The sequence below is a fragment of the Condylostylus longicornis genome, unplaced genomic scaffold (assembly GCF_029603195.1).
Source record: "Condylostylus longicornis isolate FDR11 unplaced genomic scaffold, ASM2960319v2 ptg000066l, whole genome shotgun sequence".
Classification (NCBI taxonomy): Eukaryota; Metazoa; Arthropoda; class Insecta; order Diptera; family Dolichopodidae; genus Condylostylus; species Condylostylus longicornis.
In genome coordinates, this window is record NW_026578034.1 from 95,839 (window position 1) to 167,927 (window position 72,089).

Below are 72,089 nucleotides of genomic sequence, written 5' to 3' on the forward strand. Positions count from 1 at the left end.
GCAGGAAAATAACAGCCAGCCAATAAAACATTTAATAATAATAAAAAGTAATTTCTTCTAAAATCTTATATTAAATTTTGAAATGTAGATTAAATATTAATGAAGATATTTCTAAAAATAATTAAAAAATTTGAAATGCAAAATCGTATTTCTTTTTTCCCTCAATTTCCATTTCAATTATCCTTTAATACGTTTATATGAATAATATAAAACATACTTGGTTCTTAGATATTTGAGAGTGATAAACCCTGTTTAATATGAAAAAATCTGAAATAACATGCAGAAAATAAAAATCTGAAATATACAGAAAAAAATAATTAAAAATACTTTTATATTTTTCTTTTTATTCTTTATTTTTATATTAAAAATTTGCTGTTTTTTCGAGTTCAAATACGATCTCGAAAAATTTATTCTTATATTCAATGATTGTAAAGCTATGCAGAATTTCATAGTTTTGAATTTTTTTAATTTTCTTTTCCGTGTGTTTATTAGCGTAGAATGTTGATAGGTACGTCAAAAGATCACCACTTTCGATTTTCACTGCAGCTTTCTTCTTCCCGTCAGCGTCTTATCTTTCCAAAGATAAAATGATATACTTTTTCACATGTCCGAGTGTACTGAATGGGGTGTACTGCTTGATTTTATTCATATTCTGAAAAAAGTCCTCTAAGTCGCTGACATTGCAGCTATTGCAACTGCTCTGGCTAGGTGCCCTCATTCATATTTTCTTTGATGTGGATGCCATTTTTAATTGCAATTGTTTATAGTTTTGGTTATAATATATTCTCTGTGGATGTCTTTTTAAAATTGGCTTAATTTTTCTAATTATTTCCAAATTTATAGGAAAAATAAAATTGTTAAGAGGATGTATGCGGTTTTATGCTGCCGAAATTATTCGTAATATGTAAAGTTATTATGGTATTTAACATTAATTCCCTCTGATATAGAACGAATTAAGATTACAATATAATTTTTGTTCACTTTGTTTTTTGTCTCTAGTAATAGTAAAGCTTAGAATTTTTTAACGGATGTATGCGGTTTTATGGTCTTATTTAGCTTAAGATCCAAATTTTTTTTATAAAATTCCAATTTTACAGTTATATCTTTTCTAAAACGCGTACATCTAAGTAATATATATTTAATATTATACGATTGTGATATACCTCGTCATATTAAGTTTAGATTTTAAAAAATGTAGACGTATTAATTTAATTATTTTATTACAAAAAATAAAAGATGGAAAAATCACCCAAGACATTAAAAGCGCAAGTCTTAGCTGCTTAGTTTATTTCCAAACAACACTTTAACTTCGAAGAATAAAATTTGAGACAGACTGGCATGATATAAAGTTTCGCTGCGTTGGTTGGAACGATGAAAATAAGAAAGGGGAACTGACGATTCAAGAAATTATGCTCCATTGAAATTCCGGAGCTTGGCTTAGCAAAGGGAACAAGATAAGTTGGATGTACCTCAAAGTTGAACCTATGTAAATATTTACTTTATTTATTTATTTATTCAATTATTAAGTATAATGAGAACGCATTTTATTGCTCTCATGTTAAAACTATACATACAGTTTAATGCTACTCAAATATTATATATTTATTATAAAATTCAAAAACTATACATTTAATAATTTTAATATTATATATTATAGGAAAGTCTAAAGAAATAACAACCTCTAAAGAAAAAAACAAAAGAAAATATATAATGCAAAGTCAAAAGCAAAAATAAAAAGAAACAAGATCAAGTAATTAACGTATTCAATTTTCTTTTCCTGTTGGCTTCTACAAAACTTTAAACATAGAAAATAAAACCAAAACAAAAAATATTAACAAACGACAATATCTAGTTCTGTACAGAAAAAAAAAGAGTACAGGTAGAAAAATAAAATTAGAATTCTAGGAGTCTATGAATCACAATATTTCTTTAACATTCTATTATATAATTAATTCTTTTTAAGTTAAGAAGTATTAAAAAGTTTTGACGAATTGTCGAGATTGTTGTACCAAGTTATTCCCATATGCATAGGCGTTGCCGTTCCATAGTATACTGTATTTTTACGGTTCAATTGTATACAATCTCTGTTTCTCGTATTCATTGTATGTATTTCATTTCTTCGAACCAATCTAGTTGTAGAGTGAATTTGCGATTTACTTAACTCATGTATATGTAGAATTACTTTAATTTTTACTAAATCGATGTATTAACAATAAACTTTCACGCCAATTATAATTAAAAAGATTTTTGAATGCTTTATTTTGTATGGTTTAAAAGCAGGTTAATCATTTCCTTAGTTGACGTACCCCACAATTTTATTCCACAGATATTATGACTATTGAACAGCGAATAATATACCGATTTCTTTATTTCATTTGGAATTAGTGTCGATATTCTTTTAAGTACCCCAGCTACACTAGAAAGTTTTTGGCTTAATTTGGTTATATGAACTTTCCATCTAAGTTGACAGTCATAATCCATAATCCTAGATATTTGTACTCTGACACTTTTTCAAGAATTTGATTGTTCAAATACACATTCAATTCAGACTGTATTGTTCCATAAATTTATAAATAACCATAAATTTAGTTTTTTTAATATTAATAAAGACTAATAATTAGTTTTTTTAATATTAATAAAGCTAATTAATATAATTAGTCTGTGTTTTTCCATCCAGGCATGAATTTTATTTAACTCAGAGTTCATGTAGCATTCTAGTTGACGAATATTATCAGCCTGGCAAATTGTATACTGTCTATGTATAAATTGAATAGAAGCGGTCCTAGAATACTGCCCCGTGGCACCAACAAATCAATATTGCAATAGTTACTTTCGAAAGAATCAATTCGAATCTACTGTGAACGATTTTCCAAATATGATTTGAACCATTTATATTCAATACCCTTTATTCCAAATCTAAACAGCTTATTTATCAGAATGATATGATTGACCATATCAAAAGCCTTTGAAAGATCAATAAAAACCAAAGATACTACTTTAGAGTTATCTTTCAAATTCTGAACCTTAGTCAATACATCAAATTATTGCCGTTTCAGTGAAAGATTTTTTTGGGAACCCATATTGTTTCTTCGATAGCAAATTATGCTTGTGTAGGTGGTCTGTTATTTGATCGTACACAACTTTCACCAAAATCAACTGGAGTATTACAAATAGGCCTATAATTATTAAAATATTAACAATTCTAGTACACTATAACATCTTAACAATTCTAGTACACTATAATTTTTCCCTGAGTTATACAAAATTTTTTTTATGCAATCCCAAGTTTTCACCGCTTAATTTCTGCTATTTCTAAATAATATTTCATAATACTTTTTCTTTTTTATTCGCCACAATATTAAAAGATTACAAATTAAATAAAGCAAAAAAAATAAATAAATTGTTAATAATTTTATTTAATTACGAAAACTGTTTTCCTTTTATAAATAACAAAAAATTTAATATTATACAATAAATTAATTTTTAAATTTTAAGCTGTGTTTTATTATAAATTTTCTTAAATTCTAAAAATTATATAAAGTGGTTTTTATCATTTCTTCTTCTATAAAAAAAGTACCCCTAAGCTAGAGTATGCATATTATCATAATTTTTACATCTCTTATCATCTAAGTAACTTAATTGTACTTTATTTAAATTTTGCGTTTATAATGTATGAGACTTACTTCTAAAATTTAACATATTTCTAACTAATATTTGTTTTTTATACAAACAATTTCTATAATAATTGCCTATTGTAAATTTTTAGCACTTTTCCAAAAAATTTTTGAAAAAAGTGCTTATTAGTTTCACTCTGTCCGACCGTCCGTCCGTCCGTCTGTCCGTGTGTCTGTTTACAAAACTTCTACACCCTTGAAGATAGAAAGCTGAAATTATATGTATGTATATAGATCTTTACTAGAAACTTATTTCTGTAGAACAAAATTTTTACCTATCTCCCCCCCTCTAGAAGTTTTACCCCCTCAAAACCCTAAAAATGTCCTTTTTTAACTATTCGTTGCAATGAAACCATAAGCATTTTTTAAATTTTGTAAACGCATAAAGGCAGCGGCTTGCTTCCCCTAGTGCGGTATACTATAGCTAAACTTTAGAAAAACAAAATGGCCGTTCAAATTTACCGTTATCTAAAGTCTTTTTTTTTTCCAAATTTTTCATTTCGTTTTTCTTCTAGACCCCAGCCTGTAGAAGCTAGAAGTTTTAGGGGCTTATAGACATTAACAAATAATTCATTTCGTTAGAAGAAAATTTTTTTCCATCTCTACCTCCTCTCAAGTTATCGCCTCTTGAAATTTGTAAAATTTTAAATTTTGGCGCCTTATATTTCCGAAACCGCAAACGTTTTTAAATTTCTATAAACATAAAAAGCTAGCGGTAAATTCCATGACATTAAGAAATATAATTATTTTTCTTAACTCACACAATTAACTCTTAAAATCGAGCATTATGTTAACCCCTCTTTAAATTAATTTTTGCTTTATTTCAAAGACTGCATGAATGCATCATCCTAAATATATGCAATCCTAGAAATAGTTAAATATGAATAAAAATAATTTTAATAGTGGGATAGGTATACATAGACTGTATTTAAAAGCAGAATTTTCACTTGTTGAATGGAAAAGTGCTACAATACAAACCATTGATTTGACCCAACTTTATTTACTATGCATTTTTTTACGCCGTTTGCTTTACATATCAGTCTTTCTCGGCATCTAATGAGATGAGTAAACATCATTAATTTGTCTTTATTTTATTTCTCTTTTTGTTTTCTATTTTCTTTTGCTTAAATATTAAATATGGCGGTAAATTGTTCTAAATGTAACATTTTAATTAACAATGATTTAAATGTAAAGTGTTCTTTTTGCGATTCCATCTATTGTTTACAATGTTCAAATATTACTGACGGTGTTTTAAAGCTGGTAAATAGAGATAATTGCAATATTTCATGGCGATGTGGTTTATGCTGTAAAATTTCATTTCAAGATATTTTGAAGAAACTGAATAATTTATCTATTGAAATTTTATTCATAAGAGATGATTTATTGAAAATGTCTAATTCTGCTGCAAGAAATCTTCGTTCAAATAATATTATTTCAAACAATACTCTAAAGGAAGGAAAATTAAGCTCAGTGTCTGCAGATATGAAATTTCATAGTGTGGTAGATAATTTATGCGATCGCAATTCTGAACTTCATTCTGGTTCTGCTATTGAAATTCGAAAAGCTTCCAATAATGTTATTATGGACGTTAATGCTGCTGTTGGTGATGATGATGGCTCCTCTAAGTTGATTGTTGTTCAGCTTCAAAAATGGTTACATGTTTCTAGATTTGATAGGAACACGTCAACTCAAAGTATCATTAATTATGTATCATCAAAGCTAAATATTGATAAATCGGCTATTAAATGTTTCAAACTTGTAAAAAGAGATGTTGATATTATTCGATTAAATTGAATTTCGTTTTAAATAAATCTGCCTGAAAAATCAATCAAGATTTGGCCATTGGGAGTTGAAACTAAGGATTTTATTTTTTAAAAAAACAGGCATCCATCTGTTCATTTAAATTCAATAATTTATACATAACTTACATCTTGATATATTTAATGTACCATTCACTCATTTGTCATCAACAACATCTACCGCATCAAAATCAAATGTACAGCTATGTTCTCACGCACACAACTTTAGTAATTATATTTCTAATGCATCACTCTCATCAAATACTTCTTTCAATACGGCTCTATCTACTTTTTCTGATGATAATTATTTTTATTAATTGGTTTGCGTACAAAGACAAATGAATTTTACAGAACTACTTATTATAATTTTTTTTCTGTCATTGCTTTATTCTGAAACTTGGCTTCATGATGCGATTTTTTCTTGTGAACTTTTTGATGAATCTGTATACTGTGTTTATCGGAGGACAGAAATTCATTAGCTACAGGTCAACGACTTGGTGGTGGAGTTTTGCTAGCAGTGAAATCGTCATATATTAGTCAACCAATTGCTGTTATTAATAATAATGACACAGTCGAACAATTGTGTGTTAAAATTGTTATTAATGACTCTAACACATTGAATAATAGTAGTTCAAATTTTCTAGTAAAAAAAATTTGTTTATTTTTTTAAGTTATATTCCTCCTAAGAGTGAATTTGAAACCTATAAGCAACATATTGAAAATATTCAACATATTTTTGAAATGAATAGTGATACTAATAATTATTTTTGCATACTGGGTGATAATAATTTTCCTTCAATATCTTGGCAATATTTTAATAATAACGTAAATAAGTTTTTAGTTCCATTTAATGTTAATGACTTTGATTCAAATTTTATTGATTCATTATTTTCGTTTGATTTGGTACAAGTTAATAATATTTTTAATATATTAAATAGATTATTAGATTTAGTTTTTGTTTCTAAAGATATTTGTATTTCAATTAGTGAATTTGAATTGCCAATTGTAAAAAAATATCTTTATCACCCACTATTGTTAATTAATTTTAAATTTATTAATGAATTACCAGTTCAAATTGTAAATGTTCCGCAATTCAATTTTAAATTTGGTGATTTATCTTCTTTGAATAGTTATTTGTCTCAGTTCATTTGGATTGATATTTTAAATTGTAAATCTAGTTTCAGTAATTCTTATAAAATCTTTTCAAATATTTTGTTTGAAGGTATTTCTAAATACGTTCCCTTAAAGAGTGGTATTATATCTCGGCATCCGCCGTGGTATAATAAAAGGGTTCTTTTTTTAAAGAACGCTAAAAATTATGCTTTAATAAATATAGACGGAGTTCACTTCTTGCAGATCAAATAGTATTTCAGAGATTGCGTAAAGAATCCGATTTTTTAAGTAGTTTCAGATATAAAAATCGTTCTAGCTTATGAATCCAATATAAAATCTAACCCTAGATCTTTTTGAAACTATATAAACACTCGTAAGAGATCATCTGGTTTTCCTATTGGAATTTCTTACAATGATTCTACGGCCTTTGATATTCAGTCTACATGCATTTTATTTGCAAATTACTTCTAGTCAGTTTACGTAAATTTATCTGTTTCTCAATCATCAGACTGTATTAATAATATTGGTGAAATTCTTGATTTGGGTAAGTTGCAATTATCTTGTAGTGACGTTTTCGATAAAATTGTTCAGTTAGATCTCAATCTGGGTGCTGGCCATAATGGAATACCTAATTTTCTATTAAATAATTGTATAAACTGCATTTCTGAACCTCTATTAATTATTTTTAATAGATAGTTGAAAGAAGCTATTTTTCTTGAAGAATGGAAATTCTCTTATATTGTACCTATTTTTAAAAGTGGCTCTAAGTTAAACATTAAAAATTATAGACCTATAGCTAAACTTTCTGCTATACCAAAGCTATTTGAAGCTATTGTCACAGATAAAATTTATTTTTTAGTCAATGAAAATATTTTTCCTACATCTAATTTATCTGTTTTCTTGCATTCAGTTGAGCGAGGTTTTCAGGTCGATACGGTTTTCACCGATATCTCTAAAGCTTTCAACAAGGTAGATCATAGTAAACTTCTATTTAAACTTATTTAAACTGGGTATTTATGGTACCGTATTAAATTGGATTAAATCTTATTTGCTTGGGCAAAAGCTTTCTGTTAAAATTTCTAATATAGAATCATATTCATTTTTATCAACATCTGGTTTTCCCCAGGGTACACATTTCGGACCTCTGCTTTTTTACTATTTACAAATGATAGTGGTTTTGATATGGATTGTTCTTTCTTATCGGAATTGTTCTCAATTTTGTGATCCGTATACTTTAAAAAGCTTGTTTAGATTATTAGTTCGTCCGATTCTTGAGTATGCCGCACCTATATGGTAGCCGTCATACACTAAACATATTAAACGTATTGAATCAGTACAGAAAAATATGGCAAGTTTAATTGGGAGATAAATGCTTCTGGCTACATTGCCAAATGTAAGTTGATAGACATTCAAACTCTTGAATCTAGACGTAATGTTGCATCAGTTATATATTCTTACGATATTTTTCTGCGAGAATAAATTGCCCGCTTATTTTAACTTCGTACAATATTTATGCACCAATTCGTAATGTAAGAGCTCGTCGTTTTTTATATTTACATTCTCACCGAACTAACTACGGCTTTTCAGAGCCTATAGCAAGTCCTCAACGTTTATTTAATGCTTGTGCTTCTGAAATCGATTTCCATTATAACAGAGATAAATTTAAAAGAGAAATCACCAAGTTTTTTGATTAAAATTTTTTTTTTTTCAGTTTTATGATAAATTGTTACTTATTTTTACAATTATTTTTAGTTACTTATATTTTGTTAAGTTAATTCTTTTGTTATCTTATTTTAAGTTAATTATACATCTGAAATTTGTAAGGGAGACTTCCCAGTAGATTGAAATAAATAAATAAATAAATATCGATTTTTTATTTCCAATGTCGACTAAGTACATTTTTGCTCTTAAAACTATCAATTCTTTTATGATCTGACCATTGTATTCGTCTTTCGCCATACCTAATCCTTTTTTGTTTTTCCTGGGAATATTATACAAATTTTTAGAATCATATTCAGAGGTATTATATCTAGCATCGATATCAGGCAGCATATCTCTATAAAAGTCATTTGTTTTTATGGTATAAATGAATGGATCTGTATCCATATAATCGCAACTAACATCTTTTCAGTATTTTAATTTGATATTATCATAATGGAACCTATACATAGCATCTTTCGATAATTCTAAAATTGTAAATCCTAAATAAATAGACTTATTATAATAATATACATTCATTCTATTCATCTGAATAATAGCCATTTTATCGGTAAAGAAATTTTTTTGAAAAGCTTTTCTAGCTTGAGTCTTATGATAAATATTCAAATCAATAAAATTCGTTAGCGAGATTGGTTAAATTCTAATGTTCTATGAATTTTCTTTGAAATTAAACCACGTTTTAAGCAATATTGTAAATTTCTACAGTGAAAAATATATTTTTTTTTGCTCCAAATCAGCTAAGAAATTATTTCTGCTTCATATTGGAATTTTGTTTATTTTCTGCACAGAATGGTTTATCATTGTATGCATCATGTAAAGATGATGTACATTTTAATTTCACCTCTAAAATATAACCTATATCTGAGTCATCCGGTATATTTGGAACGTTAATGTCCAAATTTTTATACCACTTAAAATTTGAATGGAGTAAAAATTCTGATTGAGCAAGACCGTAACGAATATTAACGTCTAAATATATAATATATTGAGATGGTTTAGTTACACCGTAATTCTCTAATTATTTATTGTTAGCTATAGAATGCCTCAAGCTATACATTGCGTTAAACCACCACTTATACCTATTTAAATAAAATTATGCATATTGATATCCGTTAACAGCTCCTATTCAATTTTTGTTGTTTTAAACATTGAGTCCCAACCCAACCCGGGAGCCGTAAAATATTGGAAAGCATCTAAAGAATATATTTTGAGGCATACTTGTCGGAAATCTTGAAAAATGTGTGTTAATAACAACACATATGTTTTTACACATAATTCTAAATAATCACGCAAATTTTTCCGCGTCAGCATAATCTTCGTCTGAACCAACACTATTTAGTAGACTGCCAATAAAATGCGTTTTTGGAGGCAGTGCACTATAGTTTAATTTTTCCCACGAATTTAGATATTCATAAGGAAAAACCCCTTTACGCCTAATCAAAGAAAAATTTTTGATATCGGTAAAAATTTTTCTTACAGTTAATAAATCACCATCAGATAAATATGAAGCTAATAATTTATAGCTAATAATTTATCAGATATAATTCTAAGCTAATAATTTATAGATTCAAATAAATTCAAAGGTATCTAAAAATCTAATTTCTACAAATTTATTTTCTTCATTTTCAATCCACTTAGAAAGGGAAATATAATTTCTTTTATTAATGGTTGAACCTCTATATTTGCCGGTATAATGACAGTGGTCCATTACTTTATCTATTCCTAAATCGTTTTCGCAAATATGGCAAATATTATTTTCTAAGTGTTTTTTTAATTCTAATTCTACATCTTTAATTAAATTAGTTACAAAATCATTCTCCAGGATTGGTCTGCATACGAAATTCATCTAAATTATCATCATATGAACATTTAACGTAGTAAGAACATGGAACATGTTGTTGGATGTGTTTGGATCTGGCGAGCATGTATCAATATTTTCCAGAATGCACTCAAAGTCCGTATAAATCGCCAAAGGAACTACCATTTTCTTTTTAAAGTTTTTAAATTTTAGTATCTTTGTTGTATTAGATGTAAAAATTCTGTTGCACTCAGATTCATGTTGTTTTAAGTCCGCTTCATTATAAAAATGTACTTCCTTTCACATAAATTTTAAGTTTTCACACAAAAAATTATTCGCCTTCTATTAACAACAGATTGATATGATACTCTTTTTTTCTGCTGTACAAAAATATGACCCAATAATTTTAAAGAAAGTATTATCGTTGTTTTCTACTTTTCGTATCCAAAAACATTTATGCTAACATTAGAGTTAAATTCTTAAAATATTTTTATATCGGTAACTTTAAGTGGAAATGTTAGCCCATCGAATTTTAAAGTAATATTATTTTGTAATGTAATTCTTTCAGCTCTTGCACTGATATATTCAAACAAGGTACTGATTTTACAAGGTCCAAGTTTAGAAAATTTATTTAAATTTATATAAGTTCACGTTCAATTTAACATCATTCGAATCCTTTGATCATTTTTTATGTTTAAACGCGACATACGTACATAAATTCTGTTTTCATTTTTATTCTACTACCAGAGTCTTTTATATTCTAATAGGAAATCTCCTGACGTCATTTTTCAAGTTTACATCTAGCATACAATAATTTTTTCAGTTCTTTCATTCTACTCGTATATACAGTTTTGATAAGATTTTTTTTTTTTTTCAAAACAAAAACTATTTTGTTTAAACGAAACCGCAAAAAATTTTCTGTTCTTATCTCAAAACTTTTTATTTCACGTTTTTTAAAACGATTTTCACACATTTTTATGATGACGAAAAAATTTACTTTCAACAGACAAGCATAGGATAATCTTATTAAAATAAAGTATATGTATATATCGAGCTTGTGGAGAAAAATTTCAATGCAACTGCTATCGCCGCTAAAACTCCGGCGCTACTCCTACAGCCTGCTACAGCAAAACTCAGTTGACTCTTAGAACCTCCTACTACTCCGACCCTCCTCCTTCGGATCGTACAACCTCCTACAACTCTCAACTTCTCTGACCCTTACAATTTCCTACAATTCAATATTTCTGACTCTTAGAACCAACAGAAAATCAACTCCTCTGACTTTTACAACCGGCTACAACTTTGCCACTCCTACTTCGGCTCCTACCCCGGCTCCTACAACCCAACTACTGACTCTTACAATATGCTGGAACTCAACTCCTCTGACTCTTACAATCTGCTATAACTCTGCCACTCCTACCCCGGCTCCTACAACCTCTCACAACCCAACTACTGACTCTTACAACCTGCTGGAACTCAACTCCTCTAACTTTTTTAACCTTCTACAACTCCGCCGTTCCTATTCCGCCTCCTACAACCTCCTAAAACCCATTTCAATTTCGTTATACCCCTCTCAATATTCAATCTCATAATACTAATTCTAATTCCAGCTGTCAAAAAATTTGTGACGTCGTTTGACAGCGCCAAAACCCGCATATGTATATTACTAGCCACTTCTCAGGTGTCAAAAACTGCGGGTACTTCTAGAAGGGCTAGAGACATGGGGCGAAAGGCATAAGATAGGCTTTTGCCTCTAGGCTCTCAGAAAAATCTGACATTGGAACTTTTTAGGCCAAAAATTGTCTATTTTAAGATTTTCTGAAAAAATGTTTGTATAACAAAAGCACGTTTTTCTTTTATACTTTATATAATTAGAAACACAAACCGTTATTATTATTAGGAATACAAACAGAGAAATAAATAATATTTGTCACACATCAGACGTTTTGTGGCAACTGAATATTGAGTCTGCAAGCTTTAAGAAATTATACATACAAAATTTCAGTACGTATCTACTTAAAATTTCTATTGTACAAGCGAAAAAATGCTAAATTCTAATACATATTTTACATATATTTGAATAAAATTATTATTTTGTTTTTGCCTAAACCTTTTCATTATTCGAAAAATTTATTTCTATATGTTCACCAGCAGTTTAAAAAAAAATAGGTATACATGTAGGATAGGTTTATTATTCTGCCACATCATGCTTAGATTTCTCAATTAACTTATTGATTATTAACTATTGTGAATATTTCTTAATAATTAACTATTGCGAATGTCTTTTAATTAATATGATGGTATGTTCTTTTCGAAATTGTTCTCACTTCCGCAAATCTGCACTCACGATTTTCGAAAAGATTTTTGAGTAGTTTTTATCTTCGTAAAAGTAATGAGTAAAGAAAATAATAAATTTTCTCGTAAGCGACCATCAAAGAAGACACAAAATTATAAGTTTAATTAAAATAAAAAAATCACATGTTTAAAATAAATCATGTAAAAACACATGTTTAAATAAAATTAAATAAAGTTAAAATGTTTAAAATAAAACAGTAAAATTAAAATACGTAAATTAAATCCTACAAATTTGAAATCCTACAAATTGGGGGCTCGTCCGGGAATAAATTAAGCGATCCCAAAAATATTGGTCTGGTAAAACACTGGTGTCTTCTGTATAAAAAAAAATTTATTTGTTTTAAAATAGGATCCGTCAAGATCTAATAAAACTCATCGAGATCTAGTAAGGTGCACCAAGATCAAACAAGATATATCAAGGTCATATAAGATCAATCAGGACCCAATTGGAAGCACGTGAAATCCTGTTACTTGGAGGAATGAGAAAGCAGAAATCATCTTATTGCTGCAGAAAACTTTTTTCAAAAGCATCATGAAGTTTAACTAAAATTAAAAAAAAATTTTTTTTTGTTACATGTGTTAACTTATAAAATTAACCACCCTTCAACTTTCATAACGTTATGAAAATAGTTTTTATATAAAAGATCATTTAATTTTTAATTTGCGTTGCGAATTTGCCAAAAGAGTAAGGAAAATGTGTGTTTACCAGCGTCTTATGTAAAACCAACAGGACTTGTTAACTGTAACCAAGTAAAATTAAATTTAAATTTTTTTTTGAGAATTTTATTATAAAGGAATATTATACATTTTAATCCAACTTAATATTTCTCGATTTTCTTTTACATTAAAAAAAGAAAATCAGAAGAAAAATTTAGAATTTTCTATTAGCTTTACATCGTTTTATTAATTCATGAAAAAAAAAATTTTTTTTAACCTTACATTTAACCTAATTTTTTAACCTTAACTTAATTTCATATTTCTCAATTTTTTTGTGCATCAACAAAAAATAAAGTTGGGTCAAACCAATGGTTTGTATTGTAGCACTTTTCCCTTCAACAAGTGAAAATACTGCTTTTAAAAACAGTCTATGTATATCCACCACACTATTAAAATTATTTTCATTTATAAACGAAACTATTTCTAGGATAGCATATATTTAGGATGAACCATTTATGCAGTCTTTGAAATAAAGCAAAATTTAATATAAACAGGGGTTAACATAATGCTCGATTTTAAGGGTTAATTGTGTGAGTTAAGAAAAATAATTATATTTTTTAATGTCATGGAATTTACCGTTAACTTTTTGCGTTTATAGAAATTTGAAAAAACTTGTGGTTTCAGAAATATAAGGTGTCAAAAATGCAAATTTTACAAATTTCAAGAGGCCATAACTTGAGAGGGTGTGGAGATGGAAAAAAATTTTCTTCTAACAAAATGAACTAATTGCTAATGTCTAAAAGCCCCTAAAATTTCAAGCTTCTGCAGGCTGGGATCTAGAAGAAAAACGACATTAAATATTTGGAAAAAAAGGACTTTAGATAACGGTAAATTTTAACGGCCGTTTTGTTTTTCTAAAGCTTAACTATAGTATACCGCAGTAGGGGAAGCAAGCCACTGCCTTTCTGCGTTTGCAAAATTTCAAAAATGCTTATGGTTTCATTGCAACAAATAGTTAAAATATGCCATTTTTAGTGCTTTGGGGGGTATAAATTCTAGAGGGGGGGAGATAGGTAAAAATTTTGTTCTACGGAAATAAGTTTCTAGTGAAGATCTATGTACGTATTAAATTTCAGCTTTCTATCTTTAAGAATGTAGAAGTTTTGTAAACAGACACACGGACAGACGGACGGACGGACGGACGGACGGACGGACGGACAGAGTGAAACTAATAAGCACTTTTTTTCAAAAAATTTTTGGAAAAGTGCTAAAAAGAGAAGAATAATTTATATTTTGTGATTTAATTATTTTTATGTTATCCAATTGTATTATTAATTGCATTTATGAATATATGTACATTTTTGTTATATATATTTTACTTTGTGGTAATATCAATTAGAATTAAGCCTGAATAGTCGTATGCGAGAAAATTTATCACCTAATATAGCATGGTATATTCGAAGTTTTGAGAAAAATTTATTATTTATCGCAATATATGTATGTACCTACTTTGGTAGACCGAGTTGAAATTAGGATTGTACATCTATTAATGTGAGTGAGAAAATTTCATGCGGAAGTAAATAATTAAACAGAGTAAGTTTTTTTTTTGATATATTAATTTTTTTTTACAAAGATTTTGAGTAAATTTCAATAAACTTAAAAAAAAAAAAGAATTTTAAATTTTGAATTTTTAAAAATATTTAAAAAAAAAATTAAAATAAAAATTTGCAAATTAGAAATTTTTTTTTGTAAAATTAAATACATTAAATAATATCTTACACTGCATATATTATTAAAATTTCGAATATATTTTTATATAAATTTATAAAATTATTAAATTGTATCTGAGTGGAGATTGTCAAAAGAGATGCATATTATTGTGCGAAGGAAAGTACAGTAAAACCAATTTTGTTTTTTTTATACATGAAAACTACTCGAGAGAAAAAATTTTATATAATTGAAAAAAAAGGAGAAAAATTTTCGCTCAACTAAAATAAATTAGGAGATCGATTTATTGTAGGTTTTATCGAATCCAATGATTTGAGTAACTTTGTTTTTATTTTTTTTTGATTTGGGTAAACAGTTTATAATAAATGGTCATCATATTGGGGTGAAATTCTCATGATATATTATTTAAGTCGATTACAAATGTTCCATTTACATTCTATCGCGATATAAATTTAGTTACTTCATATCCATTTTAGTATCTCGCGTGATATATTTTATCGAACTCCTGGTTGCCACTTTTATCCAATTATGTAGCATGCAATGATGTCATCAGCGAGTGTTGAATTTGGTTATGACATTTGGGAGTAATGAATTTTTTACATCGTCATATTATTTGAGAGTATTGTGTACCGTAATTGGATACAGTAAGGTCATGATATAACGGAAATACAGTGAGGTCGTGGTCTGGTGACCTTTCAGTTATTTAAATTTGAATTTATTTGGTGAATTATTTATTTATTAAAGTAAAATTAATAAGTGAAAAAAAAAGAATAAATTTACAATTCAATGAAGATAAAATGATAAATTTGCAGTTCAATTTATATTTTTAAATATTTGAATATAAGTTTACTTTGTTTTTCTAATAAATTAAAATAAAATATATTTAGATTAAAATTTTTTTTATTTTATTTTTGTTTTCCATTACGGGTATTTACGATATTCGTTCCACTATATAGATTGGGTTCCAATATATAGATTAAATCGTCTTATATGGGAACTATACTCGTGGGAATTGAAATTATATTTTCAGTCAAATTTGGACTCTAAAGATCGCTTAGCATTTCGTTTTGTTTTAGTTAATTTGAGATTTATTGGAAATTGAAGTAAAGTGAAAACTTGTATGGAGTAGTGTCGTTTTCCTATAGTTTTTATAGAACTTTCTAATTTGAGATTGGTTTCGGTATTTCCGGATTCCTTTGGTTCTATTCAACGGCCGATGACCCATTATTTACCGTATTAAAAAAGCATATTCTTTTCACTATGGATGCTGCAACAATTAATTTAATGAATGTGGAAACTTTGAAAGAAAGACTGAAGGAGTTGGGTTTAAATACAGGTGGAAGAAAGTTGACTTGAAAGAAAAACTTTTCCAATATTTTGGTATCACACACGAGAACACCGATGACACTAATGAAACGGATAGCGAAAATAATGATGAAAGTTTAACTCCAGGAATGATTTGTAGGACGGATAGATAGTAAAATTTTTCTCTCAGGGATTTTGAAGACAGCTTATCACAATTCAACGGTACTGATTCGCAGGAGGTAAAATATTGGGCTGCTGAAATAGAGGAAAATGCTTTAATCGCTGGATGGAATGAGCTTCAAAAATTCGTTTATGCCAAGCAATTATTAAGGGGGGCTGCTACATTGTTCACCAGAAGCCAAAATAATATTCGTAGCTGGAGGAGGAAGCATTGACGTAAGAATTTGGTGTTGCTCTTTGTGCTTCTGAAGTACATAAAATCTTGAATCCCATAAAAAGTAACGACACGAAATTTTCCTTGAGTATCTGTATAATTTGATGGATATAGGAAAATCGATAAATTTAGATGATGTGCTTGATAGAATATTGTGTAGAAGGTGTTCTAGATTCAAGGTACAACAAAACAATTTTATATCAATCGCAAAATATTATGGAATTAAAGAACCAAATAAAAGTTTACGAAAAAGTACGACGTTCTACACCAATATCAAGTACACCGAGGTATCTTAATGCATCAACATTTAATACACCGGCATTACCTCAGAACACACAACTACCAACAAGCCGATTTGCAGGAGTGGAAATGAATAATCAGCCTAGTAGAGGTAGGAATTGTTTTCGAAGTGTCAAAACAAATCATTTGGCCAAGTATTGTAATATGAATATGTTAAGATGTTTTAATTGCAATCAAATCGGACACCGGGCTGCAGAATGTAATTTTAAGATACGTAGTGGCGATAGAAGCGTAAAAAGAGAAAGCAACATGAAGAGTGGAGATGAGAAATAGTTTCTTTCAAACCAACTTAATATTTAAAGTCGTAGCATATTAAGTTGTAAAATTTTCTGCTCTAATAGATATAGGCTTCTTACGCCAAGATTTGTTAGCAAGAAGTAAAAATCAAAGTTAAACTGTGAAAAGAAAAATCTAAAAGGAGTAGAAAATGGCCAAATAAGTACAGTTGGTAGCGTGGTAATTTTAATTATGGTTGATGGAATCGAACTCGAAGTAAAGTTTCATGTGGTAGAAGAAAGGATTTAGGCTATGAAATAATTGTCGGGAATGATATTTTGGAACATGTGGATATAATATTGAGCAAAGACGCTGTAAAGTTTGCAAGAAAATCAGTAAATCCAGTTTAGGAAAGGGGCAAAAGGGATGCTGAAAAATACAATAAAAACGTGAAGGTTAGAGAAGTTGTTAATTCAAGTAGCCTAAGAAAGGAAAACGATTTGTTGAAAGAATTTACACAGTTGTGCATGAATGTCGAGGAAATAAAAGTAAGTGAAAATATAGAATTGAGTGTAAAGCATTTGGATAGTGCAATAGCTCGAATTATTAGGAAAGTGCTTTAAGACTACATTCCATCGAAAAACTTTCAGTCACCTGTGGAAATCTATATTATATTTTATAAGATTTTTCCAGTTCATGAACAGGTATACATATAATCTAATAAATAACAAAAACAAAAAAATGAAAATAGCAAAAGAGAATACTGGGTAGATACATTACTCAATTGATTATACATACTGTAAAGCAAAAACAAAAAATGAAAAGCGAAAAGCGAAAGAGAATAAAAAAAGGGTAGTAATATTTTTTTTGTTTTTTTGCTTTACTACCATAAACAAAAATAAAAAGCAAAAGGAAGCGAAATATTTTAAATGAGTTAAGTAAGAATAAAATAATTTTTTGTTGTTGTATTTAACATGGAATGGAATTAAAAAAAATAAAACTAAAAATTGTGAGAGATATAAGAACACGAATAACGTTACGTTACGTACTAAGGCAATTATTCTTCGTGTGCTTGCGAAATTTCAATTGAGTAAGTAGCCAAGCCAGGTCTGTATAAAGAAAAGAGGCATTGATTTTTTATTAATTCACATTCACTTTGGTTTTAAAGTTTAACGTGAAAGGTACTATTTCCAATTGCGGATTCTTTTCTTTTTAAAAAATGGATAACAAACAAATAATGGAAATATTTTAACAGATAACGTTGTTTATAGGAAATTTTTCGTTCTTAATTGTTAACTAATTCTTAAATTGAATTTTAATCATATCTATGTAATTAACAGTGACACATATTACATCTTAAAATTTATTAAATTAAAAATATTTCCATTACTTTTATTTATCATTAGTATTCAAACCAATATGATATTTATGCATATACAAGTATATACCTGCATATGTATGCCATAATATGTACAAATTTTTCTAAACTTATTTTAAAATTAATTGCCACAATTCTGTTTTTACAACAGATAATGCTGCTTATAAGCAAACCACAGGGGCCCCTAGTGAAGAATATACTAACTGATGATATACCTGTTTTCCAAAGGCCGAGAGGAACATCATATGCTCAGCAAAAAGAAATAAACAAGCAAGTTTCGGAGTGGTTAGACGATAGAAAAATATAATCAAGCTCGTCAGAGTATACTTCCCCTATTGTGTTAGTTGGTAAAAAAGATGACAGCAAGAGACTTTGCTGTGATTATAGAAAATTAAACGAGAAAATAGTAAGAGATAATTTTCCAATGATATTAATCAATGATGTTGTGGAAAAATTGCAAGGCTTCAAAGATTTCACTACGATTGATTTGAGGAACGGATTTTTCCATGTCACTGTTGAACCAAATTCAAGGCAATTTACTTCTTTTGTTACCCATAGTGGTCAATATGAATTTTGCTTTGTACCATTCGGTATTTCTAATTCACCAGCTGTGTTTTGCAGATTCATTTTTGCTATCTTTAGGGAACTTATTGATTCTGGTGTAGTGGTTGTCTATATGGACGATATTATAATTCCATCGGCCAACGAAGATGAAGGCATAGAAAAATTTCAAATTGTGTCACGATTGGCTGCTAAATATGGTCTCCGAATTAAATTGTCTAAGTGCCAGTTTCTACAACGAAAGGTTGATTTTTTAGGTTACATAATAGAGGATGGATCCATGAGACCGTCAGAACACAAAACGAAGTCTGTTAACGATTTTCTATTGCCAAGGAATCAAAAATAACTACAAAGATTTTTAGGATTAACATCGTATTTTCGGCGGTTTATTAAGGATTACGCCACTATAGCTAGATCTTTGTCTGACCTTTTGAAAAAAGATAGTTCCAACAATTGAAATCTGCACTCATTAGTTTTCCGGTGTTGAACTTGTACAACCCAAGAGCGATGACAGAAATCCACACAGATGCAAGCATGCTTGGATATGGAGCTGTATTATTACAAAAATATGTGGAGGACCAACAGCTACATCCAATACAATTTATGAGTCAAAAAACTAAACCAGCTGAAGAGAAGTATTATTCCTATGAGCTAGAGGTTCTCGCTGTCATTGAAGCTTTAAAGAAATGGCGAACTTATGTGATGAGAATGAGGTTCAAAATTGTCACCGACTGCAATGTGTTTGCGATGACAATGAAGAAAACAGATGCACCATTAAGAGTGTCCCGATGTGCAATGTTCTTACAAAAATTTAATTACGAAATAGAGCACAGACCCGCCACAAAAATGAGGCATGTGGATGCTTTAAGTAAAGCTGTTTGTCTGCTACTCGAAGATTCTTTGCGTCATCGTTTGAAGGACGCTCAAGCAGAGAATCAATGGATTAATGTAATTTTAAAGATTTTAGAAACTACTAAATATGAAGATTTCTATGTCAAAAACGGGATCTTGTTTAAAGATCCTATTAACGAATTGATTGTGGTTCCATCCCAAATGGAAGATGAAATTATTAGATCAGCACACCGACGTGGTCATTTTTCAATAAAAAAAACACAAGATTACCTAAATAAATATTTTTATATAACAAAATTAAATATAAAGGTTCCAAGTATAGTAAAAAGTTGTGTAGAATGCATAGTGGCACAAAGAAAAGCCGGTTAAAAGGAAGAATTTCTATGTTCAATCCATAAAGAAACTTTGCCTTTAAGAACGTATCACATAGACCATGTCGGTCCTTTGGAAAAACAAATAAAGCACACAACTATATACTGGTGGTAGTAGATGCTTTGTGAAAATTTGTTTGGTTTTACCCTACCAAAGACACTGGGCCAGATGCAGTTGTTTCTTGATTACAAAAACAAGCATCAATTTTTGGAAACCCAAAGAGAATGATCTCTGATACAGGACCAGCCTTTACTTCTAAAGCTTTCAAACAATACTGCGATTATCAAGACATCCAACATCTAGTTATTCCAACAGGAGTACCTCGAGGGAACAGACAAGTTGAGCGCATTCACAAAATAATAGTATCTACGTTATCAAAACTATGCAGTGAAAAACCTTGCAATTGGTATAAATACGTTGATAGAGTTCAACAAATAATCAATAGCACGACGCCGAGAAGCACCAAATTTCAACCTTTTCAAATTTTAACAGGATTACAGATGAGGTTGAAAGAGGATCTTCAAATTTTAAGACGACTAGACGACCAAGATATTACCGACCATCTCGAAGAGCAAGAGAGTATAAGGACTCAAGTGAAGCAAAATAAATCTAAAATCCAGAAAGAAAATTGTAAAACCTACAACTCTAGGAGAAAATCTGAAAATACCCATAGGTTGAATGAATTGGTGGCTATTAAAAGAACGCAGTATGGAACTGCTTTAAAGTTGAGACCAAAATTTTTGGGTCCTTACAGAGTCGTGAAGATATTAGATTATGGTAGATATCAGATTGAGAAGGTAGGGGACCACGAGGGTCCCGGAAACACAACGACGGTGGCCGAATATATGAAAAAGTGGGGTTCGGCCGTTTCATTCGAGTCGAATGAAAGATCAGGACGGCTAAATGTAGGATAGGTTTATTATTCTGCCGCATTATGCTTAGATTTCTCAATTAACTTTTGTGAATTATTAACTATTGTGAATATTTCTTCATAATTAACTATTGCGAATGTCTTTTAATTAATATGATGGTATGTTCTTTTCGAAATTGTTCTCACTTGCGCAAATCTGCACTCACGATTTTCGAAAAGAATTTTGAGTAGTTTTTATCTTCGTAAAAGTAATGAGTAAAGAAAATAATAAATTTTCTCGTAAGCGACCATCAAAGAAGACACAAAATTATAAGTTTATTTACAATAAAAAAAGCACATGTTTAAAATAAATCATGTAAAAACACATGTTTCAATAAAATTAAATAAAGTTAAAATATTTAAAATAAAACAGTAAAATTAAAATACGTAAATTAAATGTAAAATAAAATATTGTTCTAATTATAAAATTTAATGATTTAAATAAAATGTTTTAAATAAAAATTTGAAATGCTACATACACTCATAATTATATATTTTTACCGACCGTATTGTGTAAACAATAGGTAGGTTATGTGATGGCAACAAATTTTGCATATCGAGTTTTCGGTGGGAACGTACTTCTCCATAGTAGGGAAGTGTAAATAAACTATTTTTAGCAACCTGTCGGTCCGTCGGTCTGTCGGTCTGTCGGTCTGTCGGTCTGTCGGTCTGTCGGTCTGTCGGTCTGTGTGTGCATGCGTGTATCTCAAGATCTGCTGAACCGATTTTGATAAAATTTTATATGTAAGTTTGTTTCCACCATGGCACGGATCGATCAACTTTTGGTATATATCAGGCCTCGGGAACTGCACTTTTTAGCGGGCCAGTTTTACATTTTTGAACATTTTGAAGAAAATATTCAACCGATTTACTTGAAATTTTATATATAAGCTCAGCTCGACCGTCCGCAAAAATTCGTATGTTTTGGAAGAAATCAGGCATCGGCAACTAGACGTTTACTACGGGCCAAATATACATTTTTGTGTATATAAAGAGAAATAATCAACCGATTACATTGAAATTTAATATATGAATTCCCCGTATTAAAGCAATGAACATGTAAATTTTTTGGAAAGATCAGGGCTCGAGAACGGATTTGCGGGCCGATTTTACATTTTTCGCCATTTTGAAGAAAGTATTCAACCGATTTACTTGAAATTTCATATATAAGCTTTGCTCGATCATACGCAAAAATTCATAACTTTTGGAAGAAATCAGGCATCAGCAACTGGGCGTTTACTACGGGCCAAATATACATTTTTGTGTATATAAAGAGAAATAATCAACCGATTTCATTGAAATTTAATATATGAATTCCCCGTATTAAAACAATGAACATGTAAATTTTTTGGAAAGATCAGGCATCGGCAACTAGACGCTTACTACGGGCCAAACATACACTTTTGTGTATATAAAGAGAAATAATCGACCGATTTCATTGAAATTTAATATATGAATTCCTCATATTAAAGCAATGAACATATAACTTTTTTGGAAAGATCAGGGCTCGAGAACTGATTTGCGGACCGATTTTGCATTTTTCACCATATCCACAGAACAAATTGATGGAATTTCTTGAAATTTGATATTTGAGTTCTGGTTGTTACCGAAACTAACTGGCGAGCATTTCAGGGAATTCGGGTAGCACAAAGCGAAACTCTACTAAGAACCAAATTTACATTTTTCTAAGTATGTTAACTATAAGCTTACTAATGTCCTAAAAATTGGAAAGAAGTATTTAACAGACATTTTTATAATATTCTGTTACACTTTCATTTAACTAGACAATACACAATGCGGTCGGTTATGTGCTGACCACATCAGATTTTTGTACTTAAATTTTATTTCTAATTATTCGATCGAAACATTTTAAATGTTCAATTCTAATACATATGTGCATACATATATTTGAATAAAAATGTTATTTTATTTATGCCCAAACTTTTTCTTTATTTTAAAAATTTATTTCTATATGTTCACCCCCATGACTTAATAACTATCTGTTGAAAATTTATTTCTATATGCCAAACCACAATTTTAAGTATTATTCAATTCATATAGAAAACTTAAAAAAAATTAGTTAGGAAGCTTTAAAAAAAATATAAATACATATTTATGTAGTTAAAATTTTGGCGAATTTTTCCAAACTATTATAACAATATTTTTTTGGAAATTTTCTTTAAATTTTTATAATAATATTTATCTGTTATATATTAAAAAAATCTGATGTGGTCAGCACATAACCGACCGCAATGTGTATTGTCTAGTTAAGTGAAAGTGTTACAGAATATTGTAAAAATGTTATTTAACAGACATTTTCTTTCCAATTTTTAGGTTGCCAGTTAGTTTCGGTAACAACCAGAACTCAAATATCAAATTTCAAGAAACTCCGTAGATATGGTGAAAAATGTAAAATCGGCCCGCAGATCAGTTTTCGAGCCCTGATCTTTCCAAAAAATTTACATGTTCATTGTTTTAATACAAGCAATTCAAATATTAAATTTCAATGAAATCGGTTGATTATTTCTCTTTATATACACAAAAGTGTATGTTTGGCCCGTAGTAAACGTCTAGTTGCCGATGCCTGATCTTTCCAAAAAATTTACATGTTCATTGTTTTAATACGAGGAACTCAAATATTAAATTTCAATGAAATCGGTTGATTATTTCTCTTTATATACACAAAAATGTATATTTGGCCCGTAGTAAACGTCCAGTTGCCGATACCTGATTTGTTCCAAAAGCTAGGAATTTTCACGGACGGTCAAACAAAGCTCATATATGAAATTTCAAGTAAATCGGTTGAATATTTTCTTCAAAATGGTGAAAAATGTAAAATCGGCCCGGCCCGCAAATCAGTTTTCGAGCCCTGATCTTTCCAAAAAATTTATATGTTCATTGTTTTAATACGAGGAACTCAAATATTAAATTTCAATGAAATCGGTTGATTATTTCTCTTTATATACACAAAAATGTATATTTGGCCCGTAGTAAACGTCCAGTTGCTGACGCCTGATTTCTTCCAAAAGTTAGGAGGTTTCATCGCCGGTAGAGCAAAACTTATATATGAAATTTCAAGTAAATCGGTTGAATATGTTCTTTAATATGCTCAAAAAAGCAAAACAGGCCCGCTAAAAAGTGCAGTTCCCGAGGCCTGATATATACCAAAAGTTGATCGATCCGTGCCATGGTGGAAATAAACTTACATATAAAATTTCATCAAAATCGGTTCAGCCGAACTTGAGATACACGCGTGCACACACAGACCGACAGACCGACAGACCGACAGACCGACAGACCGACAGGTTGCTAAAAATAGTTTATTTACACTTCCCTACTATGGAGAAGTACGTTCCCACCGAAAACTCGATATGCAAAATTTGTTGCCATCACATAACCTACCTATTGTTTACACAATACGGTCGGTAAAAAAATAAAACACAAAATTTAAACAAAATAAAAAAAAAAATTTTAAAATAACCTAAAAAAAGAAAGGTACGACAATATCCATGCAAGCATCGATCCAATAACTTTTTGGTTATCAGTGTACCACGCTATCCACCAAGCTACGCAGTACCTTGAAATTCCTTTTATAATATTCTATATCTTATTCATACTTCATACAACTCTTCAAAAACCATCCTAATTTACATATTATATGAACCTTTTCATTATATATGTTTTGAAAGCGAGTTATTACGGGTAATTCAGAAAATGTTTTGCATTTATAAATGGTGTGACTATTATCATTGCAAATAAGACACGACGACGAATTTCGAGCTCCCGATTGTGATACCGAAAGTGCTGTTGAGTTGTGAGAAAACGATTTGTTTCGAAATTTAGCGGACAGCGAAGAAGATTGTTTGACCTCTTTGCACTCAAGGAACTGGCATCTTTTACTTAGAACCTTAGAGCAATCCTGCCAACTCAATAAATTTGAAAAATCAACGGTTTCTTCCCATTTATTTTGTGACTCAGCATCTAATTTACTCATTACGACATAAATAATCATTGAATTCGCAATGTTCTCAACAGAACCAATAGATAGCATGGAGCTTAAAATAGCGTTAACACTGTCAACCATATTTCTAAGATTTGTTGCAGTGGCCCTCGTTATTTTAGGCAACTGAAATAATTCTCCAATTAGTTCTTGAAACATTAACGTTTTGTTGTTAAATCTATAATTTAAATGTTTGAGAATTTTTGGATAATTTTCATCCGAAATTCGAAATTCACGAACAGCATTTTTGGCAATCCCATCCAATGAGCTCACTAAAATGTTACACTTCTCGATAATTTCATAGTTTGTGTTGTTGTGTATGCTCTAATTAAAAATACCGATGAAGTTAGGGTATTCAGAATACTTTCCATCGAATCTAGGCAGTTTAATTTTGTAAAGATTGGTTGCTTGAGTTGATTTTAGTATAAAAGATTGATTAAGTTCAGTAGATTGAGAACCCAAGTCTTGTTTTTTATTAGAAATTAATGAAGTGAGTAAAGATTTGGCAGATATGTACACCTCCTCACATTCCGAACGATAGGTTATGTTGGTATTATCATTTGGCATTAACGTTTCGTAGCTAGTCTGACACGAAAGTAGTTGTTTAAAATAAGATTCTAGAATCCCAAGCCTACATTCTAACTCAGGTAAGCTGAGCGATTCCTTTTTGTTTTCCACTATATTTTTAATGCGAGTTAGTGAGGATTTGGCACTGCCCCTTGAGTCTTAAGTTTCTCAATGTCAGCTTCTGCCATTTCGTTTAAATTTAAATATCCAATAACAAAAGAAAGTTTAAAAAAAAATAAAAATTGTATTTCTCTTTACAATGTTTAGTGGTACCCAATGCACAATATTACGTCTCAAATATATCAACTAAATATGCAATTTCAATTTTGCTCAAAACCTTCATTAAAAAATTCAAAAAGTAATTCCCAAAAAAAATTTTTTTATTTCACAGAAAAGCTAAAAAAAATTTCAGTTTTTCGCTTTTCGGATATACACCGTAACAATTTCTATTTACCTTCTTTATATGGTAGGTACGTATTTTGTGTGACGATAATGTAAAGAGAAACAAGTAAAAACGTTTCAGTCGGTATAAACCGATTGAATTATACCCTGCACCTTTCGTTGTTGTATAGCAATTACTCAAACCTATGAAACCATTCTATAGAAATTTCACGGATATGTCTGATTTATAACTGGACACACAACTGCCAAGTTTGATGAATCTGACTTTATTTTTCCAAATATTTAAACTTTTGGACTTGTATGGGAGCAACTCGTAGCTGAAGAGCAATTCAACCAAAACTTCAGAAATATATCTGACCTATAACTCGACACACAACCGCCAAAATTTCATGAATTTGATTTTACTATATTTCCAAATATTTAAAATAAGCTTTCGGAGTTGTATGGCAGGTACCCGAACTTGTCAAGCAATTCCATCAAAACTTCAGAAATATGTCTGACCTATAATTGGACACACGACTGCTAAAGCTCATGAATCTGACTTTATTATTTTTGAAAATATTTAAAATTAACTTCTGGAGTTGTATAGCAGGTACCCGAACCTGTCAATCAATTCCTCTAAAACTTCAGAAATATATTTGACCAATAATTGGACACATGACTGCCAAGTTTTATGAATCTGACTTTATTATTTTTCCGAATATAAAAAATTTGCTGTTGGAGTTGTATGGCAGCCACCCGAACCGGTGCAGCTATCCCATTATAATTTTTAGAGCATGTGTAGAATATAATTGGACACATGTATACAAAATTTTATATTTATAGCTTTATTAGTTTTTGAAATATTTAAAATAAACTCTTTGAGTTGTATGGCAGCTACCCGAACCCGTTGTCCGAACTAGTCCAATAACAATAGGGCTCGTCCTTGGCACAAAAGAAAAAACTTGTGAAAGTTTGGTGTCGATTGCATTATTCGTTTTTGAGTTATCGTGCGATCGGACGGACGGACGGACGGACGGACGGACGGACGGACGGACGGACGGACGGACGGACGGACGGACGGACAGACGGACATGTCTAAATCGACGCAGAATTTTACGCTGAGCAAGAATATATATATATGTCCATACCGCAGATGACTCCTTCAAGTAGTTACAAACTCCATACCAAAGTTAATATACCCTTCACGAAGTGCAGGGTATAAAAACCAAAATAAAATTGCTTATGTCATGTATCAAAAAAAATAATTATTGCTTGATATATCTCTTAACTGCTATAAACGAAAATCTTGCGTGAGATAAATCCAATCGACGAAATGTTATTGCTTTTACAACATCAAAAAATATTTATTGCTTGATATATCTCATAACCATGGCTTGATATATTCATTATCTCGATATTTTCATACTTGATAAATAATTACTGCTTGATATATCTCACAACTTCTATAAACGAAAATATTGCGTGAAATAAATCTAATCGACGAAATGTTATTGCTGCTACAACGAATATAATTTGGGAATATATCATGCAACCCTATGTCGTGATATATACAGGCCCTTGCAAGCATTTATTTCCGCAACACAAAAAAATTAAAACTTTTAATAACTAGGTAGGTATAATTATGTGGTATGTCGTAATATTTCAAATGTAATAAGTTGATATCTGTATATTTATGTGGTATGTATTTATGTAACACCTTAAATATTATAAGTAGGTGCGTATATATTTCAATATGTTAAATATTAACAAATTTCATTGTGTTCAAAAAAAAAAAAAATATGTGTATACAATGTAAATGCATGTGATAAATAAGTAATATAGCTACTATGTTGAAGCTTGGAATTTTGTAGTTGATTTTTAATATAAACTAAATATACGTATTAAATTTACGTAGAAGTAAATTCTTAGAAGTAAAATTTACGTAGAAGTAAAATTTACTTCTACGTAAATTTAATACGTATATTTAGTATTTTAGAATATTATGTTTCGTCACCCTGGCTAAATTAAGCCAGAGTCAAAACATATATAGCTACTTCTCAGGTGTCAAAAAGTACGGGTACTTCAATTTTAAGATTTTCAGAACAAATTTTTGTATAACAAAAGCACGTTTCTGTTTTATACTTTATATAATCAGAAACACAAACCCAGAAATAAATGATACGTTTTACATATTATTAAAACACAAACCGAGAAATAAATAATATTTGAATATATAATGATCTCATATATTTTTGATTCGAAAAATCGAAATAATTTTAACGTAAATAAATGTCAGCTTTTATCAAAGACATCAGATGTTTTGTGGCATCTGAATATTAATGCTTCATTTGTTATTGTTTTGAATATTATGTTTCGTCAGCAAGCTTTAAAAAAATATACATAAAGAATTTATGTACGTATGTACTTAAAATTTTATTTTTATTGTTCAAGCGAAAAACTGTAAAATTCTAAATTTTAATACATTCATATATACATACATATATTTGAATACAATTATTATTTTATTTTTGCCTAAACCTTTTCTTTATTTAAAAAATTTATTTTTATATGTTCACCCGCAGTTTTAACAAAATAGGTATACATACATTCATAATTATGTATGTTGATGCTTAAAATTTTATTTCTAATTTTTTAGACAAAAATTTTAAAATGTTTCTAATACATTCAAGTACATTCATATATTTGAATAAAATTATTATTTTGTTCTTGCCTAAACCTCTACCTTTTTTGAAAAATTGCATTCATATGTACATACATGTATTTGAATACAATTATTATTTTGTTTTTATCTAAACATTTTTATACCCGTACGAACGTATGTTCGAAGGGTACACTAAATGTGCCTTACCGTTTGTAACGCTAAGATATAACGGTCTTAGATATAGACTCAAGTGTATGTTTTTGATCAGCGTCAAATTCTGAGTTGATTTAGCTTTGTCTGTCCGTCCGTCCGTCCGTCCGTCTGTCCGCCCGCCCATCCGTCCGTCCGTCCGACCGTCCACCCGTCCGTCCCAACGATAACTCAAAAACTAACTGAGCTAAGTTCACCAAATTTTCACAAATGAATTATTGTAGTAAGTGCCAGAACCCTATTTAAATTGGACATGATCGGGGTACCGGTTCGGGTAGCTGCCATACAACTTCAAAAGTTATTTGGCTATATCTCAGAAACTATAAAAGTTGTGGTATTGAAATTTCACACAAACGAATATATTAGTAGGGCCAATGTGTATGATAAAAGTCGTTAAAATCACTTGGCTATCAAAAGTTATTTGGCTGTATCTCAGAAACTATAAAAGCTATGATATTGAAATTTGATACAAGCGAATATATTAGTAGGACCAATGTGTTTGATAAAATTTGTTAAAATTTCTTAGCTCTTTCTGGTTGCTGCCATACAACTTAAATAGTAGTTTGGCACAAACTACTATTTAAGTTGTATGGCAGCTTTTTGTCGCTCACTGCAAATGCATACTTTGCATAATATATAAAACCGTCTACCTCTGTACGTTAGTTTAGAGTTAACTGATTATACATTCACGCGATATATTCACGGATTTTATTATTATAAAATTCAAATACATATGTGCATGGATATTTGTAGCTGATTACTTAATGCGTAAAAGGTAAACGATCGCTTAAAGAGCTTATTGGCAGAAGTATTTTACACTTTTATGCGACATAACTCAAAGCGAGGTTGTAAAATAAATTACTCAAAAGATATTAGATCTCAAAAGAACTAATTATTTGTTTAATTATTTACTTTGTCGTAATTATTTTTAAGAGCTTTTCTTATTTTAAGTTTTATTTTATAAGATATTAGAAAAAAACAACATATCTATATGTACAGGACGGGTGTTTTTTTGAAGAAAAAAGAGTAAACTTAAAATAATATCTCACACGCAGAATGAAACACAATTTCAATATAAAGTTGGGTCAAATCAATGGTTTGTATTGTAGCACTTTTTCCTTCAACAATTAGTGAAAATACTGCTTTTAAATACAGCCTATGTATATCTACCACACTATTAAAAATATTTTCATTCATATACAAAACTGTTTCTAGTATTGGATATATTTAGGATGAACGATTTATGCAGTCTTTGAAATAAAGCACAAATTAATTTAAGGAGGGCTTAACATAATTCTCGATTTCTCGGTTAATTGCGTGAGTTAAGAAAAATAATTATATTTCTTAATGTCACAGAGTTTACCGTTAGCTTTTTGCGTTTATAGAAATTTAAAACAAGTAAAAACGTTTCAGTCGGTATAAACCGATTGAATTATACCCTGCACCTTCCGTTATTGTATAGCAATTACTCGAACCTATGAAATCATTCTATAGAAACTTCACGGACATGTCTGACCTATAATTTTTCCAAATATTTAAAATTAGCTTTTGGAGTTGTATGGCATATACCTGAACCTGTCAAGCAATTCCATCAAAACTTCACAAATATATCTGATCTATAATCGGACACACAACTGCCAACTTTCATGAATCTGACTTTATTATTTTTCTAAATATTAAGAATAAGCTTTTAGACTTGTATGGGAGCTACTCGAACCTGACAAGCAATTCTACCAAAACTTCAGATATATATCTGTCCTATAACTCGACACACAACTGCCAAGTTTCATGAATCTGACTTTATTATTTTTCCTAATATTTAAAATAAGCTTTTGAAGTTGTATGGCAAGTACCCGAACCTGTCAAGCAATTCCATCAAAACTTCAGAAATATGTCTGACCTATAATTGGACACACGACTGCCAAAGCTCACGAATCTGACTTTATTATTTTTCCAAATATTTAAAATAAGCTTTTAGACTTGTATGGGAGCTACTCGAACTTATCAAGCAATTCCACCAAAACTTCAGAAATATATCTGACCCATAACTCGACACACAACTGCCAAGTTTCATGAATCTGACTTTATTATTTTTCCAAATATTTAAAATAAGCTTTTGGAGTTGTATGGCAAGTACCCGAACCTGTCAAGCAATTCCATCAAAACTTCAGAAATATATTTGACCTATAATTGGACATATGACTGCCAAATTTCATGAATCTGACTTTATTATTTTGCCGAATATAAAAAATTTGCTGTTGGAGTTGTATCGCAGCCACCTGAACCGGTGCAGCTATCCCATTATAATTTTTAGAGAATGTGTAGAATATAATTGGACACATGTATACAATTTTAAATTTATAGCTTTATTAGTTTTTGAAATATCTAAAATAAACTCTTTGAGTTGTATGGCAGATACCCGAACCCGTTGTCCGAATTAGTCCAATAACAATAGGGCTCGTCCTTGGCACAAAAGAAAAAACTTGTGAAAGTTTGATGTCGATTGCATTATTCGTTTTTGAGTTATCGTGCGATCGAACGGACGGACGGACGGACAGACGGACATGTCTAAATCGACGCAGAATTTTACGCTGAGCAAGAATATATATATATGTCCATACCGCAGATGACTCCTTCAAGTAGTTACAAACTCCATACCAAAGTTAATATACCCTTCACGAAGTGCAGGGTATAAAAAGCTTGCGGTTTCGGAAATATAAAGCGTTAAAAATTTAAATTTTTACAAATATCAAGATGTGATAAGTTGAGAGAGGGTGGAGATGGGAAAAAATTTTCTTCTAACGAAATAAAAACTGTTTATTAGTATCTAAAAGCTGGTAAGATTTCAGGCTCCCACACCCTTGGGTCTAGAAGAAAAACGACATCAAAAATTTGGAAAAAATGGATCTTAGATAACGGTAAATTTGAATGGCCATTTTGTTTTTTTAAAGTTTAACTATAGTATGCCACGATAGGAGAAGCAAGCCACTGCCTTTCTGAGTTTGCAAAATTTGAAAAATGCTTATGGTTTCATTGCAACAAATAGGGTTTTGTAGGGGTATAACTCTTAGAGGGGGTGAGATAGGTAAAAATTTTGTTCTACGGAAATAAGTTTCTAGTAAAGATATAGTACATATTAAGCTTGTAGCTTAAAGGGTGTAGAAGTTTCGTAAACAAAAAAATGTCCACGGAGGGACGGACGAACGGATGGACGTACGGACGGACAGAGTGAAACTAATAAGCACTTTTTGTTAAAAAATTTTTGGAAAAGTGCTAAAAAGTAAGCTTAAAATATCTCATGCAGAATGGAACTTAATTTCAAAACTACCGATATAATTATTTGCAAAGCTTGTAATGCAAGCACATACGACTAGTTAGTTATATAGATACATTATCTATGAATAGCATTAATTTTGTGAACAACAACTCAATTTGAGCTTTGGCTGTGTTTGTTTTATTCATATTAATTAAATAAATATTAAACGTTTTAACATAATTTTTATCATTTTTATTATGTGATACTATACTATTCACTAACTTATACTATACTTATTCATTAACTTATGAATTAAATTATTTATTTACGTGAAATACTTATATATCTATATGTAAGTATGTACTTGAATTGTTAATACCATTAATTACTAATTATTCACCAATTAACTTAGAGATTAATTAAAATATGAATAATCAAACTGCGTACTTAATAATCCTATTTTTAACCTATCACAAAAACATAAAACTATATAAACTAAAAACAGCACTCGCGGCTATTTTGTAACTTGATGAACCAAAATTACCAACCTAATTTTTTTGCAACCGTTTTTGTTCTTTTTTTATACTATTGCTAGATATTAATAATTTATACTTTTACCTTCATTCATTGTGCTTCTACTCTAGCTTGTGCATAATGATCAAATTCTTGGGGAAAAAGTTACCTATTGAAAATGGGAATATTAAATAATAATTTTCAACAATTATTATCTCTAAGTTGAATTTCTTACTCAAAGACAAGCTCAATGTCAAACTCAAAGGATATCTTTAGTAATAAATGTAAAGATCTTAATGTAAAAGTTAAGAAACCGGAAAAACAACTAGCAGATGTACTAGATGAGACAATAGTTACCTTAAAAAATTATATTGTGATAAAATTCAATTTAAGTTCAACAAGATTTACAAAAGTTCTATAAAAAATCAAATTTTAATTAGCACAGATTCAATAATTGAATCACTAACGATTCACAATCATCAAAATTATTTTGTGGAAAAAACTTCAACGGTTATCGAATTAGATGTGTGACTTCGGGATACACCTAGCTTCAATATAAAATGTAAAAATCAATGTAAAAAAATTTAAAGATACTGATCGGGAAGAAAAATTCATCAAAAATAATTTAGTGTTTGTTTGTCTGTCGGTCGTTCACAATCTTGATGACATTTTTGAATGGCTCTAACATGAAAATTTCTGAACCTCTAGACACAGATCTTCGTCGGGAAGGTTTGAGTGACCTTTTTGAGTGCTTTTTATTAGAATTTTATGGAGTGATTTTTTCAAGTGATTTTTTGAGCGATTTGCATGATATTTTTTTGCTTTAACGGCTTATTTATTTTACTTACAAAATAGATATTCGCGCCGGTGATCAAAAAAAAATATGGTGTTTTCCTAGTTCTAATTAGAAAAAGTGATATTAAATTTATTTTTAGTTAAGGCAGTATTCCACAATTTGACTCTAAGTCTATTACCGTACATTGATAGAATATTTTATACATGTTGGTACTGTTAAATTCAATTATTTGGACTCCATATGATGATATTAAGTTTTTGGTCATTTTGAAGAATGTTTATTCTAATTTTAGGTTTATCGATGTTGATGTATCTTTTATATTATCAAATAACTAAAAATCGTATGTGTTCTAATTGGCTAAAAATTCGAAAAGCACCATCAATTTTACAGACCAATTATTAGCGCACCAACTTATTTTGTGAAATAAGTTGGTGCGCTATTAAAAAAATAAAAAAATAAAAAATTTTTTTATTTTTTCAAATTGAGTAGCCTTATGACTGGTCACGGAGATCTTTGTCGATTTGAAAAGAGCTTCTGATACTATGAATTATTCCATCTAATCAGAAAAATTAAAAGTGACAGGGTTTCGATCAATTCTCTTGAATTATTAAATAGTTATCTAAAACTTGGTAAGCATTTTTGCTCTTCTTCTGAGCCATTAATTTATCTTATACTAAAAAAGCCCGGTCGTGTCGGTGTCACCACCCCTCTGCCCACCGTTCGATGGAAACGCTTAAGTAGGGTTATTTATTATTAATTTTTTGAGTATTTTTTGAGTGATTTTTTGAAAAATTTTTTAATGATGACTTTTTAGCTACAATAACAATTTAGAGTGAAATTTTTCAGGTGGCTTTTATAAACTGAAATCGTCAGGACGGGTAATCGTGGATATCGTCGGGACGGTATTATGGAAAAAAAAATTTTAGTGCTTAATTTAATTTCTTTTTGAATACTTCTTTTTTGAGTACTTTTTTGAATTTTTAATGATGAGTGGAAACATCATAAGTAAATCAGGAATTTTAAATGAAATAGTTGCAGTTACTTTTTTGAGTTTTTTTGATGAAAATAGATTTTTCAATAATATTCTAGAATAACATTATCTATTACAATATTACCGGAAGTTGCCTTCCTTTCCTTTTTTCAAAAGCCGTTTAAAAAAAAGCCACAAAAAAAATTTGGTTTTCAGCGACCTAAAAAAACAAAAACAATATATCACTGGGTTGTATTGTGAAACTTAGTTGTTATATTTTTTCCTATTTTTATTTACTAATTGTTTTATATTGCTTTTTTATTAAGATAATTACCAATAAACCACCATCAAGAAAATCACTTGAAAATATCACTTGAAAAAATCACTTAAAAAATCACTTAAAAAAATAACTTAAAAAGTCCCATGAAAAGAATCTACAGCTAAAAAAGACCAATTCCCAACTTTCTACCAAAAGGACCTTACCAAAAAATCATCATCAAGAAAATCACTCAAAGAAGTCCGAATCACTTGAAAAAGTCACTTAAAAAAAACACTCAAAAAAATTACTCAAAAAAATCATTCAGAAAAGTCATTCTAACTTTCTACGTTAAGCCCTTTTTTATGTTAGAGCCATTCAAAAATGTCATCAAGAGTGTGACCAACCAACAAACAAATAATACACAACATTGTGCTATTATTTTTATAGATTTGTTGACGATACTCACAAACTGACTAGTAAATTTTTCTTATAGATCCAGGTAATGTTCCTTATAAATCTAGTGTAGAACATGATTTAACTTAGGTTAAAGAAAACTTATAATTCTCTTTAAACAAAAATTATGCACTTCGAATTGCAAATTTTGCAACTGTGCAGATTCAATTAGGTAATTTTATCATGGAAGACGAAAATGCTATAAAGTTTTTGGATTGTACTCTTGATAGCAGCTCTTGATAGTTTGAATTCTCATCTTGTAGGGATTGAGAAAAAGTTCAATGTATTTAACGGTATTATGTAAAAATTTAAATACAAGTTACAGTTTTCAGTCAAGTTAAATATGTATTTTGCTTTTCTTTATCATTCGATTTTGTCTAATGGGACTGCAATATCTTGTTCTGTTTCTAAAAATTCAAACAGCTCAAAACAAAATACTTCAAAATATTTTAAGACTTCAATTGTCAACATCTTTGATACTTATTCTCGAAAACTGTTATCAGTTAGAACTATCCAACGCTTTCAGCTGAAAGTTCGTATGTACAAGATAATTAATGCTATCAATCACAGCAATATTGGTTCTGTACAGAAATTCTGCCTTAACTTTAATATTCGATTCACGAATAACTTTCCGTTTAAAGAGGTAAAACTTTAACATCATCCCAACAGACTTCTGTTGTTCACTCCGGACTTTGTGATGAGTTACCATTATATATTAGCAATATTCAATATTTGGATCATGTATATTAAGTAACATGTTTGTGGTCTGTCCAAAGTTACTATTAGGAAAAAATAGTGCAAATATCATTAGATCGAGATGCTTAAATAGCAAGTTAATTAATTTTAATAAATTAAAATTATATTTTTCAACTAAAAAAAATAAAGCTTGTTGAAATCAGAAACGTTCCGTTGTAACCCGTAAAGTGGTAAAATTAAATAAGGAAATGTTTGATATTAAAAGCGATTGCATCTTTGATTTTAAACACTTAAAATTGTAGACTAAATAAAAGTTGATACACATATTAAAATTTTTGACATTAAACACTTATACTGTATAAATTAAATACAAAACAATTGTTAAACTAAAATTTGATTGTTAAAAACATAGTACACTGAAAAAAAAAATAATTTGCAGAATTTGCAATAAAAAATCTAAATGCGTTTATAGCACTCTTTCAAAGTTTTCAAAACTTAAATTGCCAGACTATTCGCTCGAAAAGTTTTATATTTTATTACTCTGCAATATAATGTATAGCAAAACGATAATACCACTGTATAACAAGAAAAATAGTATTTTTTACAAAAAAGAACGGTGCAAATTCGCAATAATTCTAAAAGAAAATTTGAAATTAATAATCAAACTTTTTAAAATTAAATATAATAAATTTTCACTCAAATTATAGCTAAAATAGCAATTTTATATCGCAACTTATGTTATGTTAGTTATACTTGAAATGTTACATATGGCATCTTCATAATTCAGTTAATTACATCGTAATTTTTACAAATAGAAAATAGCAAATTTGGTCTAGAAAATATGACAATTTTAGCTATGCTTTGTAGCAAAATATTGTATTTTTATTTTTCTTGATCAAAAACGGCTTAACTAATCGAAAATTTACATAAATATATAAATGTGTACCAGTTTCTTATTGTAGCAGAAAATTTTAACTGAAATGCATTATTGGAAAATTGTAATAGGAAATAGACATATTTTGTTAGCAGTGAAAAAAAATCTGATGTGGTCAGCACATAACCGACCGCATTGTGTATTGTCTAGTTAAATGAAAGTGTTACAGAATATTATAAAAATGTCTGTTAAATACTTCTTTCCAATTTTTAGGACATTAGTAAGCTTATAGTTAACATACTTACAAAAATGTAAATTTGGCTCTTAGTAGAATTTCGTTTTGTGCTACCCGAATTCCCTGAAATGCTCGCCAGTTAGTATGGGTAACAACCAGAACTCAAATATCAAATTTCAAGAAATTCCATCAATTTGTTCTGTGGATATGGTGAAAAATGTAAAATCGGCCCGCGAATCAGTTCTCGAGCCCTGATCTTTCCAAAAAAGTTATATGTTCATTGCTTTAATATGACGAATTCATATATTAAATTTCAATGAAATCGGTTGATTATTTCTCTTTATATACACAAAAGTGTATGTTTGGCCCGTAGTAAACGTCTAGTTGCCGATGCCTGATCTTTCCAAAAAATTTACATGTTCATTGTTTTAATACGGGGAATTTATATATTAAATTTCAATGAAATCGGTTGATTATTTCTCTTTATATACACAAAAATGTATATTTGGCCCGTAGTAAACGCCCAGTTGCTGATGCCTGATTTCTTCCAAAAGTTAGGAATTTTTGCGTATGATCAAGGCTTATATATTAAATTTCAAGTAAATCGGTTGAATACTTTCTTCAAAATGGTGAAAAATGTAAAATCAGCCCGCAAATCCGTTCTCGAGCCCTGATCTTTCCAAAAAATTTATATGTTCATTGTTTTAATACGAGGAGTTCATATATTAAATTTCAATGAAATCGGTTGATTATTTCTCTTTATATACACAAAAATGTATATTTGGCCCGTAGTAAACGTCTAGTTGCCCATGCCTGATTTCTTCCAAAACATACGAATTTTTGCGGACAATCGAGCTGAGCTTATATATAAAATTTCAAGTAAATCGGTTGAATACTTTCTTCAAAATGTTCAAAAATGTAAAACAGGCCCGCTAAAAAGTGCAGTTCCCGAGGCCTGATATATACCAAAAGTTGATCGATCCGTGCCATGGTGGAAACAAACTTACATATAAAATTTCATCAAAATCGGTTCAGCCGAACTTGAGATACACGCGTGCACACACAGGCCGACAGACCGACAGACCGACAGGTTGCTAAAAATAGTTTATTTACACTTCCCTACTATGGAGAAGTACGTTCCCACCGAAAACTCGATATGCAAAATTTGTTGCCATCACATAACCTACCTATCGTTTACACAATACGGTCGGTAAAAAAAAACTTTATAGATTCAAATTTTGAGGATTTCACATGCGTGAATGTATTATTGTAATTTTCTTGACCATTATGTAAAAAAAAACTTCATTACAGAAATTTATTTTAGATTTAGATTATACATTCATATTTCAGATTATAGTTTAAATTGCTTAAATTTGACATAACTAATAAGTTAAAAATAATCTGAAATTAAGTTAATTAAGTTAAAATTTTTTTCAAAACTTAATTTAAAAAACTAAATTTTCAGAAATTATGATAAATTTTCTCATAAATTACAACTGTAACAGCATTTATGTATCGCATTTTTGTTACTGACATGACACATGGGACACTCTCACAAATTTCGATAGCAAAACTTTCATTCCAACATGGTAAATTTTACCACATAAAATATTCATTGTTCTTACGTTTTATAGTAGAAAATCAGTTAATTACATGATAATATTTTGTTATTATAAAATAGCAAATTCTGTCGAACAAAAAAGGCAGTTTTAGCTATGTTTTGTAACAAAATTTTGTAAATTCATGATAGAATATTGGTGATATTGCATAGCGCATTTAGTTATGTAAAATAAGTCAGCTTATACATTTTTTTGCAATGTTTGACTATTTGGAGCTAACAAGAACAGTTTTGTTTAAGAACTTAGCGCAAGCGGACGTGTGAATAATTTTTAATTTTTTTTATTTAAAAGTGTTTCCAATTAAAAAACAGTTTTTAAAATAAGTAAAGAAAAATAAAATTAAAGTGAATTTAAAAGTAATTAAATTAAAAACTTCTTCCGGTTAATTGTTTTTCGAAACTTCTTCCAGTTTTTTTTGGGAAATCATGTTATATAATATATATTCAAATAAAACAAAATATGCATTTTAATCATTTTTTGTATGTTTTTACTACACTTTAGTTTCTAAGAACTGAAAATTTGAAAATAAAACCGCTTAAAAAGAAATTAATTGAAGTTTAAAAAATAAAATTCGTATTTCAGGATGAAAATTTAATACTAGAAGACATAAACGAGTTAAAAAAATATTTAATTTTGAAAATTAATAATTAATAATTAAATATTGAAAAAAACTAGAATGCAACCTACATGATTAGTGGTTGGCGCTAGGTATGTATTTGAATATTTCATTTTATAATATCTATATCAGATGAAAGTAACATACTTCTTTCCATAATATGCTAATTTTCCATTTGCATTATTTCATTTTACAGATACCATTAGCAAATGTTTTGTTTTAATCAATGACAACTTATACACTTCAGTGGAATCAGCCGTTGATGTCTGCTTCAAAATAACATTTGCATTAAATTTTGAGTACCATGGTAGATAATTTCGTCGGTTAAAAAGCAGAAAGCACTAAGTGCATTTTTTGAGAATTCGGATGAATTAAATCAGAATAATATAATATTTGTTGTGGCAAAAAATCATGCAAATCCAGAATGTAGTTTATAAATCCAGAAATTAAAGAGACCAATCCCATTGCACTAATTGATTAGTTTTACAATTTTACGCTTATTTCAAATTGAATTTACTCAAAACACACTTCCCTGACTTAATGCTTTCTGCTTTTTAACCGACGATTTGAACAAATACGTGTACCAGATTGAACATCAATTTTAACATTGAACACTTATTCATCAGTTTTAACATCAGTTAAGGAATTGGAGAAGTATTAATATTTTCTACACCTATTTAAGATATTTTTATATTTATAAGTATACAAATTCAAAATGAGCTGTAATAAATGAATATGTAGTATATCTTATTTATACATCAAAAATTTAGCTTTTTCATAGATTAGATTTAACTACTTTAAAATGTGAAAACTGTTCTACAACTAAATTTTTTACTAAAATAGCATTTTCAAGATTCTTGTATCATTGAAAATAAAAATTTTGACGGTTTATATAACTGAGATATGCATATAATACATGAAATAATGATCTTTTATGAATTTTAAAATAAATTAATTTAAAAGTATTTTATTAATACTTTCAATTTTAAATTTTATTTTTTCAGATTTTAGGGAAGTTTCCAGTATTCCAAATTAATTCCCGTGTATTAATTGGAGGCAAGTTTAGAAATTTTACTTTCAATTTCCAATCTACTTTCAATTTCAACTTCTATTGAAATTTCACATTTAAAATATGAATAAATGCTATTAAGACATAGAAAAATTTAGAATGAAACATTGCAAAAATAGCAATTTTATTTGGAAAATTTGGTAATGTTATAAAGCTAAAATTGACAATAATAATTGGAAACGCTAATATTTTGCTTGTGGGTTTTTTTAACTTTTCTTGACATCATTTAATATACAATTTTGCAGATATTGTTTTGAAAAATAAGAATATATTATATCTTTTATGTCAATATTTCTAATGTAATTTATAATAGAGTTTGATATGACATATTTCATAATTTCAAAAAAATGTTGCAAAATTCCTTATACATATTACAATGGAATTCTGCACATTTTCTACTTGGAATTTTTAAAATAATTTTAAGTTATAAATTACAGCAAAATCTAGTATTTAACGCCACTATCCCGATATCAGCTATTTTTTTTGCAAATAGCATGGCAAAAATATACATATGTATGTAGCTGCTGCAACAAATTTTATTTTCAGTGAACATTCAATACCAAAAATGCTGATATAAACGACACGTTTTACGTATACATTTTAATTGCAAATTCGAACATTTTGCTTGTTACCTATAAACGAAAATGCTCATTTAAAACAAATATTGTCAACAATAATTGTCATTACGCTAACTGTATTTTTTTTTACAATATATGCTTCATTTAGCTTTGATTTTAAACACGTCATAATACGTATAAACAAAAAAATAAGTTAGCATACATTTTAGTTGTTACTTTCACACGAAAAGTGTAAACTAACAACAATGATTGCGATTATGGTAACTGTAAATCTTATTTCTTAAAATTTATACTACATTCGATTTTGAATTCAAACACTTAGTAATTTTGACCAAATACCGAAATATTTAAAAAACAAGTAAAAACGTTTCAGTCGGTATAAACCGATTGAATTATACCCTGCACCTTTCGTTATTGTGTAGCAATTACTCGAACCTGTGAAATCATTCTATAGAAACTTCACGGATATGTCTGACCTATAATTGGACATCCGACTGCCAAGTTTCATGAATCTGACTTTAAAATTTTTCCAAATATTTAAAATTAGCTTTTGGAGTTGTATGGCAAGTACCTGAACCTGTCAAACAATTCCATCAAAACTTCACAAATATATCTGATCTATAATCGGACACACAACTGCCAAGTTTCATGGATCTGACTTTATTATTTTTCCAAATATTAAGAATAAGCTTTAAGACTTGCATGGGAGCTACTCGAACCTGTCAAGCAATCCTATTAAAACTTTAGAAATATGTCTGACCTATAATTGGACACACGACTGCCAAGTCTCATGAATCTGACTTTATTATTTTTCCAAATTTTTAAAATAAGCTTTTAGACTTGTATGGGAGCTACTCGAACCTGTCAAGCAATTCCACTAAAACTTCAGAAATATATCTGACCTATAACTCGACACAAAACTGCCAAGTTTCATGAATCTAACTTTATTATTTTTCCAAATATTTAAAATTAGCTTCTGGAGTTGTATGGCAGGTACCCGAACCTGTCAAGCAATTCCTCTAAAACTTCACAAATATATCTGATCTATAATCGGACATCCAACTGCCAAGTTTCATGAATCTGACTTTATTATTTTCCCAAATATTTAAAATTAGCTTCTGGAGTTGTATGGCAGGTACCCGAACCTGTAAAGCAATTCCTCTAAAACTTCAGAAGTATATTTGACCTATAATTGGACACATGACTGCCAAGTTTCATGAATCTGACTTTATTATTTTGCCGAATATAAAAAATTTGCTGTTGGAGTTGTATGGCAGCCACCCGAACCGGTGCAGCTATCCCATTATAATTTCTAGAGCATGTGTAGAATATAATTGGACACATGTATACAAAATTTTATATTTATAGCTTTTTTAATTTTTGAAATATTTAAAATAAACTCTTTGAGTTTTATGGCAGCTACCCGAATCCGTTGTCCTAATTAGTTCAATAACAATAGGGCTCGTCCTTGGCACAAAAGAAAAAACTTGTGAAAGTTTGGTGTCGATTGCAATATTCGTTTTTGAGTAATCGTGCGATCGGACGGACGGACGGACGGACGGACGGACGGACGAACGGACGGACGGACGGACGGACAGACGGACATGTCTAAATCGACGCAGAATTTTACGCTGAGCAAGAATATATATATATGTCCATACCGCAGATGACTCCTTCAAGTAGTTACAAACTCCATACCAAAGTTAATATACCCTTCACGAAGTGCAGGGTATAAAAACGAAATCATTATACATTTACTATGTTCGTTTTTAGCACTTTTCCAAGTTTTCTATTTTTTGGAAAAAAGTGCTTATTAGTTTCACTCTGTCCTTCCGTCCGTCCGTCTGACCGTCCGACCGTTCGTCCGTCCGTCTGTCCATGTGTCTGTTTACAAAACTTTTACACCCTTGAAGATAGAAAGCTGAAATTTTGTACGTACATAGATCTTTACTAGAAACTTATTTCCGTAGAACAAAATTTTCACCTATCTCCCCTCCTCCAAAAGTTATACCCCCCAAAACCCTAAAAATGGCTTTTTTTAACTATTTGTTGCAATGAAACCATAAGCATTTTTTAAATTTTGCAAACGCATAATGGCAGCGGCTTACTTCCCCTAGCACGGTATACTATGGTTAAACTTTAGAAAAACAAAATGGCCATTCAAATTTACCGTTATCTGCAGTCCTTTATTAGTAAAGATCTATGTACGTATTAAATTTCAGCTTTCTATCTTTAATAATGTAGAAGTTTTGTAAACAGACACACGGACAGAAGGACGAACGGACGGACGGACGGACAGAGTGAAACTAATAAGCACTTTTTTTCAAAAAATTTTTGGAAAAGTGCTAAAAAGTGTTTTGCTGTAAGTTTTAAAAAGTTTTAAAAATATAAAAGTTGAAAAAATTTTATTGAAAAATAACAAAAATTTTTGTGAAAAATATCATTTATTTCTATTAATTTGCAGATAACAAGGTATGTAAATGTGTATATAAGTCAAGAAGAAAACGTTGATAGGCAGTTAAGATGTAAAATCTAGTTGCACAAATATAATTATGTTGATAAATAATATTTTAAGCATTTTTGCTTTTTTTTAATAAGTGTTAGTCTAAATATTATATTTAAATAGGTTAATAATACATAAACTTAAATAAATAAAGTCTTAAAGAAACTTAAATAAATAAGTATATTGGCACTTATACCTTATAAATAATATTGGCACTCCAGGCTAATTTTAAAAAATAATTTTGGTTTCATAAAAAATAAAATACACTGAAAATCATTAAAAAATATTAGTAGATGCACATCGTATATCAAATAAACAGAAATGTGAAAAGTTATTTTTCTGTTTTCATTCTTCTTTCTGTAATATTCCTGTAACGTTAAAGTTACATATACTTAAGTTTTCTGTAATTATAGATCATTCGGATGACATAAAGTGGCTTCAATTGTATCGTGAACCTTGGGAGGAAGCTAAAAAAAATGGCAGGCCACTTCTTACAATAGAAGAAAGGGTATAATAACTATAAACAAAACAGCACTTATTGTCGAAAAGTGGCCTTTATTTAAGCATCCTCTATGTAATCTTATTCATTTGGACTTCAAACAACTTTACCATTCAAAAGGAAACCACCTCATAAATAGATGAGACACTTTCAAAGTCAAAACAAAAGAAATTTTAAAGAACAAAATTAAAGACAGAGAGTCTCTGCACATTTTAAATAAATTGAACTCGACAGATATATCGGACAGTAAGTTTGTAATAATTATAATTAAATAATAATTATGATCATATATACCAGTTGATTCCAGAATATTCATATATTAAGATATAAAAGAAAACTAGAAAACAGCACATATTTCACAAATTCCAAGGAATTTCTGTTTACAGTATAAAAATTCGAGATTCAACTGTTCCATAATTAAAAAATAAAATAATCAGCATCTAATATAAAATCTTGTACAACAAATTTTAGGTTCGGTTGATCATTTAATTTTAGATCTGTTGCATGCGCTATTGCCGCCATCAATTAGACATTGCTCCAGTGCCACGGAATTACATTGTAAAAAAAGGAAAAATTTTGAAATCAATTATAAAGGATTCGCAACAGTTTCTTTTAAATAAGGTTTCCACGCCAAACAATATCTGTCCAGCAGTTGATAAGCCCTCAGCTAAATTAAGAAAACAGGGACAATCCCTTCAGCCAGTAATTATTTTTAATGTAAGTGACAACTCATATATTTAGTATACTACGACGACATTAAGTATAAATTTGATCCGCACTTGACACTTGCTTTAGGGTTTTTCTTGTTTTAAATTTAAAGTACTCTGAAATTTCAAAAGCGGTTTGGATTTTTATTCAAAAATTTTTTTTTGAAATTGATTCTACTAAAAGGGTTTCTCCAGATATTTTGGTTTTAATCAACGAGCTTAATAAAAAATGTTAATTTATTCTAATTCATCACTATAAATAGTTTCACAATTTACTTCAAACTGATGATTATGTTTGGTGTTTCAGATATCAATCTAAATATAAAGTTTTGAAAAGTTATTGCAACAATATCACGTCACGTAAAAATTTGCCAATTTCTTTAGCCATCAAATCTTCCCTCATATTTTCTAGTCAGCTCACTGGAGGAGAAGGAATGACTCCTGAAATTTCTGATAAATTGAAATCCGCAGTTTGTTTTGAAATGTCCAGTTTTTATTCTGAATTATGCAACACCGCTTTTTTATCGTCATTAGAAAATAGTTTTTCGTACGAATTTATAATTTATCATAAAATATGTTACAAAAAAGATCAATTATAACAAATTTCTAAAGAAAATAAGGTACAAGTATATTCCATAAAAGATCTATTATTATATATATAGCTACTTCTCAGGTACCAAAAAGTACGGGTACTTCTAGAAGGGCTAGAGACATGGGACAAATGGCATTAGATAGGGTTTAGCCTCCAGGGTCCCAGAATAATCTGACATTGGAACTTTTTAGCCCCGAAATAGCCCTATTTTAAGATTTTCTGAAAAAAGTTTTGTATAACAAAAGCACGTTTTTCTTTTATAATTTTTATAATTAGAAACACAAACCAAGAAATAAATAATATTTGAAAATTATAATGATCTCACATATTTTTGGTTCGGAAAATCGAAATAATTTTAACGTAAATAAATGACAGCTTTTGTCAAAGACATCAGATGTTTTGTGGCATCTGAATAATAATGCTTCATTTGTTGTTGTTTTCAATATTATGTTTCGTTACCAAGCTTGGAAAAAATATGCATACAGAATATAATATATGTATGTACGTATGTAGTTAGACTTTGATTTTTATTGTTCCAAGCGAAAAACTGTAAAATGCTAAATTTTAATACATTCATATGTACATACATATATTTGAATAAAATTATTATTTTGTTTTTGCCTAAACCTTTTTTTTATTTGAAAAACTACATTCATATATACATACATGTATTTGAATACAATTATTATTTTATTTTTGCCTAATGCTTTTCTTTATTTGAAAAATTTATTTCTATATGTTCACCCGCAGTTTTAAAAAAATAGGTATACAATTACAATTATATATGTTTATGCTTAAAATTTTATTTCTAATTTTTTGAACAAAAAATTTTAAAATGTTCAATTCTAATTCATTAATGTTCATACATATATTTGAATAAAAATATTATTTTATTTATGCCTAAACCTTTTCTTTATTTGAAAAATTTATTTCTGTATGTTACCCAAATGATTTAATAATTATGTGTTTCTTTATGCCAAACCGCAGTTTTGAATATTATTCGATTCATAAAAAAAAGCTTAACAAAAATTAGTTAGAAAGTTTTAAAAATTTTACATACAAGTTTTGTATGTTACTTTTTTAAGTATTAGAAAAAGAAACAAATAAAAAAGAATTTTATTTTATTCTTTTATTTAATCTTTTATTACTAAACTCGATGAAACCAAAACTTAGACTAAACTTTTTACTTTCTAAAATCTTATTATAAAAGTTTTGAAAAATCAAATCGATTTTTGTCCAATTTCTTACATAGTAACATTAATTTATTAAAACAAGAAAAAAAAATCTGATGTGGTCAGCACATAACCGACCGAATTGTGTATTGTCTAGTTAAATGAAAGTGTTACAGAATATTATAAAAATGTCTGTTAAATACTTCTTTCCATTTTTAATTCTTCAAATTTTTAGGACATTAGTAAGCTTATAGTTAACATACTTAGAAAAATGTAAATTTGGCTTTTAGTAGAGTTTCGCTTTGTGCTAGCCGAATTCCCTGACAGTTAGTTTCGGTAACAACCAGAACTCAAATATCAAATTTCAAGAAATTCCATCAATTTTTTCTGTGGATATGGTGGAAAATTTAAAATCGGCCCGCAAATCAGTTCTCGAGCCCTGATCTTTCCAAAAGAGTTATATGTTCATTGCTTTAATATGAGGAATTCATATATTAAATTTCAATGAAATCGGTTGATTATTTTCTTCAAAATGTTCAAAAATGTAAAACAAGGCCGCTAAAAAGTACAGTTCCCGAGGCCTGATATATACCAAAAGTTGATCGATCCGTGCCATGGTGGAAACAAACTTACATATAAAATTTCATCAAAATCGGTTTAGCCGAACTTGAGATACACGCGTACACACACAGACCGACGGACGGACAGACCGACAGACCGACAGACCGACAGGTTGCTAAAAATAGTTTATTTACACTTACCTACTATGGAGAAGTACGTTCCTACCGAAAACTCGATATCCAAAATTTGTTGCCATCACATAACCTACCTATTGTTTACACAATACGGTCGGTAAAAATATAATTTACGTAATATTCTTCTTTTCAAATGCAATAAATTTTGTTTGTTGCACTTGAAAAGGAAATTGTGAAACAAACTTTTATTTTGCCGTTTTGTAATATGATCCTTCAATTTTATTGAACGAAAAAAAAATAATTTCATGTTTGCGTTTTAATGTAATTTAATATTTCAGTTAATGAACTTGAAAAATAAATGTGTTGAAATTTGGTTTTTTATATTTTAATTGTTAATAAGAAATAATAATAAGAATAATAAAAAAGAAGAAATCAGAAATTATGATTCTTATGTTTGAATTTAAATAAGTCATAAAATTGTTTAAGTTGAAATTTTAAGAATCATATAATAAATTTTATATTTTATTACTTTTAGGACTAATAGAGTTTAGTTCTATTAGTCTAGATAAAATGTCCTTGGTCGGATATATAACTCTCCCACCCTTAAGATTTTTGTTCTCCTGGACAAAACATTGAGGATCACTTTTATTTATATTCTTTAAAGGTTTTTCTTTTCTTGCTTTAATTAACATATAACTTAAAATGATTAAAATAAAAAGCATTATTATTACAAAAATTGTATTAAAATATGTTAAATTTTCATTAAAATTTCTTTTATTTTTAATTTCATAAATTTCTTTATTATTTCCATATTTTTAATTATGGTATAATTCGGAATAACGATATTATACTTAAACTCTTTATTTTTGTTTGAAAATTTAATATTATTTATTTCAATAGTACAATTGTTAAAGTAAATTATATAATTTTTATTTAGTAAATATGTTATATCATTACAATCGCTCTTTAAAGTATGGTTTTGAGCATTTATTATTAAAATCATACCTTTATTTATTTCTTCTATCTTGTAACTTTTTTTAGTAGTTTTAGAACAATATTATCATAATATGGCATTATAAAAAGGTTTGAAATACAATTTGAAGTTAATTGCAATTTTTTTATATATCTCTCCTGGGTAAGATAATATGTTTTATTTTTGAAAGATATAATATCAGAACTTGGAATATCAACTAGTTCAAAGTTAGTATTTGGTAATCCAAACATTTTGTATTTAATAGCCTTTTCGGTGCTTAAAACTGGTATTGCCAAAACAAATACTAATTTATTATCATTTGTTGTTGCTAAGGAACTCTTGAGTTCCTGAATTTTAAAAACGTCGATATTATAAAGATCTATTTCTTCTGGTGCTAAGATTGATCTACTTATTATTTGGTGTTTGGAGAAGATCACGTTTTCTTGGATTTTTTCAATTTCGTCGTTTAAAAGGTTAATATTGGTAAGTATCTGCAAGTATTGCAATTGTTTGGTTATATTTTTATTTTCCATTGAAACGTCATTTAAAAGTTTGTCAATTAATATGTGATTTTTGTTTACAGTTTTCTGTAAAATATTAAGATTGCTCTGAATGTTGTCGTTAATTTTTATTTGGTTATTATAATTTGTTATTAAATTATAGGTGTTTTGTTCAGAGTTTTTCATATGTTCTTCAATTTCAATTTTATCGTCTTCGTCCATTGTACCAAATATCCATTTTAAGAATGTTAGTATTCAGAATGCACTCTCTTGTCGCTGCTTCTATTTCAGTTATACTAATCATTGACGAACTAGAACAATTGCTATATTCCCAAAATTGCTAAACCTTTTAATTTGTAATAACTTAATATTAACGCACATGTATTTGTAAACATTATATTTAGTTAATATAAGTCACAAACAAAGTTTTTATAACGTAGGGATCATTAAACTCCTTTGTATAACGCTTAACGAAACCTAAGACTGAATTAGCTTTACTAATCACGGCGTTATAGTGCTGTCTAAACGTCAACTTTTCGTCAAATACAACCCCCAAATCTTTAATAGAACTAACCCTGTTAAGATTAACTTCATTCAAGACATAGTTGGAAGTTATAGTTAAGGAACGACGAGTGTAACTAACTGCGGAGCACTTAGAGACGTTAAGGGAAAGATTGTTAAAGTTGCACCAATTAGCAAAGAATCCAGGTCCCGCTGTACGGGCAATGTATCAGTAGCGGAGTCTATTCTTCTGTAAATTTTCATATCATCAGCATAAATACTTAAATCACTGTGTTTTATTACGCGCGTTACATCATTAATACTAATAGTGAAAAGAAGAGGCCCCAAATGACTACCCTGAGGTACACCCGAATTTGCAACAAAGTAATTGGAGGTACATGAACGAAAAATAACTCCATATTTCCTACTACACAAATAAGAACCAATCCATTTAATGAAAAAAGGAGGAAAACCATACTTTTCTAGCTTAAAAAGTACTACATTATGTGGTAGTAAATCAAAAGCCTTGCTCAGATCAGTATAAATTACATCCGTTTGGGATCCAGCCTCCATCGTATTTAAAAATTTAGAACTACATTCAACAAGATTAGTAACTGTAGATTTCATTTTTAAAAACCCATGTTGATTTGGCACTACCAATTCTGAGCAATAATTGTAGATTACGTCATAAACCATTAATTCAAATACTTTAGGGATGCTAGAAAGCTTAGCTATCGGACGATAATTTTCAATGTTCTTTTTTTCTCCCTTTTTATGCACCGGTCGTATGAAAGAGGTTTTCCACCAACTAGGAAAAGTACCTTCAGAAATAGATCTATTAAATAAAGTTGAAATTGGCTTTGATAAGACACGAGAACATTGTTTTAAGACAATCTCAGGAATATTATCAGGGCCCGGAAAGCAATCATTGTTTAAAGCTTCCAAATAAGAACAAACCTTAGTTGACGATAGATCTATTTCAGGGAGGGGTCGACCAATATAGTTGGAAAAGTAGTCAAAATTTTGCGGATTTATGTTAAAAATATTATTCGAATAAGCGCTTGAGAAAAATTTTTCAAATAAATCTGAAATTATTTGTGGATCATTTGTAGTTTGATTACCATAAGTCATAAAGTTTGGAAATTGATCAGATTTCCTTTTAGAATTAACAAACTTCCAGAAAGATTTGGGATTTTGCTTTAATTCCAAAGAGCAGCCTGACAAATAATTACTATAGCTCACTTCACACATACGTTTAAACGAATAAAATAAATTTATGAAAGTAGAATAAGATTCAGAGCTCTGAGTCTTAACATATTTTCTCCACGCCTTATTCTTTTTATTTGTCAATTTTTTCAACTCAATTGAGAACCAAACCGGACTTGAATCAATACTCTTATTACGCGTTTTAGGAACATACATGTCATAACCATGTAAAACGACATCATAAAATTTCTTTACTGCTTCGTCAATAGGAACTTTACAAAGTAATGTCTCCAAATCCACCGTAAAGAAATAATTTTTTAGACCTACAAAATCAACTCTAGCAAAATTATATCCAAATGATATATTAGGCCGAGAGTTTATAGGACTATCATAGTTATAGCTAAATCCTATCGGAGGGTGATAGTTGTCAATTTTAGTTAAAGGCGTGAAAATAGGAGAGTAAAAGGCATTAACCCAATCAGAAGTAAAGATAAGGTCAAGCATTCTACCACTAGAATTAAAAGTGTTGGAAATTTGTTGTAAATCATAAGAATTAAAACCGTCAATAAGTGTTGCTTCAGCATTAGAAGATATATAAGCTGGCGTCATGTAATTTTCCTCATCGACCGATTTCCAAGAAATATGAGGTAAATTAAAATCCCCACAGATAATTAAGTCATCCTCTGCATTAGCCAGAGACGAAATGTAATCAACAGCCTCCACTAAATTGTGATAAGTTTCACACGAAGAGTTAGGAGGAATATAACAACAAATAAAAAACAAGGACTTTTTGGCAAAACGAATTTTAATTGCAACTACTTCCAAAGATGGGAATTGAGATAAATTAAATTCAGACGCGTTAAAGATATTTTTCAAAGCTAAAAGAACTCCTCCACCCTTGGGTATGTTTACATTGTCAGAAACTGTATGAAGTCTATCTTTCCTAAAGACCACATAAGAGTGATCAAACAACTCTAATGAGTCAATAGAATTATGCAACCATGTTTCAGACAATAAGTAAACATCAAAGTCAAGCAATAAAGAGTTTTTATGGATTTCGTTCGTTTTAGTCCTAAGGCCCCTCACATTCTGGTAATATAACGAAAGCTGTTTTAATGACCTTGTTGAACTATTACCAGAATCAGTCAGATGGATTAGGTTAGAGTTATTACGTCGAGTCGGAGGAACGAAAAAATCTATAATTTGCATCTCTCATTCGTTGTATGTATTCAACCCATCTACTTTTCATATGATTCCTGTATGTTTCTAAGTCTTTGTCAACTTGAAGAGATGATACATCTAGAGTCTCGTGAAATTTTTTAAGTAATTTAAATAAATGTGCATATTCAGTAGGAAGACCCTCACTCTGAATAAAAACTTTCAAACTTATCCTAGTTTTACCTTCATGATGAACATTGTCAGAGGCATCATGTAAATAAGCAAGGAAAAGTCTCACATTGTCATACACGGCTCGATCTCTAAATCGCGATAATACGTAAACGCTGTCGCCCTCTTCAGCCGTTTTTTTTTTGTCATACGCTCTATAGGAGGAAGAAGCGGGTTGGCAATACTTTGAGTTACAGGCGCCGAAAACGATTTTACAGGAATAGCTGGGTAACTAGAAATGCCAGATGCCTGTCCACTAGCTAATACAGAAGAAGAACCCGTGAAAACACCCCCATGAACAAAATTAGGATAGTTATTCTTACTATTTTTAATAACATTATCACTATTAATATTATTACTATCATTATTCTTATTACGATCGCTATTAATATAATTACTATTATTATTGATATTATTATGATTATTATTTTTATTTATATTATTGTTATTATCATTGTTGTTATTGGTATTCGTATCATTTATATTATTGATACTCACACTAACATTATTGTTATTATCATTATTGTGATTAATATCAACATCATTATTAATATTATTACTGTTATTGTCATTGCAAATATTATTGTTATTGTTATTAATGTTATTATTATTATCATTACTATTAATATTATTACTATTATCATTATTATTGCTATTATTATCATTATTATTGTTGTGATTATTGTTATTGATACTATTATTGTTATTATTATTATTACTATTAATACCGTTATTATTATGATACTTATTGTTTTTGTTGTTGTTGTTTTTGTTGTTGTTTTTGTTGTTATTGTTGTTGTTTTTGTTGTTATTGTTGTTGTTTTTGTTGTTGTTACTATTATTATTTTTATTGTGAATATTGTTACTATTTTTATTATTAATATTATGGCTTCGGGTGTTATTGGCATTTCTGTTGTCTTTTTTGCTAATATTATTAGTACTGTTTTTACCGGTTCATTTATTGTAACTACTGACTTTGCTTTTTGAATTCCTAACCTTATGATTTCTATTTTTTTTATGATTCAATTTATTAGAGCTGTTATGGTTAGCATTATTTTTCTTAACATTAGTTATATTATTCTTATCATTATCATTATTACTGTTATTATTGTTGTTATTAATAATATTGTTATTATTATTGTTATTACTATTATTAATATTATTATTATTATTATTATTATTATTATAATTATTATTCTTATTATTATTATTAATATTATCATTATTATTCTTATTATTATTATTATTCTTATAGCTACTTATATCATTGCTCACCAGCTGATCTTCACAGAGCGTTCTCCCTTTCAACCGTCTACTCCACTTGGCCCAAAGTCTCGATTATTTCTGGTGCCGTGATTTGCTCGACGAGTCATGATTGTTCTTAATTTTATTGATATGAAAATCCCAATCCTGTGTATACCACTTTGTACCAAGTCTGAACACTGTATCGGTTGTAGTGGACACATTCGGAGTGGATGCTTTTTGTTTAGGTTATAATGTAACAATGGCATGATTTACACTAGCAATCTCGTCAAATAAACTCAATGTATTCATTGTCGGAACTTGGGCATCATTTCTTTTATTATAGTCGCTCATCAACTCCTTTAGGCTATCCAGTTGTTCTTGTAAATCTTGGATTGCTTTTAGAGGGGACTCATTGAAATACACATATAGCGAGTCCACCCTCTTCGCTTGAACTACGTTATCATCATGGAGGTCTTTTATTGATTGTTTTAGAACCTCAGTTGATTGGGAATTAACATTTTTCACCTTCTCTTCAACTGCAATCGCAAGTACATCTTTAAGATTGCTTAGCTTGTCTCTAACCACGCGAAGAATGCTTTCTTTCACCTCACTCAGTTTTTCAATAGAGGCATTTGCATGGCTTGATAACAAGCTGTTAACATTATCAAATGACTTAGCCATCTAGACGAAGTTAGCGGAGTTAGCGTCTATTACACTAAGTGACTTTTGAGCTAGACCTCTTTTGTTGTCGTCTAGCTTGAGATGGCGGCGAGCAATCTGTCATGAAGCGTTCTTAATTGTACTTCAACGTCCTGGCAGTCCTTACATATGAAAAATTGATCCATGGAGGGATGGTACCAAACCCTATCAGCCCCGATGCACACTCCATGGACTTGTCTCCCGCAAAAAGCTCTGCACTTCACCATTTTCGATTTGTTGTCATAAACGGTGCAAGAAGTGATGTTGCATTTGTTACTCATGATTGTAGGTACAACGAAATGTAAATTACTGAAGAAATGTTAATGGCAGCAAATAAAATATAATACGTAAATACGTCCCAAGGTAATTTTAGTTAAACAATGTGACAATGAAACAAGAAATAAAAAATTTTTACTAAAAAAAAAATTTTTAATTATGTATTTTTTGTTATAAAGAACAAAACACGTCCGATCTTATTGAGTTTTAAATTAAGAATGATGTATTTGAATGATGAATTTAGTAGTATAAATTTTGTATCAATAGGTCAGATGTTTAATAGCTAAATTAATAATTAACTTCAAACCAAGCAACAAGAAGTTTTATCACTTAAACTATCTGCCAATTATTTTTCAAGCTTCCACATTGTTGTAAAATCGGTTTCTTGCATATTTGCATGTAGTTCTTTGTTTGTTTTTTCAAAATTTTGACATGTTATGACCTATATATTTGTATCATAAACACCCGAGGCAATAATGCTCATAAACTAAAGTCATATTTTAATCTAAAAAGTCATATTTTAATCTTTTGTTATTCCAGGCATTATATGAATTCTTTAAAATTCTCCTTAGAAAACATTCAAGTTCTTTTGGACCATTTGATAAATCATTTGCGGGTATAAAAATATATGCCCAATGTTTATCTGGTTTGGTGTGCGCATCTGTATTTTTTGCTATACATCCGGGTTTTTGAATATTTTTAGGAAGTTTATATATAGGGAAAACTCCTTTAAAAATGTTTTAGTCTGCAGATTGCGTGCTAATACATTTTTAATTGAAGAGTATCTATAAGCTTGTTTGAATATCTTTGCTATGCAAATTAAATATTTTATTACTTCATAATACGTAAGTCTTAGGATATTTTTAGATTTGTGTAGACATATCGATTTTTATCTTTTTATACGTTCGCATGAAATTATTCATAAACTAGACCAATTAGTATTGTTGAAGTTGGTTTTGATAATTTTGCATCAATTCGTACAGTTCCTTGTACGAATTGATGCAAAATTGATGCAAGATGGAAAGTAATCCTTGACATACTTCATTACCCGATGCGTGGGGAGTAAATCAAGAGCTAATTAAAAAAAACTATTTGTAAACATACACTTCTATGACTTTTGTCGTTATGATAAATTCCTGTTCCAGAGAATAATGTATGATAAACTCTTGTGCTGCATTTACTATCGTTAGAAAACTTCTCTCTGTTGCTGCGTTTGGTACTTTCAAACCATTCACATAAAGCATGAATTGTGCAATATCAAAATGCTTAAAATTGTATGGACATTTTGATCGCTTTCCCGAATATCCTGCATTTTCAGTCATGCAAAATATTAATTGTGTTTGGTAGTTGATCAATGAAAACATTGTCTAGTAAAATAGATAAACTGTTGTTTGGAAATTTGAAATTCTTAAATTCCTCTCTCTGATAATGGAATTTAGGATTTGGTTTTTCCAAAACTGCATTATGGACTAGCATTACGCTAAAATTTATTATTTACCTATAAATAAATTGGCTTCCATAACTTTTACTTGCGATTCATCCGAGTTACCCGCATATAAGAGATAATGTGGTTTTTCTAATGTTAATAGAATTTTAATATCGACTTTGTTATTAAGTTGTACATTACACTGCTTGATTAATTAATGTAATAGATTATTATTAGCTACACTGGGTTGTTTAAGGGTTTTCCCATCTGCACTCTTATCATCATACCACGGAGTTCCACCTTTTTTAAAGTTTGAACATTTAGTTTCAGATATGTTGAAAATAAATCACCGTATGAATCTCCGTGCCCTGTATGAATTATATAAGTATAGGATTGTATGAAATCTCTTCAGATTTAAACTGCATTTTATTGGTCGGCTTGTAAATAAATCTAATTCTAATTTCATAAATCTAATTCAGATTCGTTCATTTTATGTTTTAATGAAATATATCTCGAGTTTGCATTTTTCTCTGCTTACTCTTAGCATTGAGTTTCCTTTGATTTGAATGAGTTAATGTAGTTCAGTGACTTCTTTTTATAATTTTTCGTTTTCTAATAATACTTACACAGATTTCACTAAGTTTGTTTGTTTATACTTTTAACGCTTCATTAAATCTATCTTGCAATCCTTCTTTTGATTTATTCTAAAAATAATATCAGATAACATATCGATACTGGTGCGCAAAGACTCCTTTTTTACTAAATTTAAACAATCCTCCGAAGAAACGTGCGAGCCCTTGACCTATTTGATATTGTACATTTTAATGCACTAAAACTGTAATATCATCAATAATCCTACCAATTTGTATTACATAATACTTGTAAAAACAAACGGTTCATCATATAAGAACAAATAACATAAGCTTGTCAACTTATTTATACCTTATGAGGTGTAACACAATGTGGGTCGGAATGTTGTTTGTGGAGAAATTTAAATTGTATTCATACTTTTAGTTTCCGGAAAGATTATTTACATTTTTACTATAATTTGATATGCTACAATAACTTTGGACTTTTTACAATAACAATAATTTGACCAGTTTTTTTTGTCAAATTATTGTTATTGTAAAAAGAATGATTTCAATAAAAATTTTACTGTATAGCCAGTGCCAGCAGGTATCCTTGTTTCATTCACAGGCCTTTCAATGCACATTTTATTGTGTTCTGTATTTGTGGTATTTATGTCAAACTTATTATCGAAAACACTTTTTACATTATTTGAAAATAAATTGTAAATATCCTATATTAATTGTTTCTCTACTTCTTTTTTTGTGTATCTCTTCTATAATCTTGATATGCAGTAATATTCTGAAAAAGCGTAAGTAATAAAAATGTTTTCCAATCGCATAGTAGTTAACTTCGATTGTAAGGAACATAAGTTTTTCTTATATCAATAAATTTTTTTCTGTTGCTCCAATAAATACTACAGCAGCTTTTGTGTAAGATTCCCCAAATATATGTAAAATAAAATATTTCATAAAATTTCATATATACCTACTTTTCACTTATTTCTCTAATTTCAAATGTTTAAGTAATGCATTTGTAAATTTTGATAAAGTATTTTCTGGATAATATTTTAGTTGAGGCATCACTTAACAACGTTATCTAAAAATCATCCTCATTGAATTCTATTTGAAACGTGTCCATTGTTCTGTGGATACATTAGAGGCAGATTTTGCCTTTGTTTTTTTACGAACAAGAAAATTTCATTGTAACTGTTTATCACCTTCTCTTGCAGATTATGGAAATACATGTTTTAAATGTTTTTTGAATTTTCAATAGAAACACTTATAATTCTCGCCTGAATCTATTTCAAACCTTCGTACATTTGCTGTATTTATAGCCTTCCGTGGCTTTAAGTGTCTGTAAGAGAGTGTCTTTAGTACAAGGAGTATACATCGGCCGCTTTCTTGGATGTTGAGGGAGCTTTCAATAATATGAAGCCTGAGACTATCGTAGGGGCTCTTGATTATTAGAGGAAGGCATAATCAGATGCATAGGGCAAATGCATCTGATTATGCCTTCTGCGGTACTGGCCGAGTAGGACTCAAGTAAGGTGAGGATGTTGTCGGTGAGAGGCACTCCTTAGGGGTGGGGGTCCTGTCGCCATATGTGTGAGTCCTGGTTAGGAAGGTTTTCTTGGGCTCATGGGGGATAGTGGGTGTAGAGTTACTGCCTATGTGGATGATGTGGAAATCCTGGTCTCGGATAAATATCCGGAAGTACTAAGTGCAATAATGTAGGGGGTTTTGATAAACTGGATGGCTGGGCGCGGAGACGCGGTCTTTCTGTGAACTCCGTAAAAACGGAGCCAGTATTGTTCACGAGGAAAAGGAAGGTGCCCGCGTTTGCTCTGTCTAGGATGGCGGGGGTCGAACTGGGTTTGGAGGGTTGAATGTGATACCTGGGCGTGATTATGGATAGTAAGCTGGTGTGGAGGGAAAACATAGAGAATAATGTAAGGAAGGCCACGAATTCGTTGTTTGCCTGCAAGGGGACGGCTGGTAGGTATTTGGAGTCTGGTCCACTGGTTGTATGAGTGTGTGATTAGACCTATTATGACGTATGGGCCATTGGTCTGGTGGCCAGTGGTGCTTCAGAATAGGGAGAGGAGGAAGTTAGAGAGGGTGCAGCGTATGGCGTGTATTGGGAAGACTTATGCATTGCATACTACACTCACTGTAGCTTTGGTAAGTTATTGTATATGAAACCTTGTGGAAGAACTGCCAAGAGAAACTGACTGGTTCCTAAAACAGAATAATGCAAAGAAGCGAAAAATGGAAAAATCTCTTGAAATAAATTGAGAGAGGACAGTTAAAAAAAATAATGAAGCCCTAAAATGGAGGCTGAAAATCCAAAAAAACACAAGCCTGCTCCGGTTATATTGAGCAACATTAAGAACTACTCCCACATAGTTAAGATATTAAAAGAAGAAAGAATAAACTTTAGGGTCAATATGATGAATAATGACCAATTAAAAATAAATGTGGAAAATGAAAATGAATACAGATTACTAACAAAAGCTATAAAAAAGGCTAGACTGGAGTGGCACACGTATGAGAATAAACTGACAAGGCCAGTTAAAGTTGTGGCTAGAAATCTCCATCCATCGTCTGAGCCAGAGGATATAAAAAAAGAGCTTATTAGCAAAGGCTTTAAATGTCTAGATGTTGTAAATAAAATCAAAAGGAAGATGGAAAATGGAAAATATATTTCAGTAAAACTTCCGCTCTTTATGTAATCTTTTGACCATTCGGAAGAGATAACCAAGATCTATAAAATAGAATACTTACAGCACATGAGAGTAAAAATTAAATTTTGTGCTCTTGGAAGCAATTTTTACTCTCATGAATGGATTTGCTGCTTCCAAGATTCCGAAATGCAAGAGATGCCAGAGATTTCGGCACACACAAAAGTTTTGCCAAAACGAGGCTAGATGTGTAAAATATGCTGGTAATCATATGACAGCGGAGTGCAACAAGAATTATTTTCAGCCCAAATATGAAGAACCGAGACTGTTTCGTTGAAAAAGAATTGCAAAAAAGAAGATTGAAAAAGAATAAAACCCAACAAAACCAGGTTAAATTTAATGAACAAAGAACTCCAAAAATTAACAGAATAGCAGCACTTGGCAAGGTGTTAAAGGGAGTATCTTATTCACAAGCGCTTCAAAGCAAAACCCCACAAAACAGGAAAATGAAAGAACCTGAGAACAAAACCCCAAAAATAAAAAGAACTGACGCAGACATTATGCAAATGAAGCATAGTATGTTGACTAGAATTGACGAGATCTCTAAAAGATTATTAAAAATAGAAAATGCATACAGTGAGATGTATACGGGGACACCAAAGAAGTTAAGAAAAGATGTACGTAAATGAGGTACGTATAGTAACTTGGAATGCTAATGGTGTTCTTAATAAGAAACAAGAATTGGAAGTCGTTCTCAATACGAGAAATATAGATATTTGTTTGCTATCGGAGACATATTACGAGCTCATTTGACATATTATACGAGCCTTAAAATAAAGGGCTATGATTGCTACAAAGCGGTACATCCCAGTAATCAGCCCGGAGGAGGTAGTGCAATACTAATAAAAGAAAGTATAGAACATAATGAAGAATTCAAGATAGAAACGGCTGAAATTCAGCTTATTTCGGTAAAAATTAAATCGACTAAACAGGACTTTAGTGTTGGTGCTGTATACTGTCCACCAAATTGCAGCTTTAAGAAAAATACTTTTAAAGATCTCCTGTACAAGCATGGACACAGATATCTAATAGGAGGTGACTATAATGCCAAACATACATATTGGGGTTCTAGAATCACCTCAACTAGAGGGATAGAGCTAAGAGAAGCTATTCAAGAGCTAGGTTGTTGCTATCACTCCACTGGCACTCCTTCTTATTGGCCTGCTGACACTAACAAGATTCCTGATGTTATTGATTTTTTTGTGAAAAAATAACTAAAACATTATTTAGGCCCAATTTAGCAAATAGCACCACAGATTGGGCGAGCTTTAGATACGAAATAATAAACAATATTGACGTAAATATTAATATACAATCAAGAGAGCAATTAGATGCGGAGTTAGAAGGATTTATTAAAATCATAGAAAGAGCTGCATGGAACAATACAAAAATGTCAAAGTACAAACCGATAGCTATCCTGGAGAAATCACTAATTTAGTAGGTAAACAGAAAAGGGTCAGACGTAGATGGCAACGTTCTCGTCACCCTGATGATAAAACTGTTTTAAGCAGACTTTTCCAGGTGCTTAAAAGAAAAATCCATGAATTTAAATCTCCAACATACGAAAATTATATAAAGAACTTATCAGCTACGAGGGAAACGAATTATTCCTTATGGAAGGCTGCAAAGAGCAAAAAGAGACCGATTAGGCACGCTCAATCACTGATGAAAACAAATGGCAGTTGGGCGAGGAGCAATATAGAGAAGGCCGAATTGTTTGCTGATCACTCGTAAAGCATATTCACGCCAAACGGAATAACCTCAGATGTGGGTTTGGTAGAATCTATCGCAAATGAAGCAGACAGAGTAGCTCCACTTACTCAATTAAAAATTGTGGAAGAGGTAAGATCCCCAAAGTTGAAAAAATCGCCAGGTTTTGATCTTATTACTGCGGAAGTACTGAGAGAGCTACCAGACGAGGCGTTGGAACATCTGACGAAAATCATGAAAGCAGCTATGGATTTTGGGTATGTTCCTTGTACTTGGAAAGTCGTAGAGGTAATTATGGTGCCCAAACCCGGGAAATCCCTGAGGAACAATACCGAACCATCAATTTGGGTTTAAAAGAAACTATTCTACAATAGACCAGGTCCATAGAATAACTAATATTATAGAAAAAAGCTTGGAATATAAAGAAATTCGCTCTTCTATGTTTCTAAACGTAGCACAGGCATTCGACAAGGTGTGGCACAGGGTAAATAATACTTAAGTTAGGGCAAATGTTACCATCGTCATTTGTAGAAATTTTGAAATCTTACTTATCTGATAGATTATTTAGAATTAAACAAGATGCTGAATACTCCACGCTAAGAGAAATAAAGGCAATTAACAAAATAAGCCAGTGGACTAGAGATTGGAGAGTGAAGTTGGATGAAGCAAAATCGATTAACATAAACTTCACCAATCGGAAAATAGTGAATCCACCACAAATTTACTTAAATGGAACGAACGTAGCGATCCAAAACTCAGCAAAATACCTGGGAATGACTTTAGATGTCAAAGTTAGGTGGAAAGAGCATATAAAGAAGAAACACATACAATTAGAAAATAAATATAGAGAAAATTATAGGCTCCTAGGTCGTAAGTCCAATTTAACAATGGATAATAAAATACTAATTTATAACCAAATCATTAAACCAATATGGCGATGTGGCATTCAACTTTGGGGTTGCACCAAGAAGACTGACATTAACAAAATTCAAACCTTCCAGAATAAAGTTTTACGGGGCATGGTAAATGCGCCATGGTATATACGTAACAGTGATATCCACAGGAACTTAGGAATTCTATTGGTTGTGGATGAAATTAGGAGTTGTGCTACAAGACATAGGGCTCGTCTAGAGCAGCATGTAAATATGGAAACAGCTCGGCTGCTAGACAATAGCGTTATGACAGAAAGACTTAAACGAACAAGACCATTCGATTAAACACGAAATACCAATTTCCTTTTAGGTGATTTTTGGGGTAGGAGTCACGCTTCCCCGCTGTCGGGGGTTTTTTCACCTAGTAAAAAAAAAAAATACTTTAAGTTTGGAGGTTACTCTCGACTTGAATCCGGTGAGTGAGCAGGTGAAAGCGGCGGCTACGAGGAGTGCCTTGAGACTACAAGCGGTAGGCATACTTAAAAACAGGGAATACACACATAGTAGAACTCTGGGAGAATATGGAATGCGGCTTATGGACATTAGACCTGATTTTGTGGTTCCTTATAGCAACTAGAGGGTTGGTTACGAGGTTGTGGTTCCACAAAGACAGGCTTAGAGTGCGGAGGGGTTACGCATGCTTGGGATGGCAGATTGTCATGTTCCTGGTATGTTCGTAATGCCGATATACATAGGGATCTCACGATTCTAAGTGTCACAGATGAAATGCGGTATTTTTCTGGTATCCTAGTACATGGGCTTCACGCAGGTGTACGAGTGGAGCCCCCCTCTCTTACTTATTTACTTACTTACTTAAAATGCTGTATTACAAAATACAGGGGGAATTCGGTTGCCAATAATGTTCAAAATTTGACGGCGTGTAAGAAAACCAATTAATCACTGTAGAAGGCAACAAAGAAAATAAAACAACCTGGCAAACATCTCGCTCCCATTAAAAACAAAGATGAAACGTGGGAAAAAACTCACAAAGACAAGACAAGTGCGTTTGTGGATCATTTGGCCCAAATATTCTGTCCGCATGATGGCCAGGGCGTGTATGAAAATGAGGAATCTGCTTTTGTTGGAAAAAAATTTCCCACGAGGCGTATAACGATGCTTACGCGCCTAATAAATACGTGTATAAGGTTTAATTACGTGTCTAACATTTGGAAAGTTACAAAGATAATTATCCTGCACACTGGCAAACCTATAGACAGGCCGACTTTTTATAGACCAATCTCATTATTTCTGATAATTTCAAAACTGCTAGAGAAACTTTTATTTAGCAAATAATTGAAAGTAAAAAATTAATCCCGAATCATCAATTTGGTTTTCTCTGGAACCACTCAACCATATATCAGATTCATCGAATAACTGACCTGATAGAAAATTCACTGGAAAAAAATCAATATGCTATCACATTTTTGGACGTAGCCCAGGCCTTCTACAAGGTTTGGCATTGTGGATAATTAAAAAAACTTGGCAATTACTTCCAAGTCAATATGCTAACCTGATCGAATCTTACCTGAATAATATCGGGTCGGGGGTACCACAATGGAGTATATTGGAACCGATATTATACTTGTTATACACGTGTGATATTCCTGAATCGAAAGGAGTGACAACGTGTACATTTGCTGACGACACAGCAGTTATCGCAATAGAACGAAACAAAAATGAAGCTACACAAAAATTACAAAAGACCAGTGATGAGATCTCAAAATGGACTAGAAAGTGAAATATAAAACTTAACGGGGTGAAATCAATACGTGAATTTGACTAATAGGAAAATTCATTTTAAGTTCGGATAAATGGCGTCTTAATTCCGTTCGCAAACACTTCGAAGTATTTGGGAATGACATTGAACGTGAGCTTTGCGGATGGAAGGAGCATACGTGATGGAAGGAGCATATAAAGAAAAAGAGTTCTCAACTCGAGGAGGAATACAGGAACTTTAAATGGCTTTTGGCAAGACGTTCTTCGTTGCCAATATACAACAAAGTTTTTATATATTATGAAATATTTAAGCCTGCCTGGAGTTACGGTATTCAATTATGGGGCTGCTCTGCGCAGACTCATATTCAATCCATTCAAAGATTTCAAAATAATGTATTGCGGGACATTGCAAACGTTCCTGGTATGTTCGTAATGCCGATATACATAGGGATCTCACGATTCTAAGTGTCACAGGTGAAATTAAAAAGCAAGCATATATCCAATTATAGGCCAATATCGGTGCTAAGCGCATTTTCAAAAATATTTGAAGTTATTGTCAAAAAACGATTAGGCGTGTTCTTGACAATGAATGGCATCTTGTTTTGGGAGCAGTATGGCTTTGAAAAAAATTCCAGCACAGCTGCTGTTTGTTTAAGTCTTACGGATTTTATTTCAAAAAGTATAGATGACGGACAATACGTGGCTTGCATTTTTCTGGACTTTCAAAAGGCATTTAATTGCGTAAATCATCAGATCCTTCTTTACAAGTTTGGGAAAATGAACTTTTCCCCAAATCAGATTAATTTTTTCAGAACATATTTAAATAATAGATTACAAAGCGTGAGGGTTGGTGGGTCGACAAGTGAATCGAAAATAATTATGAAAGGGGTACCACAGGGATCAATATTGGGGCCGGACCTTTTCAAAATTTACATCAATGACATTTCGCTTTTAGATTTGAATGGGCAGATTCAGTTAAATTGTTTATTAAATTTGTTTATTAATTCTGTACAAAAATTTTCAACTTTGTTAATATTAATAATTTAAAAATTTAAAGCTGGATTTGTATTTAATAGCATAACTTACGATAACTTCAACAAAACAAAGAAAATTCAACAAAAAAAAAGAAAAAACACAAAACAACAAAATTTAAAAAATTTATTAGAATTTTATTAAAATCTTAAATAAGGGAGGAAGAAAAATGAAAACCCAAATTTTCTTTTTATTTATAGAAAAATAATAAGCCAAACAGCTGCTTGTGCAACTCGGGCTTATAAAATGCAATATTTTCTTTTTTTTTATATTACAATAAATACATTTGTTTTTTTTTTTATAATTATTTTTGAATATATTATTAAAATATCAATTTGCAGTTAAAATAGAATTTCACAAAACTATTCAAAACTATTCAAACCAACAAAACACATTCAATATGTATATATATGTAACTGAATTACAATAATTGTAAATTTTAATTGTAAATTGTATCAATAAAGAAAAAAAAAAGCAACAAATCATAAAATACGGATTTCTAATCATGTCTACATCGAGGCGGCTTGATTGTTTGACAATCAAAACTTTGGTAGGATTCTTAAACGTTCGAGACCTCTCGAGTTAGTTCAAGGCTTTTTATCTGGAATAATGAGTACTTAGTACGCTATTGAGCCAAATCAAAAACTGGTGAATAATCAAGACAGTTAGACCTAAATTATTGGTTAGACTCATTATAATACGAAACATTATAGTGAGTATAATACTTCGTATTATAATGAAACTAACCATTTACCTCACTGCTCTTAATCTCATTATAATACTTCGGAGTTTTGTTTTAAAATTTTTTAATGTTTTCAGAGTATATTGGTTTGCTACTAAACGTTTCATTTTTTTCAAATAGCGTTTTTTTTCCTTTTTTTACTTTATTTATTCAAACATAAAAAAAGGTAGATAATTATATGTATATATATAAAATTCCATTAAAAAAAAAGTCATATATTGATCTTTGATCATCATTTAGATCATTTGAGATACTTAAGTAAACAGCAGAATATTTTTACCTAAATTTATAACTAATACATTCCACAAATATTTTTTAAGTAGATAATAGTTATTATTAATAGCACAATACAAAAAATGTTTTTATTTCCATTATTATAGAATGCATGTATTCTTGCTGCAAAGTGAAATTCTGCAATTTCAAAACCTGAATTTCTTTATTTCATATTTATACTTATATACTTCTTTCTTGAATTGACAAATATTGTCAATATTTTTTAGTTCTAGTGGAGTATAGTTATAAATTTTTAAACAATGATAATTATTAAGCAATCTGTTTAAAACGAAATTGTGCTTGATAAAATTATTTATGACCTTAAATGAAAACATATAAAGCTTCTTTTTGCAAATGTTTTCAAGACTCACATATTTTTTACTGTACAGCTGATCGCCATGATACCTTATTGCAAAATTATTAATTATTTTAATAGCCTTTTTGTGAATAATATTAAGTTTGTCCAACTTATTTGAGATGCCCTGATTCAAATCGGATTCAAATATAATATATTTCACAAAACATAGGAACAAAAAATGGAATATGGAGCATCCGTAAAGAGAGGTAGCTTCGTAGTCCCCTCAATGTAAACACATATGGGGTAATCTTTTTGATGACCAAATATATATATTCAGACCATCTTTGGGGTGTGTCAAGCATCAGACCCAGATAATTGAATGACTTGATCGAAGTAATAATAGTTTTATCGAGAAGAAACGAAGTATTATTTTATTTTTTAATTGATCCAATGTACAAAAGCACGCACAACTTTTTATTTTATTGTTTAAAATATGAGTTCTAAATTGAAATAAGTCGTTTATATATTGTGTCAGGTGTAATATAATAAGTATGATTTGCGATTTATCTCTTGGAATTTTAAACAGTACTATGTATTTTGTGTTTAATGATATATTTTTTACGATATTTTTTACGATTTAGTTTTACACGGTTTTGTATGATAATCAAGAGCAATCGTAATTAAAATGTCGTTATTATCAAAATTTTCAAGAATATCATTAATATAATCAATTTTTTTAAAGCTTAAAGTTTGTGGTATTGTATTAATATCTGGATTGCACCACAATATAAGTTTTGTTTCAGGATAAACTAATGATTTCATTGATAACATTTTTTTTTGTATCCTCCTACTTCGCTCCTAGGAGGAGCATATTAGTTATTTATATTTACTGTTTTTATTTTGTTGGTATTTTTTTTTAATATTGAATATTATTGAAATATGGCAATTAGTTAATATTAATTTTTTTATTTTTATATGTAATGTGTATAAAGCTATATAATATTGAGTATAATTTTTATAGTGACCTGACTGGGCTTTGAACAAGAGGCCCTTCAGTTAAAGGACAAGTGCAATAATCACTGCACCATTGGTCAGGTCACTATTTATAACATTACTTAAAAATATTGTTTTTCCTGAACCAAATGGTACAGCATTATCAACAATTAATCAGTTTTATCATCCTTTTGCTGGAAAAGATGATTTTGTTTGTTGATGCAATGTTTGAAAATCGTTGTTTAATATTGTTTAAGAAACTCTCAAAGTTCACATTTTGAAATTGTCAACCTTCATCAGATCGAAATGCTTCTGGCTTCCTTTGGCTTTCCACAATAATTTTACTAAATACCTCTGTAACTTCAGCTCCTGTTTTTCATTTTAAATATAGTACCCATGCATAGATATTTGGAAAACACATCCATAAGAGTTAATAAAAACATGTATCCATCATTGTCCTTTTTAAACATTCTTAAATTGCATAAATCTATTTCACATAATTGATCAATTTCCCGCAGCAGATTATTTCTAGCAAATTTTTTTTTATTGGATGTTGAGTTTTTAATCAAACTTGAATATGTTTATGTGATATTTTTCATTTTGTAAAGCATTATGAAGTTTATTGACTGATCCATACAAGTTTTCAAATGCATTATTATAATATATCTTTGCAATTTTAGAATTGAAGTTCCTCATTTGGAAAGTAAGTTAACCAGATATAGTAATATTTAACATAACTGAACCATACTTGTCTTGAGATTAAAACTAATTAACCTACGCTTTTTATATTTTTTTTTTCATTTCATTAAACTAGAATTAAATACAATGAAAAAATATCTCTGTTCTTTTTCTGATAGAATGAACCAACACAAAACAATAAATAAATAATATTTCCATTTTTCTATTGAGCTTGAAGTAATATGAATTATGAACATGAAAATAATTTTTATTCTTGTTTCAGGTAATAGTTGATCTGTAGGACCAGTTTTATCCGTTCAGAATTTAGGTGATTTTTTAGGGTAGGAGTCACGCTCCCCCACTGTCGGAGGAAAAAGGCAGATAGAGCCGTCCTTCTTCGTCTTTCGAGATTTTTTCCCCTAGTAGAGAAAAAAAAAAATTCTTGTTTCAGTTCGCATTTATATACCTACTCGAGCAAAACATAAACAAAATACAAATCAAACTTTTTGGGGACTTAAATTACACATTTAACAGCTAACAAAACAACTTGAATTTTTTTAAATCCACAAAAATTCTTTTATTTGATAACATGTGAGCACCTTCATCAAAAACGAAACTCAAACGTTGCCAATCAAGCTTTTACAGATATATATTGTTTTCTAAGAACTAATATCATTGTAAAATTTAATAGCTTCGAAAACAAAATATAGACATTGCCATTCAAGTTTTTAGAGATTTTTATTATTTTCTAAGAACAAGTATCAATTAAAAATTAACAGCTTCGAAAACAAAATACAAATTTTGCCAGTCAAGCTTTTACATCTCTCAAGCATGACGAAGTCAAATTTTCTTTTTTCATTTACCGATTCGCTCATTTTTTATACTCCACAAAAAATTTAAAACTAAGCTACCACAAAAAACTTTATATAAATTAATTTCACTACCGGTTCTTTGTTTGTTATTCAATTGTTATGGTTTTCTTTGTTTTTTATATTATTCTCCATTACAAAGAAAAGGCCATTTGTGCGGTAACTTATTGAAAATACAGGATGACAAAATACAGGTCAGGATTGTTAAAAATAAAGCGCTATACAAAAAAACACATATTAAAATATGTATAATATTTTGCAAAAAATGTAAGTTTGGCAGCCGCAGTTCGCAATTTTTGTACAAAAAATTGTTGTAATAGTAAAATACAAAGAAACTGGATGAATTAGTGAACTCAAACAATCCGACCATCCCCCTACAAGTCGTTCAACGCAAAATATTGAAGCTGTTCAAGAGAGTTTTGCTGAGAGTGCAGGAATATCAATTCGACGCCGTAGTCAAAAATTGAACATTTCGTGGACCTTTCTACAAAGTATTTTCACGAAAGATTTGCATTTCTATGGTCCTGAGACTCGTTTTATCTTGATGGCTTTGTTAATGGACAAAATTGTCGCATTTAGGTTTCAGAAAAGCCACAAGTTTTTGATTGTTGGGAAACAAATGCATCCACAACATGTCACTATTTTGTGCGCGGTTTGGGTTGGAAGCATCATCGGACCATTCTTCTTCGATAATGCAACTGATCAGATAATAACGGTTAAAGATTTTGCTATCGCGACATGATACAGCCCGGCTGTACGACATGGCACATGTCGTACAGACCGAGAAGCTATTCAATTACTACATAAGTTATTTCCTGGTCGTGCAGTTTCCCGATTTGGTGATCAGAATTGATCACCTGCCAGATCATGCAATTAAACGTGAGATATTAAGATCGCGCAAGATCGGCCAGAGCATGCGATTTAACGTCGTTGGATTATTTTTGAAAAAAATTGAATAAAATTGTATGTCTGGCATATCATCTTCAAAATTATGCAGAAGAATGGTTTTAGATATCTTGATAGATCTACCCACTGATTTTGCCAAATCTTTAGGAAATTAAAAAAACGACGACTTACCCCCATTGGAGCATCGGCCCCTGTGACTTGTACTGAAACAATAGATCTACTATACAAGCAATTTAAATTCAATTATATAAAATCCAGAAAAACCCGTTGATTATTTTCTTAAAAATAATTAAAAACTTTAAACACGATCGGTTAAAGATCCCGTTTCAGTAACTTGACATATCTAAAAAGATCACCGAGCCGTCTCATCCTTAAAGTAAACGTGAAAATAGGTTTGTGAAGATCGATTCAGCTGAACTATAGATATTGATCTTCACAGACCCTTATTGTATGCCATACGGTCGGTTAAGTGTGATTCATGAAATATCGTAAGGTTAAATGAGTACCAGTCCCAATTTGAATAGGAGCAACAAATAACGCTATTGTGATTGTAACAGTATGTATGTATATGCTTATAGGTAAATTATTTCGACCGCGTAACTTAGCGGTTTTAGTTATTCTAACTTTATCAATTAATTTTTAAAAGGTTTTTGGACAGAATTGAATTATAATATTTTTACAGGAGACGTGGTATTAGTTCCGTTTACTTTTTATCAAATAATATGATTTTTGAAAAAAATAGACTAATAATCCTTTGAACGCCCACCACAAAATTTATATAAAAATTTTTTCACTTGTTAGTTATATTAATACAAAATACAATAAAGTTGGGTCAAACCAATGGTTTGTATTGTAGCACTTTTCCATTCAACAAGTGAAAATTCTGCTTTTAAATACAGTCTATGTATACCTATCCCACTATTAAAATTATTTTTATTCATATTTAACTATTTCTAGGTTTGCATATATTTAGGATGATGCATTCATGCAGTCTTTGAAATAAAGAATTAAAGAACAAAAATTAATATAAAGAGGGGTTAACATAATGCTCGATTTTAAGGGTTAATTGTGTGAGTTAAGAAAAATAATTATATTTTTTAATGTCATGGAATTAATCGTTAGTTTTTTGTGTTTATAGAAATTTGAAAAAGCTTGCGGTTTCGGAAATATAAGGTGTCAAATATTCAAATTTTACAAATTTCAAGAGGCGATAACTTGAGAGGGGGTAGAGATGGAAAAAAATTTTTTCTAACAAAATGAACTATTTATTCATGTCTAAAAGCCCCTAAAATTTCAAGCTTCTGCAAGCTGGGGTCTAGAAGAAAAACGACATCAAAAATTTGGAAAAAAAGACTTTAGATAACGGTAAATTTGAACGGCCATTTTGTTTTTCTAAAGTTTAACCATAGTATACCGCGCTAGGGGAAGCAAGCCGCTGCCTTTACGCGTTTGCAAAATTTAAAAAATGCTTATGGTTTCATTGCAACAAATAGTTAAAAAAGGCCATTTTTAGGGTTTTGGGGGGGTATAACTTTTGGAGGGGGGAGATAGGTGAAAATTTTGTTCTACGGAAATAAGTTTCTAGTAAAGATCTATGTACGTACAAAATTTCAGCTTTCTATCTTAAAGGGTGTAAAAGTTTTGTAAACAGACACACGGACAGACCGACGGACGGACAGAGTGAATTTTTTTCAAAAAATTTTTGGAAAAGTGCTAAAAATTACAATTTTTTACTTTGCAAAAATTTAGTACGGCTTGCTTCTGTTTTAAAAAATTATTCTTTAAAAATTTTTAAGAAAGTAAAAAAAATTTTTAGCACTGAAAATGTCAAATTAAGCCTTGACAAATCGTCGGCTGAGTGCTATTTTGATCCATACGCCACATTCACGTTTTTTGACTTAAGACCACTTTCATAGGTTTTCGGGGATGATCTTTCATTATATGAAATCAGTTTTTCGCTAACTCATTTAGTTTCATAGATACGCAGATATCATTTTGATCCACCTCCACTTAAAATTCAATTTGGGATGCATTTTGATCCATATCCAAAATCGTTGGCGTATGGGTCAAATTTTCATGTAAATTTTTCAAAAAATTTTTGAGTGCTATAATGGTACACGTACATATGCATGGAACATAGATCGCAGAAATTTTTTTTATTTCTGTGCTATTTTGGTACACATCCATAAAAAAAGTTGTATGTTGCAATATTCATCATTGATTGAAGATATTAATGAGTGTAAAAATTTGATATAATCATTTATTTAATGTTTTTAAAAATTCACAATATTATGCGTATATGTTCCATGACTTTTATTTCTGTACGTGCATTAATTTTCACTAATTACAGCTACATAGGACATGCTTATTTGCATCTCGTATTGAATATAATTATGTACATTTTATAACCGTTAAATGTTTTTATACCTGGTTAAAGTGAAACTGAAAAGTATTTAGTCAAATTACATATTATATTATCCTTATGTATGTACATATTTTGACACAAACAAACTAAAAAAGTAAAAGTAATGTGCAAAAAATTTAATTATTTATTATACCAATAAAATTTCAAACAGATAAAAATGCCTTTGATTTGTTTCCCTGAATTTTCTCAATTCCTAATGCCTTAAGAGCAATAAATAATTAGTTATAAATATCTGACTTTTTCTGTTGAAAAAGAAGGGTAATTAAATAAACTAACAAGAATATTAAATATAAATAAACAGGTAGTTATTTAGCTGACTTTTTAAAAAAAAATTAATCCAAATTCTTATGAACATGCAGAAATCAGGTAGTTTTATATAATCATTAATATATTTTAACAGGTGCATATTACTAAAATATAAAACTGCAGATTCCCAAACTAATTTCAAAATTCATTCATTTTTAATAAAAATTAGGTGTGGACGAACAATGTGGACGAAAAATTGTCAATCAAGTACAAATCATCATTTTCCGAGATTAATTATAAAATATGTAGTTTATATAAGCCTGCGAAGAGAAAAACCTTAGCAACTCCAAAGAATTTATTAAGGAATCCAGTTATAATACTTTGTGAACATACGATTTCGAAGGAAAAAGAAAAAGATCTTAAAAATCTTATTCCGTTTTTACCACCAGAACACCAAAAGGTCAAAAAAGTGGATATGGATCAAAATAGCACTGGACCTTTTTTACTTAACTTGTTATGGCTCTCGATCCGTTTGATGAAATTGAATAAAACTTTATAATTAAACTCTTAAAACTATAATAAACCTACTGACGAAAACTTAAGAAATCCCATCACGCAGTTTTGAAATAAATAGTTTCTAAACTTCAAACGCGATTTTCTCGATTCAGAAGTTGTGGCGTATGGATCAAAA

The 72,089-nt window shown here is 30.0% G+C and overlaps 2 protein-coding genes across 2 annotated transcripts; both read right to left on the bottom strand.

Moving 5' to 3' along the window:
• Window positions 1-24,738: 24,738 nt before the first annotated feature.
• Window positions 24,739-25,698, bottom strand: LOC129612326 (uncharacterized). The gene is made up of 2 exons (XM_055525873.1): window positions 25,470-25,698; window positions 24,739-25,403 (listed from the first exon to the last, which is right to left on the bottom strand). Exons 1-2 carry the CDS (start codon window positions 25,696-25,698, stop codon window positions 24,739-24,741), a joined length of 894 nt encoding a protein of 297 aa, XP_055381848.1.
• A 23,231-nt stretch (window positions 25,699-48,929) lies between these two features.
• Window positions 48,930-53,088, bottom strand: LOC129612327 (uncharacterized). The gene is made up of 7 exons (XM_055525875.1): window positions 52,932-53,088; window positions 52,489-52,628; window positions 51,693-51,940; window positions 51,479-51,627; window positions 50,152-51,432; window positions 49,173-50,004; window positions 48,930-49,104 (listed from the first exon to the last, which is right to left on the bottom strand). Exons 1-7 carry the CDS (start codon window positions 53,086-53,088, stop codon window positions 48,930-48,932), a joined length of 2,982 nt encoding a protein of 993 aa, XP_055381850.1.
• Between the last annotated feature and the right edge of the window lie 19,001 nt (window positions 53,089-72,089).

What these genes read in the sequence shown, in the direction of transcription:
- LOC129612326 (XM_055525873.1), bottom strand. Translation starts at nt 25,698, where the DNA reads ATGCCAAATGATAATACCAACATAACCTATCGTTCGGAATGTGAGGAG. An exon ending in TGAATACCCTAACTTCATCG is followed by an intron (nt 25,404 to 25,469) that starts GTATTTTTAATT and finishes GTAACATTTTAG; the next exon opens with TGAGCTCATTGGATGGGATT.
- LOC129612327 (XM_055525875.1), bottom strand. Translation starts at nt 53,088, where the DNA reads ATGTGTCCACTACAACCGATACAGTGTTCAGACTTGGTACAAAGTGGT. An exon ending in TAATATTAATAATAAAAATA is followed by an intron (nt 51,941 to 52,488) that starts GTAACAATATTC and finishes AAAAATAGTAAG; the next exon opens with AATAACTATCCTAATTTTGT. An exon ending in TCCAAACTTTATGACTTATG is followed by an intron (nt 50,005 to 50,151) that starts GTAATCAAACTA and finishes TCCCTGAAATAG; the next exon opens with ATCTATCGTCAACTAAGGTT.